General features: G+C 38.3%; 2 long non-coding RNA genes across 2 annotated transcripts; both read left to right on the plus strand.

Moving 5' to 3' along the window:
• The first annotated feature begins 47,863 nt into the window (after window positions 1-47,863).
• On the plus strand, window positions 47,864-53,616 carry LOC119723811. Its single transcript, XR_005270579.1, has 3 exons — window positions 47,864-47,923; window positions 48,784-48,792; window positions 52,577-53,616. It is a non-coding gene; the product is annotated as an uncharacterized LOC119723811 (long non-coding RNA).
• A 698-nt stretch (window positions 53,617-54,314) lies between these two features.
• LOC119723818 lies at window positions 54,315-57,803 on the plus strand. The gene is made up of 5 exons (XR_005270581.1): window positions 54,315-54,437; window positions 55,417-55,431; window positions 56,504-56,524; window positions 57,097-57,218; window positions 57,354-57,803. It is a non-coding gene; the product is annotated as an uncharacterized LOC119723818 (long non-coding RNA).
• The last annotated feature ends 6,451 nt before the right edge of the window (window positions 57,804-64,254 follow it).

A 64,254-nucleotide genomic window follows, 5' to 3' on the forward strand; every position in this document is an offset into this window, starting at 1 on the left:
AAAAATCACGGAGATCAAAATAATACAAACCATATATAATGCGATTCCAAGCTAAATACTCAAGTGAGCTCAGAGCTTAAAGGGAATTATATCTTCTCTTCTTCTTCATTCATTCATTTTCATGATGACTTGATGAGTTGGGCCCAACTGTCCCTGTCGGGCATAGTGTTGGAAAGAGATGGACCGCTCAGACCAGTTTCTAGCTCGATGGAATTATATAACATTTGCTTTTGCTGTAATTTTCAGAAATGGATGGATTTTGGAGTTAGTATTGTATAGCAAATGTTGTAACACTGACCTGTTTAAAGTTTTGCATTCGTTGATGCTGGAAAATTCAAGAAAAAAGAACTGTTCTTGTGGTCTGGTTACCTGACTCCTCTTCAGATGAAACGGATCAATGTACAGACGTCAGAGAATTGTAAGTTCAGGGAACCAATCTATCTAGCTTGTATACCCGTTCACAGATGTGTAACCGATTGCAAGCAAAATGTGGACAAAATTTGGTAGATCGGGGGCATTTTTACAAACAAGCAAGTTTTTACCCAACCATGGTCGGCCGACCATAGTTGGAAATTGATTCATCAATTCACTTTTCTTGAGAATGTCAGTACACCAGGTGTCAGGATTTTACAGGATTCTTTAGACTGTGATTCACTAACAGTCCAGGGAGGTATTTCACCGTGACAATATAATTTTGGTAGTTTCGTTTTTAGAAGTTTGCAAATGTTGTATGTTCCCTTTAAACAATCCACTACATTTTGTTATATAAATGTAGAGGTCATTCTAACTGTGTACAGGCGCGCATAACCTATTGTCTCGATAAGTTACAATAAGCAACTGAATATTGCTTTTGATATTTTGTGAGATTTTTTGATGGAGCTAAAAGCTGTAAGCCGGGCCTGCTACCTTGTCCATGAAACGAGATGGTTAATATTCAACACTAACCATCCGAGAAAAAAAATTAGATAATGTACTGAAGGTTCTCGTGTGCTTTGTCGCGCCGCCATTATGACTGGAAAATTGCACGGTACACCGGTCCAATGACTGCGTCAGAACATTGCTGAACATACACCGCAGCGAAAAAGTATGAATAGAAAAATGAGATAAGCTGTCAAGCGATGGGCAAATAAATGGCGACAGGGCGGATGAGGAAGCGACAATTGCTTCTTCGTGTTCAATTACTTAAAAGACCACCGCCCAGAAAGGTCAAAATGTTGCAATTTTCAGCTCATTTTGCGGAAGCGCCGGTAGAAATAGGTGTGCAAACAGCTATGTGATCCGACCGCGGTGTAGAGCTACGGCACCAAAAGCTACGCTAATGGTGCACTGAGCTGAGCGAGCGTAAAATAAGTTAATCCCTACGACAAAAAGAGACAAGGGAGACACGATCAGATCCACAAAGGAGAAAATTAAACGGATATAGAAGACTTTAGCACACGTGTGTGGTAAGGAGATATACCTGCCGTGTTTATAAGAGCATCCCCAATAGTGCGTCCTTAAGCAACCACCCGCCTTTTCAGTAAAAACCAATTAAAACGTGTTTTGCAGCACTTGGCATTCAGTTCACAATGAGGCACATTTCTCTATGAAGTTGTTTTCTTCTGAGAAGAAAAAGGAGATCGATCAAGGGTAATGTACAAGTGCGTTCTTCATATTTCCAGCTAGAGCGCATTTCTTTTAGCGTAAGAATGGCTGTTAACTTGCCTGTTTCTGTAAGGGTTGAACAAACTGGGTTCAGATCTTGAGCCCAAGTGATCGATGGCTATGGACGTTTCTTCGATTAGCTTTCGAAGGAAAGTTGGAGGAGTAGTAAGTTGGAGCAGAAAAATAATATTTGCATGGGGAACAGGAGGAAAGTGGAATGACAATTCTAGCCTCGAGCGGTTTGGGAGAATTTTGAAAATTGCCGAGGAATTTTCGACGAATATTGTTATCAGTGACAATAATGATGCAGGTGTTTTTTTTTAGTTAATGCATTTTGACCAACAGAGGTCACATCTCGTAGCATATTGGTTTAGCTGTCGGTCACTTTCTTTCTATTTCTTTTTTAAACGTACACCATCCGCCAGATTAATGGGGCAGATTGTGCTAAGAGAATACAATTTATTTTCTTCAGAACTTAATACAAACCTTGCCGAGCTTTTGGGCTATTGGCTGTAACGGTTATGACAAACATAGGAATGCCTTCGCTAGTGAAGGTGAACATCAGAAGAAGTAATTCTGACTTTCACATAAAGTTCGTGGTTCTAACTATAGACTTCGATTCAAAAAATAAGAAGCTCCAGCTATAACTTAATACCATAAAAGCCAAAACCTTTCCGACGAACGCATCTCCAGAGATATTAAGAATCCGTTCGGTTTGATCCTCCCTGCAAAAAGCGCGCCAAACCGTATGCCATACCTAACACAATCGCCATGTAAAGCTAAAAAATTAATACGAGAATTGTATGTGGAGGCTGCCTCCGAGTATCACATTACGAATGCACGTAATCGTGGGTATTACAACGCAATTACGAATCCTCTTCGAAGGCGGCTGAACGGAGTCTCCCACGAGACCAGTGTGGTATGGACGCACTTGGGTGGCTTACACCTATCAGGACCGGCACCTAATTAAATCCAGGCACTACAATCTGCCTGACGCGGTAGTGATTTGCTGATATCTTGGGACATCTTTGAAAAGTCCATTCTGTGAAAAAGGTTCGTATAATAATCCCATAATCTCTGCACATGGTTGTCTTAGACTATAGTCATCAGGGATTGGCCTCGAAAACACTGCTGTGTGAAGAAATTGTGTGTTCGCTTCAATAAGACACTGACTTTGATGAATCTCAGCGGCTGTAAAACATTCTTTACATGCTATCAGCTGGACTATGACATAAAAATTCACCACTAAGTCATTTCACATAACTTTTTTAATCGAATTCAGAGTCTCAAATCACAGTTTTAATATGACTGGTTTTTTTTACTTTGAATTGTTTTATTCACTTTAATAACAAGGTAGATTCAACTTTGTCGTGGAAGTAAACTCATACGGCTTTATGCTGAACAAATAAATGTGATTACGAACTGCCAAGGGTTTTTATATATTAGAATCCGGGGAAATTAACTATTTGTTATGTCATGATGTAAGAAGTGAGGTAGCGATTTGTTTTGTCTTACGCTATGCTTCTCTCAGCTATTTGAATCCAGAGGAACCTAAAACAATAAACTCGCCCTCTGATCTATAGCGTTAATTTCCTGGTAGTCTACAAACCTAGATCTCGTTCCCCCATCCCAGCAGCTTGGGACTCAGACGAGTCTATAACCGGGTGTTTTTTGCACGCTTGAGCTACGCGGTCCAATCCGGATAAATTCCGTGTAATCCGGCCAGATTATAGCGCTCGTAATTATATGACACTGAAAGCGTCCTCGGTGAATTTGCGCCCCTAGCTTGCTTGCAGTGCTTACGTTGTAATGGAGGGTTGTATATCGCTATATGAATTACAAGTAAAAGGTTTATTGGAATAACGAAAACATCTTGCAAACGTAACTTTTTCTTTTAGGAAACAAATTAAATATGTGCGACGATTGCACTCTAGAAAAAAAAAATCGGTTTTCGCCTTCCACTAGCAGAAAATTTACATGAATAATGTAAAGTTTTGAATTTAATGTTTAAAATTGTCTTTGTTTCGCGTCGTATTATTGTTCATTTGACAGTAATAAATGTTAAAACGGAGATAAAAACAGGACATGCGGAAAGTCTACAATGAGCACATATAGTGCCACTAGGCAGAAGACTGATCAATGGGATTTAGTTTGGTCATAATTACTTCCGCCAAGGAGGTTATGTTTTCATCGGATTTTGTTGGTTTGTTGGTTGATTTGTCTGTTAACAAGATAACTAAAAAAGGACGAATTTGCATGAAAATTTGTTTTGGGGTGGTCCTTGGTAAAAGTACAAATCTATTAGATTTTGGAAGTGATCCGGATCTGGGTCTGGATCCAGGATTTTCTTTAAGGATTCTTCACCATTTATGCGAGTATTTCTTTGGGTGTACTGACAATATGGCTGGTAATTGTTTAGCCTTGGGGGACGTTTGCGCTCTCTGAGTGCTTTATAGTTCTTGATATTCTACCCGGGATGGTGTCCAACTTCATGCCACTTTTTAGTGAGTAAAAACACCGTAGCACAAATACTAGTAGCTAGTAGCACATGAACGCGCTCTCAATATTGGCCCGATAACCTGTTATCCCAGAAGCTCCGTTTCTTGACTTCAGCCAATCTGAAGTCGCAGCTGCTTATTATCCCCTCGGCTTTAATAATATTAAGAAAACTCATTTCGGCTTTCATAAACTCGGCAATTTGTTTGTGTTCAGATTTCTTTTGTCCTTTGAAGTTGACTTGATATCTCCATCAACGCCACAAATCCTGAACAGGTGCAGCACCAACTGCAGTTTGTAACAATCGTGCGTCTTATGAAAGGGCAGGGCAATTTATAATTGTCAGATGCTCATGTATGATGGGACGCGACATGCTTCGGTTGTGCACAATTGCTTCAACCTGTCGTGGAGTCGTATTTTTTGGGTTGGATTTAGCGTTGAGACGCGCTGTAATCTACTCAGCCAGGTCATGTCGATACTAAACCCATTTTGCTCAATAGAAGGTATCTCTTCACACCCGGGCCGCTTACACGAAACAGGGCCAAACTCAAATCCGACTTGATTAGTTTAGTTCGCTCGATCTAGTTATTTCCTGCTGACATTTGGTTCGGTTTTCAGTTGTAGTTTTTCCTCTTCTTTTACTCTTTCGGAACCCGTATACTCTGATATCGGAATGATACAGTGCTTGCCGCGTTGTTGAGATTATATCAATATACAAGGGTGAGTAAAATAAAAACGAAAGGGTGAGTAAAACAAAAACCCAAATGGCAGGACCAATTTTTGACTGAGGTTGGCCTGGAGCAATTTCAAAATCTAGGATATGAAAGCCCAATCATTAAACTTTCCTTTAGTACAAAAATCTTTCAAATCACTCATGTACTTTTCAAGTTTCGGAATTTTGAACACAAACACCGTTTAAAAGTTCTGTCTACGGATCTCAAAAAAGTAAGTGTTCTTTCAGCAAAACGAAAATAATTCTCAGAGATGCATGTGAATTGTTTTCGTTTTGCATAAGAACACTTACCTTTTTGTGATCCGTGGACAGAACTTTAAAACGGTGCTTGCGTTCACATTTCAGTAACTTGAAAAGTACACGAGTGATTTCAATGATTCTTGTACTAAAGGAAAGCACATTGATTAGGATTTCATATCCTTGAATTTGATCCCAGACCAACCTCATTCAAAAATGGTCATGACATTTGGGTTCTTTTTTTACTCACCCTAGTTCCAACTCCAAAATTTCACTATTATGGGAAAAGGTATGGGAGAAGAACGTCAGGACAACAGAATAAGTGGAAATATGTCGCAACCACAGACAAAACAAAAAGTCTCATTTAAAACAAGATTTAACCCGCGTTTTGTCCTACTTTAGACCAAGACAATACAACGAAAATAGTTTTCAAAATCGATTTGTATTTTTGGAAAATGATTTTGGAATATGATTTTCGAGATTAAGAAATAATGGAAACTTTCTGAAAGCCAGATGGCAGAATTAAGAACCCACTTTTCTGATGTAATTATAGAGTGACGAATTTAGATTAAAGTGATTTTAAAACAAACAACATCATGAAAATGTCGGTTAATGAAACTAATCAATCAATTGAGGCACCTGACTCTTTTATATTTTGTTTATATTTAGGGTACATGTATCACGGTGACCGCACGTAATTCGTTTTGTACCTTTCTCTGTTACTGCAGCAAAATTACAAGAGACAAATTGTGTATAAAACATATCCATCGTTCCATATGGCACAATCTTTTGTTTTATGGCCACACTTAAAATTGCATTTCGTGTTCTGTTTTAGTTATTCATTTATAAAACGGCCATGAAGTCGATGTTGCACTAAAAAAAGCAGTATCTATTTTAAAACGAAACATGCTTAATTAAATTGAAGAGGCGAGTACGAAGCGCCGTCGAATTGTTTACAAACATTTTGTCAGTGGTAACTCGATTAAATGTCGACAATTTGTATCATCAAGGTTTGTCATAACGTATACACTCTACCGAGTGGGCGATGGTGCAAGCTATGAAACATTAGGCTTATCTGATTGTTTTATTTACGGTCTTGTTTATGTAAATCACTCTGCGAACATTTTAAACGTATCTTTTACAGTACAGACTGCGAAGGCGTCGTTTATTTTTAGAAGAGTTGACAGCATTATCAAAATAAATTCCTGCTCGATTTGCCAAATGAGTTGGTACGACGTTCTACGTGTATCAGCGTTGCTTAATTGTACTGTTTGTCCTTACGTTTGACACGTTTGACAATTGTTTTGCACCAGAAAATTAATGAATCTATCTACTATACATCTTAATTACCAAGGTTTGTAATTCATCATAACCCAGCTCAACACTAATTATCTCTCATGTTTACAGCACAAGACTGGTAGGTGAATTATTCCACTTAGGAATTTATTTCTTTTGGGGGCAACTTTCATTTTCATAAAACCCATCCATCCGTCCACGCATTCATCCGTCCTTCATACATAAACACTAACAGTATTAATACGCGTCGTGACGTCACTACTTGGTTACGGTCTTCCGTCAGCCAATCAAATTCAAGAGTTGGCCGGCTCTCTTTGAGAGGATTTGGTGACGAAGGCGAACTCCTTGAAAGTGCAAATCCGCGTAAGGAATGTAGGGCTAAGTGAAGCTTGCTCGTAGGTGACACTGATTTGTGCGCAGATATTGTACCGGTATTCATTTTGTAGAATGTTCTTTCATTTATTTGGTTCCATTTTTTTTTAAGGTAATGGGAGACTTGACGCGTGTGAACCGACTAAGCTGCGACTATAGATAGAATTAAAATGTTGGAAAGGAAGATATAAACCGTAGATATAATTTCCAACTTGAACATGAATTTAAACATCAGGCTACATTTGATTTGCAATATTCAGTGTCATTTCTAAGGGAATAAATGTGTGCTTAGCCGGTTTTAAACACTATTTTAAGGCTGATTGGAGTCTGGATGGGTAATTATCAGCATCCAGACTCAAACCAGTCCTAAACAGTGTTTAATAACGGCCAAGCACATATTCAATCCTATTCATAAATACCTTTTTCTGTCAAAAAAATTAAAGCTTTTCGGTCCAAAAGTCAAAACAAGTCAAAATTATACATCTCCAACGATTTTGTTCAACAAATATACTGCATTTTTTTTTCGAAACACCCCCTCTATCTGTATTATGGAATTTCCCCGTCGCAAAAAAAAGTGGTAAACAACTCCTTATATGGAGATTGGCGCGCGCGTCGCACGTACTTCGCGATGTGGCGCAGAATGCTGTGTCTGTGTATTGTGAATTAAGGACGATGAAATACTGAGTCACTGGTAGTATTGCGCATGCCTATGTGAGGATTGTGAACGTTCAACCAATAAAACGGCAAAAGGTACCGGATTTCATGGGAGTCAAAATTTCATGTGACACTAGAAAAGCGTTTAGACCAGCCAACCATGTCTTTTATCATCCGTTTAAAACAGGCCACGTGACGGGCTCTTGGCCAATGGGATTACCAAAAGAATATAACAGGTATGGTATTATTCCATGAGACAGATGGCTTGAAAAGTATACACGTATTATTTCCAACATTTAAGCAAAACACTCAAGAGTAACTTGGAGTCAGTTTCAAATATAGAGTAGAGAAGACACAAAAATACATCAATCCGGTATGGGAGTACATGGCGAGATTTTGTTTAAGCTTAGGATGGAGTGATATTTTCCCACAACAATGGCCCGGAGTAACCTTCTTTTACAGAACTTTATACATTTTTATTTATTTTCATTTATTGTAATCTTTAACGAGGGTAGCCCATTTCAGTTTAAGAAAACTGCTTTTTAAAGGAGGCCTCGGTAGTATTTGTATCAGTGTGACATAACACCTACACTATTCTATTATTAACCATGTCCCCTCCGCTTACGTACCTAATGGATCTTACAATTAGTAGGCCTACGTGAACAATATGGTTCCATCTGGTTCGCTCAGATAGTAGGGGTTAATCCTTTTGACCTTTACATACAGTATGACTTTATTGACCAGTATAACACCCTATCAATATCACTCCGCTAATCGAACGCCCATTTTTGAATAACCTTTCTATTGCCACATGAACGATGATATGTTTAAAACCGTTAAAGTTGGTATATACGTGCTTTTTCAAAATTTCGATTTTCTTTTCCGAACGAAATTTAAAGAAATATTAATGTTCTGTAACAAATACATTTGCTTGTTTGTTATTGCAGGTCTTTATACAATTCAAAAATTGGTTTGAAATGGCGCGCTCCCGTTCAGAAATTACGCACACTATTCAGAACGAACTAGGAGTGTCCCGGCCCGCTCCTAATTCAAAAGTTGAATTTAATCAATTTATTACATGTGATGGGCCGATGTTTTCGTGCGATGTCTCATTGGAAAGCTCATAGCTAATGTAATGCTAGGAAATGACAAATTTAATTTGAAAATCTATTTTTGAATGTGCCACACCCAAAAAGCACGTATACACCAACTTAAACAGCTTAAAATATTTAGCTTTTTATTGACTCCTGAACACAAGCAAAGCTACAATCCTGGCCAAATCTCGCTGGGCCCCAACCCCCCCAGCCCCCGCTCAATGTTGTCTCTCATTGCGCGGTGTGTGCTCCATCCGCTGGAGAGAACAACATTGACCGGGGGAGCGGGGGAGTTGGTGACCGTTGGAGGCTAAGGTTATTTCCAAGTGTCCCAACCATTTTGGCCGGGATTGTAGGTTGTATGTATCAGAAGAGAGTCTGTTATTAATTTGAATACCGAAATTAATACATTTACTTCCATACAGCAACATTTGACTACTTCTAATGTACAATTACAGAACACATGGTTTTTAAAGCAATACTTAAGTCTCAGTCTGCAACAAACCGAACGTAACTTTGACTCAAACCTTTAAAGAAGCTAGGTATCACATAGTCGTCCTTGAAAGCGCAAAATCAAATTTAACATGTTATGCAAAGGCTTTGTTAGTTTTTTCTTTTACTTTTTCTTAGTAACTCCTTTTATTTTATATATAGATATGCCTCATACAATGAACGCTTTTAAGGATTCTTCTCCGCCTCTTGGTTATTGTATTGTAGATCCAGACATACATGTATTGTAAACACTAGCTAATATGATTTCTTTTATCACACGAAACTTAACTATCCACAGCACTCTTCGGAGTACATTATATCGACTCTTTTCCTCTCTGTTGTGCGGCAGAAATTACTAATAATTCTACATGTACAGGGTTTGTCAAAAAGAGGAAACCCAAATGTCAGGATCATTTTTTAAATGAAGTTCTGTGTGTAGCACTTTCATAATCTAATGTACTTTTCAAGTCTTCACAAATAAGGTAGGTGTTCTTTCGGCAAAACGAAAACCATTTCCATAAATCCTTTTGTGAATTGTTTTCGTTTCGCTGAAAGAACACCTACCTTTTTGTGATCCGTGGACAGAACTTAAAAACGGTGTAACTGTTTAAAATTTCATAACTTGCAAACTACGTGAGTGATTTGAATTATTCTTTTACTAAAAGACAGCTTATTAATTGCGCTTTCATATGCTAGATTTTGAAAGTGCCACTTTTGCACATGTAAAACGTATCATTCTCTTTTGAATTCTCTGTAAAGATTTACTAGTAACATTATGAATCAGTGAGTAAAATATTAGTTTCAAGTGTCCCCAGTCTTCCACATAAATATTGGGAGAAGAAAACACGTGAAATAACAATAGAAGACAATCCGAAGACTAAATCTAGTTCATCCTTGCAGGTATTCAAATGTGGGTTAACAAGTAATGAAGGATTTATATGTGTACATCTTTTTGTTGTGCATTTTTTGTTTGTTTTTATAAAACACGTTCAAAAGAACCCCAAATTACCTTATTTAAAGAAATAGTAAATCGTCAATTTTCTACAGTGGGATTGTGAGAATACAGCTTAGCTTTCGGCTAGTATTTCCGCGTGTGCAATCTTGGACAAATTCTTAGGGGCTTTAACGATTTGACCTCCCGTGCCGTTAATTTTGTATCTCCATATGAGTTTCTTATTTTTGATCACTTCTCAGGCCAAATGGGAAATGAGCGTAAACGCCTCCTGGCTTAAAGTTCATTTTCGGGAATCTCCACGGGCAACCTAGTTCGGGGTTCGTAGAGTACTACGATAGATTGTTGACTAAACTGTTAACATTCGGGGGAAGGTCGACGGAAGCAAAAGTGGCAAATAAAGAGTGGGCAAGAGAAACAGCAAGAAGTACGGGTCTAGAGATAACAAACACATGGTTGCCAGAGGGCGTGAGTTGCTTGTTTTGCCACATGGAACTGTTTGTCTACCACGGCAGTGCCAATGAGCCTAACATAGTGCACGTAAAATGAAACTATTGTGTGACAATTACGGAAATAATTGGGTTACAATTGACAAAAATTAGTATATGAAATAAATATATATGGTTAATATTTTTTAAACTTACTTCTTTTTATTGTTTATTTTTGTGTGTGTGGGGGGGGGGGATTTGCTCAAGAGTAAAGGCAAGTTGGTACGGTGTACAACATAGGAGGAATTGTTAACATGATTTTCCTGACAACTTTTTAAAGCTCAAGACTGAACTTCGATATGTGACTGGGCTTTCATTATATACTAGAGACATGTGACCGCCACTTTGTGGAAGAGATTGTGTCGGGTATAGGCAAGTGGTTTCCGCAGTGAGTCTCATTCATGGCGTAACAATTATGTATTGCTTGTTTGTTTATCGAGAATCGTCTCGAAGCGAACTATTTACGGACGAGGTCTTTTCGAGAACATGGCGGTTTGCCTAACTCGACCTGGTCTCCCCTGATGAAGGTTTGTGATCGCTGATTTACAACATTTCGAAGACTCCTGTACCGTGGAAGCTGCCTCACAGTCATCTGATCATGCCTGATTAGCTAAGCATTAATTAGGTACCCCGACATTAGGGTAAGGTTTTGTTAAATGCTCGAATCGAAAGTATTTGGGTCACATGGTGAGCATGCACAATCGCCAATGTCTGCTTAACGTTTAACTTTGTATTAAGAAAGCTCTGTATGTTATTGTTGCATGGGCCTCATTCTCTTGTCTCGTCTAGGTCTGGACTTATTCTACTGGTTTTCTCGCTCATGTACGTCTTTCAACTGGTGGTCATTCAACTGTTTAATTTGACGTTGGAGATTATCACCTGGGTCATTCATGAATATTTATCACATGCGGGGTTTTCTGAGCTAGACTTGACACCAGTCACCTTTGAGCACACATTGTGAGTGAACTAATCATCCATTATCGCCCACCCTCTTCTTTAATTAGTGGAAGAACTCCCGCCCTGGAACTAACAAAATGCCATGGGTTTTTCACCTATTCCAATGGGATGGGGTTTACACAGTTAACTTAATTTACATCAGAGTGAAACGCCCATGAGAATTTGGTGCACTGACATGACTTGCTGTGTAAATTCCATTGGAATGGGTAATAAACCCCGCCTTTTACAATCTGTTAGATCTCTGGTTTGCATGAACGGATTTTCATGGCATTTTCACTGATTATACACAATATTATAATTAATATGCTCCTTCAAGATGAAATACTCATGTTAGTTTTTGAGTAATCAAAGGATATCTGCTTGCACAACTTCTTTTGGGGGACACCGTGTACAGGGAGTTTGTATCACTGATATCTATATAAAGACTGGATAGCGGATATGCATACAACATTCACACAGTAGACTTTGCATATTGACCAATTCGCCCCCGGTCTCACGAAGATGGCCGCGTATAATACGAACGTTCTACGCGTAATACGCGCGCGTTGTATCAACAGTTGACGCGCATTTTGGTCACGTACACATATTATGATGTTCTAAAAGGGACACATTTCCGTAGTGATTATTATTTCAAAAACGCCGAAAAAGTGATTTGCGGCATTATAAAAGTAACCACGACGTTAGAAAAATTGTAGTAAGCCTTGGTCAGTTGGTCAGTGGTGGTGGCCAAAATATAAGTCAAGTGAACCGCGACGTTACTAAAGAAATCATGCTGTCTATAAAGACGGCAACTTGTCCTTTGTAGATCACCAGCCGGTCTCACCAATATGGCGTCAAATTCATTCATATTGCGGCTCTTTATTAGCTATCCAGTCTTTATATAGAGATCAGTGGTTTGTATGTGCCGATAGTGCCAGCGCTACATTCATTATAGAACATGTCATCTGTGACGTCATAAGGTGGTTGCAGACGGTCAAAACAGCAAACAAAGCAATTTTTTCTCGGTTTGTTTTCTCTTACATTGGAACCTCAACCATTCTCAACATAGGCCTACATTAGTAAAATACAGCGGTTGTGTTTATTCTTCACCCGATTAAAGTCGGCGTTACCTGACTACAACATAAAATGCTATAAACAAATGCTGTAAACAAAGCGTGGCATGGTATCGCGAAAGTGGGCTAGAGCGATTTGCTTCATACACGGCAACTAATGAACAATTTTCGTTTTATTCCGTTTCATTTGTATATACATGTATTCACTTAATATTTTGATAGAATTATTCAATCCTTAATCTGACACAACTGTAGTTTCGGATGTAATTTATATACACGCAAACTGCCATTACGTACACCTTCATTCATCATTAGAGGGGCCTCGTAGCCGAGCGGTTAGAGCGTGGAGCTACGGAGCGGAAGGTTGGCGGTTCGAATCCCATTCGGACCAAAAACTGGAAAACTCTCTCTGACGACCATACAGTAAAATGAGTACCTGATTCGTTCAGGGAAGGTAAGACGGTGAGAGGAGAGGACTGGGCACCGCCACTCATTATGCCGCGCCCAAGACACAGTGGACCTCTAACATCCCACTGCCTCTACGGCCAGTAATGGCTATGGGATCTGTACCTTTACCATTCACATGCAAGATAGCTACTCTTGGTCTTAATAGAAGGGCAGGTATACACCAGAGGGTTGACGTGCTTTGGCGTTCTCGTCAACATTGAAGAACTGAACTCACTTGAAATAAGACTTTGTCGCTCCACATTGAGAAACACCATTGCTAACGCATTGATTTTGGATGAGACTAATGTAACATTTTGCCTCCAGTGAATAGTCATAGGTTACAAGACTTAAACGAAAGGAGAGTCCTGTATGGATATCGTCTAAAACCTCTTGTTCCCTTTCGTAATGTTGGATTCAGTGGCATCTACGAACTACGAAATGCATGTAAACAAATTCTTTTTCATAATTGATTGGACTGCAATTTATTCCTTTAAATACACTCGCTAAGTTTTTTAGATGAACAAGTGAACGACTAAAACAAACAATGGTCTTGCGATAGATAATGTTTACATTATTTGGCTGATTAAACGATAATTCTCTAATTACAATCCCTTGGCAAAACTGCAGTCAATGTTTGTGTTGCTGTTTCATCGAACTTTCAACAACTCGGCGGTCTATTTCATCATGAATATTATTTTCTGTAGCATATGTTAAAAACATCACAATCAAATGTCTTTTTACATTATTACGAATTATGTTCACTATGTACAGTTAGTAAAATGCCTTGCACTGAGCATGTCGTTTAGCGGTGTTAGGTGTTTTATACGCCCAATGTGGCTGGGAATTGGACATTGTAACAACAAAACAAAACAACAAACAGGTTTTCCCGCACTGCTTTTAAGCCCACAAAAGGATTTTGTTGTTTGAAAGGCCCGTTCTAAACGTGGGTTCCGTACTAATGAACTTCAGCAAATGCTTTATGAATCTTATCAATTATACGCATTGTAACAGCATACCTCCTAGAGGCAAATCCACTTTGTGAGAAAGGCCGAACAATAGGTAGAGTACATGGCCTTGGATAAGTAGAAGTGACACCATACATAGGCCCTACAAGTAATATGTAGAAACGTGCATGGAGACTGTAAGGTCATTTTCAATCACCTAGAAACGGACATGTAGAAATTAACGTAAACGGCTATGCTGGTACAAACACCTTGTGGGATTTTAACCTCTGGCAGGAGCGTCTACAAGTCACTTATGGGCGTCGGTCGGTCGGTCGGTCGGTCCCCGAAAATTCATCAAAACTATTTTACCAAAATTGAGCAAATGCACTCTAAAATTGTTTGTAACAATCCGTAAAGTTGTTCATGTAAATTTTGTAAACGGAGGTAAGATATGTGCAATAGTCACATGGTATTTTCTGTAGTGGTTGGACGGTATCCAGAGGGAGAAAATGAAAATTGATCAGAGTATGGTGTTCCATATGTGCCATAGGCGTCGCATTTTATTCGCCAGAGCTTATTGTGCACTCGCACTTGTTTTTTTTTGTTTACTGAGGGCGCATTTTATCTGTCTCAAAATGTATATACCAACAAGCTATCCCTTCCAAAACAGGAAGAACCATGGATTGCACTACATTGTACATGTCTCCAAGCCGTGTTTCAACACAATACCGTGCACATTTAACCAGAAACATTGAATTATCTGGGAAAAGTGGTTGTGTTGTCATAACCCTTTGTATCGTTTAATTTCATTTTAGACCTAACTTGTGCATATATGCCAAGCTGGTTCCAAGTTTTGCTTTAATTGGTCAACATTGACGCGATCTCATAGGGCGGGAGGGAACATTGGAGTGGACACTCACTAGGCTATTTAATTAGATTTTAATTAAGCTTGTCTCTGATACCTGTCAGCAAAATAAACACTGTCTGTAGAAGAATTATTAGGCTGTGGACGTCAGTTGGGTCAGTATAAATGCAGTCATTCTAGGCTCATAATTGACATTTGGAGTGACTTTGATGTTTACCTATTATTCACGAAGCTCTGAAGTTGTTTTTTGGAACACTCACTTTGCATTATGAAGTAAAGGTCTCAGTTAGCTTTGTCGCGGTGTACCTAGCTTCTAAACACTGACGTCAAACGGCGTGTTAACATGCAATACCCAGCAAATGCCGGAAATCTCACCTCAACCACTTGAAATCTTAAACTCATGCTCCCTAACTCGGGATATTTTTTAATGGAGATATATAAACCCATATAGTATCCAAAGTCCCACAATGATGAAAACATACTTACATACTTTTACTTTGATCGGGTCATTCTCAGATCCCGATCAAAACTATCTATACATAAGCATCCTTGTTGTTTAAACGGAATTACTTAATATATTTATCATTTTTATTCAACCAATTTGTGTCGTTGAGCAAACTACCACAAAAGAACAGTCGGCTCTAGAACAACTCCCACTGTCCGCTAACCATTCGACTGCAAAGCTATTTCTGTTTCGTTCAGCAACCTTCACATTTATCTGTCTTAGTGAAAAAAATATACTTATACGCCTCCTGTATTTAATGGGGAACGATTTGTTACCGCCGTCCTTCCCACGCTGTTTCTGCTTCGACGTTGTCTTTTTCTCCCAGCCGACCTACGAGAGCAAAGTTAAATATTCATGGCATGAAATCCTCTCCTGATACCCACTATTACTCACATTCACAATCTCTTGATTGACGATACGAAACTGCGGACGGCTCTCCGAGACTGAGTAAAAAGACAATAACAAACAAAAGACTACTCTCTCAGAGGGAAATTTCCCAAGAGGTCCATGAAAAATAAGTACCTTGAATCCAGTCCAGAATGGAACTGACGTTTCTAAGTATTCAATGTCTATTTGTCTATACCTTGGGGATAAGATGAGTAATTGACAGACCGGCCTGTAGTTAGCCATAATATTGTTGGGAAGATAATTACGTTGGATCTAAATAGATCGATATTGAATGTCACGGTGGTATTGAAACTTTGCTGATGTACTGTAAGGTGAAACTTTTACAAATGGACTTGATTTAGAATGTTCGCAAGAACCATTTATCTACTATTCATATGTACCTAAGACAGTTTACCCATGCCTATCGGTCGAGAGCGCGTCACGTGGCCGGTCTTAAATGGATGATAAAGACATGGCTGGCTGTCTTAAACATTACATTTTCCAGTGTCACTTGAAATGTGGACTATGAAATCCAGTGCCTTTTACCGTATTATTTGTTGAGCGTTCACAATCCTCGCGTAGGCATGTGCAATTCTACCAGTTTGTCAGTATTTCATAGTCCTAAATTCACAACGCACCGCCACAGCTGCATTCTGCGTCACATCGCGTTGTACGCGCGACGCGCGTACGCATCTCCTTAAAAGGAGTTGTTTACGACTTACTTGCGAGCTTGCCATTCCATTATATAGCTAGAGGAGCGTTTAAGAAAAACATGAACTGAAATTGTTTAACGAAATCGTTGGAAATTCTAAATGTTTGACTTGTTTTGACTTTTGGACCAAAACATTTTGATTTGTTGACCGAAATTGTATTGATGAATGGAAATGAATAGAAATTGTACTTATGAATGGAAATACATGTATGCTTGGTCGGTATTAAACACTAAGAACGGTTGGAGTCTGGATGCTAATAATTCCATCTCCTTTGGCACGGGTAATTGTCAGCATCCAGTCTCCAACCGGTCTTAAACAGAGTGTTTAAAACCTCCCAAGCACACATTTATTCCGTTATAGTAGTTTTGATTATCCTGAATGATGTAACTTTCTTCATGACGAAATGAAGATTTAAGTGTTTAAAGTTTGAATCACGCCTCCCAACCTTTGCAATTAAAGGGTGGAATCCAAATTTAACTAATGAAAACAACAATCAAGCATGGAAAAAGCAAAAACACAATTATCATCACATAGGTGGGCGGGAACTCGAGCATAAAGTATCATTTTTGCTTGAGTTGAAATGTGTGTTGAATAAAAACAGCCGAGGAATAATTGAAAATCAATCATTTGGAGTGACACAAAATTTCATGTAGAAAAAAAATTAATCGGTTTTGACGCTGTTATTAAAACCGGGTTAAAACCTTGCAGCTGTTTTCAAAGAAGGATGTAATGATGTCAATTGAGAGTTTCACCGCAAGGTGCGTAATTGTCACCAAGCACCTGTGCACATATTGAGGGGTTTGCCTTAAGTAGAACCGAAACGTGTGGTTTTAATAATACATTCTCTATTAAGCATATCTCACGCGACCTCAGTCGGTGGTCACGTTTATAAGGTAATAAGGGTCCTATTTTGTTCTTGTTTTATTCTGCCGTTTCCTGACGTCACTTGGGGCTATCGGAGCTAATCTCCGTAAATAGCTCTATATTATTTACTCTGTTTACTGTGGTCCCTCCCTTATCATTTAAAAAAAAATAAAAAGCAAGTTAGTAATAATCCATGCCTTTGTTATGAACATTATGAATTGAATCCTGTGGTTATGACCAGTGATGCGTAATGGGCGTGTTTTGCATTTCAATGACGTCAAACTTATGCAGCGATGATTGGTAGTTAAGTTACTAGTTGTCCACTGTTGCAGTTACAAGTTTTAATCAAAAGTACGGTAATTATTACAAGTTGATAGAGTTTATTTGGTACAAGTTAAAACAAAATAGTTAAAACATTAATTAATTGAAAAAGACATAAAAACGACAGAGGAAGACCAATTTAAGATTAAGTATCACATTAACAGAAACATTATATCGCCGTTATGACGTCTAGGAACAAGTTTATATTTTACATTAATGTTATAAATATACAGTATGAAACATTAAGTTAATACGTAACCATTCGAAGCATAACAACTGACCAGCTTTTTCACTGCAAAAACTCTTGCTCTGTTGAGTCAAAAGCAGCTCATCAATTTAACGCTCACTGATCGACCACTTCATACATTCATACGAAAATCCGACGTCAAAGAGCCGTCGCTTATAACGAAACGACTGAAACTGCATTATAGTATGCTCAAATTGGCATTACCAATCAACCGAACGGATATTCTTTCTTCTTTCGATTTAGTGTCAGTAAAGCTTCAAGCCAACTGTCAAAAAATTAAAGAATTTAATATAACATATACATTGTGTTCATCAGATGGCGGACAGTAACCCTAAGAGCGTCTTTTTGGTTATATCTTGAAGGGTGGGAAAGGTCGAAAATGATTTGCTTAAGGTCCTGAAGTTATCAGTGACTTGACGGCTAGAACAACTTAATGGATCTCTGTCTGGAATACGTTACGCAGGATCAAAATGTAATCGCCTAAACTACCTTTATTCGACACCACTACATTTTCCATTGTGATTACAGAGGCTCCACCAAGCATTGAATTGAATCATCTCTCTTAAATCATATAGGACGGATAGAAAAACCGCTGGTGGTATGAGTTTTGCTATGGAATGTTGCTTTTTTTATAAGATTCTTTAGTAGCATGTGCCGTAAAATGTATTCAAAGGGAATGTCAGATAAGGGAAGACTCAGTTTAAAATGTAAAAAGAAAATCTTGTTGGATTTTGTTCAGTTTAATAGCGCCGCTACATTCAGAAATACTTAACAGAATATAGTGTTCAATTTTAATTAAGGAAATAAAAATAAGGCCCCTCCTTATGCCTCAGAAGTGCTCATATCCACAGTATTGAGTTCTCTTGCCTTTTTAAAATTGTCTACCACATCATTTTCTAAAACTCGGCATCGCGATCCCAAAAAGTACATTGTGGTTTGCCAAAAGTGCAGTGACTTCGCGAAGAGATTCAAAAAGACGGAGACAGGTTGCCGACTTGTCAATTTTTTAGTGGGCTTTTGAATTAATTAGTAGACCTTGACGCGGAGAGAGAAGCTAGCGATTGTGTGTGAGGGGGAGGGGATGGGTGGCCCCAAGGGCGTATGTGACAAGTTCTGTAACGGAAACAGGTCATGGTTATCTGTACTAATGAAGGTCTTTAATAAGGGTGTACTTGCTGCCAACAGGGAATAAAGTACACGACCCCGTTTTCTAGATTGAGAAAAAAAACTGCTCTTGGAATTATAAAAGAAAACAAGGTACTTGAAATAATAACTAATGTACATTTCAGCAATTATTCTTAAATACTTAAGACAGTTCACATATTCTAATTGGTCGAGAGCCCGTCACGTGGCCGGTTTAAAACGGTCGATGAAGACCGACTGGCTGGTTTTAAACACTTTTTGCAGTGTCACATGAAATTTGGACTCCTGTGAAATCCGGTGCCCTTTACCGTTTTATTGGTTGAACGTTCACAATCCTCACGTAGGCATGCGCATACTACCAGTCAGTCAGTGTTTCGTAGTCCTAAATTCACAATACACAGGCACAGCTGCGTTCTGCGCTTCATCGCGCAGTACGTGCGGCGCGCGCGCCAATAAGGATTTCTTTACATCTACTTTGCGAGAGAGACATACCATAATGTATCTAGAGGGGACGTCCCGAAAAAAACACACGAAATAAACGTGTAAAACAAAATCGTCAGAAATATATAATTGTTGACTAGTTTTGACTTTTGGTTAATTACCTTCACCTTCGGCTCGGGTAATTATCAGCATCCAGACTCCAACAGGTCTTAAACAGAGTGTTTAAAACCGGACAAACACTTGTCAGCTATTGTAACAATGGATGGAACGCCTCGCTGAGGGAAAAGGCCGATTCTTTCAAAACCACTGGAGCGGTCGACTAATGGGAGGCAATTAAGAAATTACTTCCAGCGAAATGCCCTTGTGGTAGTATTGCTAGAACAAGATAATGTATAGAGATTATACGCCATTTCAGCTGCTTGTGTGCAAACATTATTGTTTACCACATAGTTGCTTCAGTGGGATTTTAAAATAAACTTCACTGGAAGATTAAATGCTTTTTTTCAATGAATGTGTAGAAAAGGAACATACTCTCTTTAAAATAACGTACTCGGTGCTAATTTCAATTTGTCAAAGTTGGTTTTGCGCTCAAGAAAAAAGCTTCACCATTTTTATAAACAGATTCATTGGGCTAAAGACAGGGTGTATCAAAAAAGGTAATCAAAAATAATGGATGAGTATATTTAAATTATGAACTCGAACATTGGGTAGTTGCAGTTTTCACCCTTGCTTGGGTAAAATTAACCCAGGTGAATGTCAGTGTACCACACCATCCCATTATTTTTTTTATTTTACTTTATTTTTACATGCACTACTTTAGAATAGTTGTATCCTCCTGGGAATGGGCGAATTTATATGAACAGCCAACAATTTCAGAGTAAACTTAACATTGCCGCGAGATCAGCGTTTTGATTGCTCTTTACACAACTGGCTTGGGACATCGGTTACGAAAACGATAGACTCCCAATCCGTAATTTCAAACAAGATCCCACTGCTCTATCCCAAACATGCTCCTTTTCTTCGAAGAATTCCAAACAATACAGCAGTGGATAGCTTCTTTACTGCATATCGCTCCTTATCAGTGCACTTTATAGTGATACAGAGGGGTTACCCATTAGGCCTAGTAAGATTATATCCTCCCTTTTTCTTTTCAAATAACGCAATTCATAATATCTTTCTGTTTATCAATACCCAGGTCGGTGATGGCACTATTGCCCGACCTTGATGTGGATTTTACAAACGTAACTCTTCCAACTTATCCATGCTTAGCGCTATTAAGATACTATCACTGGAAGCGAAATGCACGCCGAGGTTATGCCTCGATAGTGGATAGCTGATGCGCTTATACAGATGACGGGGTATGGCGTCACCTTTGTCTGATAGCCATTGTGGTTGGTTCATCTTTACGGGTGCAAAACCTAATTCGCAACATCATCGGGATACAAAAGGTCGAAGGTGTATGCATCTTGGCAAAGGCCAAATGGCAATTAATGTGAAACAAAGTCCAAACAACAAAACCCCAGTGAAATATCAGACTCCGCCGAATTATCATTGTTTGTGTGTTGATATGTTATCTATTATGCTTTACAGTAGAAAATGATAAAATATGTTGATGTATAGATGCAGCTTATTGATGCCAGAGCCATGACTGTGAATTTTTTTGGGCTACCACTCTGTTGTAAGAGGCTTAACCCTTTTACGTTTATAGGGTATACGTATAACGCGTAGGTTACGCGCAAACTCCAATCTTCTATCTATCCGCCATTCAAATTATGCAAAGGCTTAACCCAGTTACAAAATGCTATACTACCACAAAATAATGGTAATGTCATCATATTCAAGTATTATCTGCGTTTGCTTTGAATGCACTGCGTGTGCTACCACGTAATGCAACGCTTTATATGACATCGAAATGCAATTTGCCTAGCTGGCTTGTTAAGTGCATCGGTTTCGCAAAAAGCCAGAAGCTGCAGCTGGGTTTAAAGTGTATGTACATAGAAAGGTGCCATTGTTCTATCACCAATCCTCACGAAACTCATCCGTCCTTTGATAGAAGCAAATGTACGCGTTCGTTAACCCAGATTGTAAAGTAGGGCAGATAGGTCGGTCAATTCTTGGACGTTGCCTGAAATGAATCCCTGATGATACTGCTGCGATACTGATAAGTAACCCTTGTAATGTAATAAATGTAAGAAATTGTGTCAGTTTGTTTTTATACAACATTTTTATTGTCCCAGATCATTAAAATATATATAGATTAAATGGGTCTATGCGCATAATCTCACAACACATTACGCATAATGTACGTCATATAATGACGCTTGCAAAAACATTGATCTCATAGCAACACAGCTCGATGGTCAAGCTATGTTAGGGTTATTGAGGAAAGCTATGGTATCCCACTCTTGACTTTCCAGTCATGCATAAACTGGTTTACAAAGATTGTTTCAAAACAATATTGCCTACCTTTTCAGTGAATATTAAGTTTAACCGTTAATTAATTAACGTATCGGCCCCTGTATAACACCAACTGTAGCTATGGAATTGCTCGTTTATAATTGCAGTTTTCAAAATCGGCTGATTGGGTATGTGTATCTTTTTCCTAAACGTACATTTATATAACCAATTCCAATGGTTTCGATGAGTGATACATTGAAATGATTTTCATCCTTTCTTTGAACGATTTTTTTTATGCTGATTACCTTCCAACTACAATTAAGTCTCCAACATTGGAAGTTCCTGACATTAAACTGATAAAATAACGTGGGTTTTTTTTGTTTACATTTGTTACATCACCGTATAGTAGTGGAGTACTGTGGCCTCGTGGTTAAGGGCACTGATTCGTGGTCTGCAGGTAAAGCTGCAAGTTGTGGGTTCGAGTCCTGGCGGGGTCATGGTGCGTGTGCCCTTGGGCAAGGCACTTTGTCACTCATTGCTTCTCTCCACCCAGGAGTAAATGGGTACCTGTGAGGGCAGAGATGGTTATTGTGATTGAATTAGCTTCCTTGCGCCTAACAGGCTGCATCGAGCTGTATACTCCCCAGGGAGCTGAGATGGTATTGGGAATGTTTCATGTGCCCAATGAGCAGGGGTAAAAATGATGTAGCGCCTTGAGCACCAGTCCTGGTGGATACGTGCGCTTTATAAATATCCACTATTATTATTATTATTATTATCCATTTGGTATAGGTAGGTAGTGAACTACCCCCAAAAAACACTTCTGCACATTATTTCATGAATATTTCAAGATGATATTTTTCAATGTCTAATTTTGCAACTTTATTCGCTGTGTCATTCAATTTTGGAACTCGTCCAAAAAACTGACAGATTTCCAAAGCAAATTTGACTCGCGGTCCAATACAAGGCAACGTGAAATGTCAACGAGCATTCAGTTCCACTCTTTTGCCGATCGATCCAGAGCTATCAGCAGTCGTAACAATCAATTAAACCCCCGCGTGAGATGTAATGATTGTCTGACGTTGACATCCTGTAGCGTACTGCTCTGCCGTATTTGACGGGCATGGCGAAGCGTGCAGTCACGATATTAGACCGGCGGGTTGTTTGAACACCTCCACATTCCCACGCGGTTTCCTGCTGCGTATTTGCTTTTCGTTTTCACCCAGCTCGGCCTTCGGTTGTCTTGATTTCTAGTGATTGTTTCTGGTAGCTTTGTTGGGACTTCTGAACCTCACCGATGATAATAAAAATGTCAATTTGCTTTGTAGTGGGAGGACTCTGCCTAATGCATTTTTAGGCCTTTTCCTTCGTATTTGCCATGTATCGTATTCCATTTTTAAGCATACGAACAGGAAGACAACTTAAACCTTGGACGTTTTCTGAAATGTTTGTGGCGTGAAAGCGAAGAGCAGACTTTGTAATTAATGGTTCCAGACATGTTTCGTATATTATATCGCAGTTCTGCACCTGTGTCTGCCATTCTCTCTGTCTAAAAATATAGATCTGAAACCGACATTCATTTGAACATTGGACACGATTGGTTGACCGTTATCATTGAGCCATTAAAGTGTAGCCAAGCGTGTAGGAATAACTATCGAACACCCGCATTGGCCGTCATTTAGGACCGTGAAATTGCAACGAAAACATGATTAAGTTTCTTCAAGAACGACATTTTAAAGTCTATGATGGTGTGATTTTATTATTCTGCTGCGGGCTAAGTACCTCCGCCAAGGAGGTAATGTTTTCATCGGATTTGGTTAGTTTGTTGGTTGGTTGGTTTGTCTATTAACAAGATAACTCCAAAGGTTATGGGCGGATTTGCATGACTTGTTTAGGGGTGGTCCTTGCTACAATTACAAATCGATTTGATTTTGGAAGTGATCCGGATCTGTTCTGGATCCAGGATTTTTTAAGGATTCTTCACCCTTTATGCGAGTATTTCTTTTGGGTGTACTGACAATATGGCGGGGAATTGTTTAGCCTTGGCGGAGGTTTGCGCTCTCTGAGTGCTTTCTAGTTTTCGTAAACTTCAAAGAGAGTCTTTCATAACTGCCGGCAGAAACTGTTATCTTAAAAAGAAATTATTTATAAACACATTTATATAAGATGTATTATCAAAACTGTGAGATTGAAATGTTTAAGAAGTATTATCATTTTTGCATTAGGCCTATATCATTGTACAAGTGCCGACATTCTTAGTCTATGAAATTGTCTCTAATGGGAACTCGTGATGGACCTTTGGAAATGGAATGAAGCGCCGTGGGCGGCACATGCCATACTGTTTTTCAAAGACGATTTTTTTTTCTTGAAATTAGTTTGGCGAGGATTTGTGGTAAACTTTCATCAGTCTCATGGAATATTATCGGAAAAAAACCCAGTAAATTCATCTTCTTTTATGAATTCATTGACAGCGCTCTTGCCACCAACACGTTCCATGAATATCTGAACGAAGCTTACACCTTTTTAACAAAATCAATTTTTCTACGTATACTAAGCCGCTCAGTGCCCTATCACCTCGGGGAGACATTTCATCTGATCTCACGTGTCCCAGCGTGCCTAATAAACCCACAAACTACGGAACCTCCGTAACCTAGGCCGATGGCAAAAGAACGATAAATGCTGCGCGCCGCACGTGCATTTGGGAATAATGATTAAACACATACAGTCCCAGTATGTAACTTACTGTACGCTGAGTGCTCGGTCAAAGGCGCACCCGTAATGCGACTAGTCCAGTTTACCAAAACAAAACACCGCAGGACAAGAGTCATCCCCTTAGTTCATGTGATCTGGGAAACATAGCGGTGCAAATCTGTACTGATCAGGATCCCTTTAGGGTATGCCGCTACATAAATGGATTGTCAGTGACGATGTTTGTCCGTGGGGAAATTATTAAAATGGAACAGTTTCAGTGAGGTGTGGAGTGTTTTATTAAGTGCTTAAGCGACAATCTGATGTAAAGATTCCACTCTAGAGAAATTTGTTTATCGAAAAGCCTAAATGTAATGAGATATATTTCATAATTTCATGTGCATTTCCTGCTTTCTACAATTGTTTCCGTGGTACCAAAATTGACAAGCATTTCTGAAACGAGATGTTTTCCCCCTTTTACAGGGTACACACTGTGTTGCAACTGATTATGTAGTAACCAACGGATAACGTATCACCAACCGATAATGTCACACAAATTGACCGATATTGTATCACTAACCGATAATGTCACAAAGATTAACTAATGGTGTGCTAACACTTTTAAGTAAATTTGTATGACATTTTCGGTTGGGACCAATAATATAACAACAATTGACTGATTGTGTTACATTATCGGTTAGTGATACAGTATCAGTCAATGTTTGTTACAGCATCGGCGATACGTCATCCGTGTGTTACTACATTATCAATTGAACAATTAATCTACGAAAATGCTTGTGCTAAGCTTTGAAGGAATTTGTGATTCCTTTAATGTGATTCTGTAGGTGTGAGAACTACTCGCATTAAGCACACATGGAAGTGGTGCTTGAAAATTAACGTCCACTGACAAATAACGCGGTTATTACGCATTCAGTAAGTAAATGCCTTTTTGGTCATACCGCCTAATGCATATCCTTGCCACTGGTTACGCGGCATATGCCTTTGTAAAATTCAAGTGTTCTCGTTCGTTGTTAATCTTTCCCAATTACAAGTGTAGGCATTTTAAGTGCTCAATAAATAAAGTTAATCATGGAAATCTCATGAGTTAAACCTTTCGCATTGATGAAAACAGCCTCAGGATTTAAGCATTCATTTTACCAATAAGTGACTGAACCTTATCGGGGGGGGGGCGGGAATCCATATTGTGACCTTTATGGTACCCAACAATATTCTGTAGGATGTCCACGGTTACCATGGCAACCGATTAAAAAACCGCTAGTAATCATACAATAGAAACATGGCATATGTATTCCTTGCAGATCAAAACCAACTTTTCTTAGCCCAATCCTATCCAGTATCCACTTCAGTCTTAAATTCATGGTCACGTGACCAGCTACAATGCATGCTGGGAATCCAACATGGCCGCCATTGGTGCAAAAAGCTGCTTTTAATTTTGATCTCTTCTGCCAAATTTGCTTTGCTTTAACTTACCTTTTTGAAAGTCTTGCATGAAAAGCAGTGAAAATTGTGAAAGGTTTCCTGCACTTAGTAAATTGTTCTAATTTAGTCAGAAATTATTAGCTGTATTCGAATTATGAAAACATTCCAACCGAGAAGTCGATTGTTTATCAATTTATCACATTGCAGACGAAAATGAATAAAAGATCACCTTTCAACTGAAAGTACAATTTTTTTTTTAATATTAACACTGAAATAAACTTGACTCTTGACTGACTGCTGATACGTGCGAATCCTCCTACGTTCCGTAAAATTGTTACAGTATCTCCTGTCATTAATTAAAAAATCTCCCCTGTTTATGGGGACGTTCATGTTTATTATTTCGTACCAAACACACGAGGGAGAGTTGGACTCGGAACCGACGCGTGACGGTACAGTTTTATAAAGTTCTATCACCCCTACAGTGAGTAGTCTCGGTTTGATTGAGGCGCGTGCTCTATACCTTGATATTTGCAAATGATATTACGCCTGTTTACAGTAAGAGCTCGCTACTGTAGAGTGCAAGATAAAATAGGTCGTCTAGTGGGTTTTCTTTATGCTTTTGAAAGAGAGTAAATAGGTTGTAGGTTCGCTGTACTGTTAAAAAGTTCAGATTTTAGAGAATTAATGGAAATTATAACTACAAGCAATGAACGTTTCTTGAATTAAAGAGGCAATCCAAGGAAATGTGGACAATGAAGCAAGCGCAGAGCCTCGAAAACATCGTGATCTTTGCCAATTTTGTGTTTGTTTGTGACAAAATGTGAAGAGATTAAAAAAGGACGTGCACACTAATATATGTACATGTAAGTTTGGTTGTAGTTGTGCAACCACGACCTAAGATGCTGAGCATGCACCTTTTTAGTGAGATGAACTGAATTGGTTCTGGGGTTAACAAAACAAACCAAAAACAGCAAAGAGGAAAACGACAACGTTTTTGTTTTTCATTTTCAAAGACCAGATTTTGTCAAAAATAACTTACAATATTTATAGTGAGTTTCCATAGTTTGAAACGCGACGAATGCCATCTAAATTAACAGTCCTCGTAGAAAGGATTCGAAAAACATACCCAAGCTGTACATAAAAGTACAGTTGTTTTAGAACTGCCAACCACTTTTTCATTTCTAAGAACGTCATTGAAAGGTGTTCCGAAAGTAAATAGAAAATCGTATACTTTGCGCAATATATTTTCCAGGCGAGCATTTTGTCCTCTTTCATTATCAATCAATGAACACCTCTTAATTACTTGCATCTACACTGACGGAATAGGGTTAGGCTTCCTTGTAAGACCTGCAGCTTAGGGCCTCTAGGACAAGAGGATTAAACGAGACAACATTGACACAAACTTAATCATTGGGGCTTATATAGGTGATCTAAGTTTGCCTTGGGGATTGTTTTGCAGACCGCCACAGTAAATCCCTCCTTTGGGATTTGAACAGCGCTCCGAACGGTGACGTCAATGCTTGTGGTACGGATGTGATGCCTAGAAGTATCACATCGAATAGGTGCACAATAAACCGCTTTACGGACAATAAAACATCCATTATTGCAGAGTAACAAAACGAAATTCAGATAGCTGCGTTTGAATAACATTTCCATTTACTTCTTCTACTAAAACCATTAGTATTCAGCGTTGAGCAGTGAGAAACAATGTTGGTTGAATGAACGAACAACTATCAACTGAAAAACAAAATCTGTTGGAAAAATTGATGTTTCCTGTCAGAGGGCGACGACGCCTTTGTCGGCAATACATTTGTGAATATGTCTCTCTTGAGTATTTCCAAAGGTGTATGAATATGGACTTCAAAAGGGATTTGGTTTGTCAAGAGAATTGTTTTAAAATCCAACAAAAGGGATAAGGAAAACGTTATACACGAAAAGAGTATCTGTTAAAAAGTTCACGGCATATTCAGTGTATCAAATTTGCTTGCAGACATGATTAGTTTGATATTCCGCGTGTAGTCTTATATTTTCGTGCTGGATACATATAGTCTGTATAATGGATATGATCATTTTGGACGAGAAGCTCAGAACTTACATGTAAATAATTAACGACTATGGGCCAGCACAAAACCTAAGCGTGAAAAGCCATTATGAAGAACCGTTATAGGGTGTCAAGGGTCTTAATCGTTCTTAATGTCTGACTTCTCCACCGGAATATCAATTGAAATCAGAGTTAGAAGCGAAGTGTTGAAGAGAATTTTATGACACGTTGAACTTTAGAAGACGTAGATGCTAGATAAGAACATTTGAAGAAAAAAAATCATATGTGCAAATAGAAAACCATTTGAATTAAAGTAAAATAAATAAAGGGGACACAAACATTGAACCCAGATGTTAAGAAGTACAAGCCTGGGAGCACAATTTGTTTTTGTAACAATTAGGTAGTCACTTCGACTCTGTTTGAAATTTGTCCTTTTAAAGATAATCGTTCAAGGTCTAAGGAAGCGTGGGTGAGTTCTAATCGATCGCCTTCACTTTGCTCCCTCCTCAAAACGTGGGCCTTCTAACTTTGGTAATAGTTGTACCATTGAAAACTACTTTACTTTGTTATGACTGTATAAAGGTATCTGTGGAGTAGCGGTTCGTATTGATTGCGACCTTAGAAGACGCAAAAAGGTCTGGCATTATAGCTGAAATGACGTCCAAGGACAAGTACGCTAGCGCTGGATTTGTATTGTTTTCCTTCAATTGCGCGTGAAGCATATAAATGGGTCCGTTTCTTGTCGTCCCTTCTGCATCGAAGCTCACCACAGGAACAATCAAATAGCCGGAAATTAACAGGAACAAATATATGCCAGTTGCCATAGCTACAGACATGCACAGCCCACTTAATGAGCCCCGTTCATGTTCAATTTTGGAGTGATTAACGACTCGTGCAATATCAAACAAGGATTTGCAAGGACAAAATTGTCGTCGGTGCAAGAACAAAGAACGTATGAAAACGGGTGTCGACAATAAAGCTGACTCTTGTTTGTATTTAAATTTAGTTGAGCATGAATAATTCTGTCCGTAACAAATTCCTGCTTTGTTGCCCTATTAGTAGAGCAGATATTTTGACATTTTACTAATTATGAAAGTAGTAAATTTTCAGCCGAAACTGGTATTTTACGGACAAATCTCAAAAAGTTCATTAAGGCTTTTAACGTTACAAATGAAAACTGAAATCAAATACGGCTCTATTTGACTGCGTAGTCTTCAAATGAGGGTAGCATCTCGATTCGAAAGCAAATATTTAAAACACTGTCCTTGTCACGAACTACACACCTACCTTTGACAAAATGAATTGGTCTCCCTCGTCACTTGTTTGCAATCTTTTTGTTGGTTTAAAATTCTGACGTAATTTAATCATGTTTGTTATGGGATATCATGTATCTACCACAGCTATATCACATACAGGGTGGGTCAGAATGATCTGGACCCAAGTTCACCATTTTTTGTGGCAAATAGAGTATATTGAGAGAAAAAAACATATGAATGTTTATTACCTTGCCTTCCGTAGGAATTTTGAATTTTTGAATAAGTGGCTTGGGTGAGAAGTTATGCCGTTTGCATTGAAGTGGCTAATTTTCCAGTCTGCACACGGAATAGGTTTTGCCCTTTTTAACTGTGTCAATAATTTTAAGTGAGCCAGTCACCATGGCTAGATTTTCATTTGTTATTACACTGCTTCACATCGGTACGCGATTTCAATACATTTGTTGAACCATGGAACCGTGGTCAGATTGTTTTAAGAATGGTTCTTTGCTAGCGCTTTTCTTTAAAATTGTGCAATGGATATACATGAAACTTTCACCAAATATCATGTCCAAAATACCAGCCTATAACATATCTCATTTGCACTCGTTTTGATAATTGCTACATATTTTAATATTTTCGTTAATTTAGGTCAGAGTCATTCTGACTCGCCCTGTACAACCAGTTTTGCTATAACATATCTCATTTGCACTCGTTTTGATAATTGCTACATATTTTAATATTTTCGTTAATTTAGGTCAGAGTCATTCTGACTCACCCTGTACAACCAGTTTTGCTATAACATATCTCATTTGCACTCGTTTTGATAATTGCTACATATTTTAAAATTTTCGTTAATTTAGGTCAGAGTCATTCTGACTCACCCTGTATAACCAGTTTTGCATGATTGTTATTATTTTTATTTGTTTTGGTATTGAAAAAACATCCAATTGTTTACTTTATACAGCAAACCGACTAATTATGTCAATAACAATACTCAATTCTCCAATACCTACAAGATACAATAGGGGGTGTTAATCTTGTCACTGTTTATGCTTTGCTTCGGTGTCAACTCTTGCTTTTCTTGGATACATGTATTTATATTTGTTCTCAGTTTTGCTAAGACTGTAGACACATCTGAATGTCAGGCCGACTGGCATTTTTTCTTCTGCAAACAGGTGCCGTCATTTACTAAAACATGCGCAAAACATAATTGTTGCCAAAAAGAAAATAAGAAATGCGGCCGGCGTTTCCCTCTCACGGCACCGAACGGAGGTAATATAGTCGCTGAATAATGACGGTGCTTCTAAAGCGGAATGTTTCAAAGACATCACTACTGGCGTTGACAAAAAAGATCAGTTGGATCTATTCAACTTGATTGCTCCTTAATATTTGAATTCGTTCGTTAGTAGCGGCTATTGACCTCTCGACAAGCGAACTGCTTGCTAAAGTCGTACAAAAATCCTATGAAATGCTATAAGATACCTTATGGCTGAAGTCCGATCTTAACTATACGACATTTATAATTTGTTTAAAACCGGCTATATGATTTATAGGATGTGACGAAAATTCTACACTAAAACCTATAAAACAAGCAGGGATATTGTAGAATTTTCTTATGGGATTTCTGAAATACAAGCGAACGGATCCCGCCAAAGAAGGGATATTTGTCAGTACACATGTATCTAGACAGTATAGCTGTATGTAACTTGATTATTATTATTTATTTTTTTACAAAAGTAAGTGGATTATCTCATGTCATTGCGTAGCATGTCTGGTGGTAAGTGTCTAGAACAATACTGTAGTCTGAAGATGTGGAATTACTTTAACCTTCTCGATTTAAACGAATCTCAGTTCGATTCACATTTCATTCTTTTTTTGTAAAAGCAACAAAATGATTATGAAACACTGTGGTTCTATAAATCAGCAGTGGTAAAAACCATTTGAATACACTTAAACACGTAATTTGATTTTTTTTTTGTTCGTGTGCTTCTCTCTACATTTCATAAATGCCTCATGGGCATTGTCAATTTTTCAAACGTCATGAAGACTGCTGCGGTCGTCACTCAAAATCTCGGGAATTTTTTCCTTTCGAAACCCAATTTATTAAACATCCATTAAATTTATGTCCGGAGGCTTGCGACAGCGAAGCGTCAGACTAAAGTTCAAAAGAGCGCGAAAAATTGGCGGGAAAAGCTTGAAGAAGGGTATCATTGGCGCAGGGAGCAGAGTTGATTTCATCCGGTCTGCTGGAGATAGTGATGCACAAATCTCGTCCTATAGGTTACAGAACCGTAGGCATACTCTGTACTTTTCTTCTAGTCCTGTCGTTAGCGGCTGTTGTGTGCACTTTGTTGTTACCTGGATATGTTGAACCTGAACAGCCTGTTCACACTAAGTGGATGCGAGTTCAACGACAAAGCGAATTTGACATCACGAAACATTCGCCGAGTTGAAATGGGTTCAACTTTGGCTAAGTTACAGCGCAAATGATTGCGTGACGTCACAAAGTCGCCAGCTCATGTCTATGTACTTGAAGGAAAAAAATGGAGTACAACTCCTCACTCTTTTCAATAACCTAAAGCCTGATCTTGTCATGACTAACAACGATCCCAGACGGGTTCTTGTCCGTGAGTCGATGACAATTGAAAACTCATTGAAGTTGTCTACGGCGATTGAGATGGTACGTTTACTTTAGTCGGATCCCTGCAAGTGATTTAAAACCGAAAGTCAGGAATTGTTCCATGAATTTCCTTTTTGTATATATTGTTATTATTAAAATGTCAAACCACTTGAACATGAACTCACATTTCCGGTCGAGTGAGGACTCGGAGCACGTCCTTATGTCAAGTGATAAGCCAGAAATATTTTGCCGTGCCACCGTGGGAAATGAGGCGCAACGTCCTTCGACTAACCGTCGGCCGTTTTATGTCCAATTTGCAATGGTCGTTTCGAGGCGGGTAAGGTGATTAACATGAATTATTAATTCGGTTCAACACGGAATGGCAAGTTGTGAGGCTTCTCACAATCGTGACAAAAACAAAATCAATTTGAGCATGGATAAACCTGGTTCGTTTTTTGGTGATAAACTGACATCACTTAACGAAAGGTATGATATTATTTTATATATGTCACGTGTAAAAAGAAAGGACACATTTCTTTCGTGGTCTGTATAAAGTGCGAGTGTGATCAGGAATAGGAATTAGGTGTTATAATCTCATGTCGTTCTGTAACAACCCCGGCCAAAATCAGCAACAATGCTCATCTTCTTCACATTTCCATTCGAGTGATAACGGCATGATCTGCATCAACACATCCTCATTAAATTCCTTGAAATTGTTTTAGAATGTGAGTCCGTGGAGACATGACACGTGTGGTTGCATTTTCCAAATGTTTAGATGGACTCGTTAACTGTCAACTACAATATCTTAAACCGCCGTTTCAGCGGGTGCAAGTCGCAATCATGTGTTTTGTTTAATTTTTTTTTTATTTGACATGTTTGTCTCCCTTACCGTAGAAAATATTAAATTAAATTCGTGATCAAATGCTTCAAAATGAAAACCAGCAGGCGAACGACGTGTTAAATTACAGGTCCTAAAGCACGGCTCACGCTGGAATTGCATTTAAGATTTGCCAAACTATTACGCTTATTGAGTAAGTCATTTTTACAAAATTTATATCAATCCGTTGATTTCAGTGAAGGCTTTTTGTCTGATACATAACAGCTCAACATGTTAAATAATATTATATCAGTTTTTACAACTGTTCAAATCATATTAAGCTCGTGAAATATTACATCAGGAAACAGTCGTTATGTAGTGATCACCAACGTAATGCAAGAAGCAATTGCCTACGATTTCCCTCGATTTTTTACCGAACGGAGGTTAAAATGGCGAGTGGTCTTTCTCCATAAACTCTTGACTCCGTGGCCTCTTGTATTTGAGAGCCCAAAAAAATGCGATCTGGGGAAAAAGTGAACACTGCATGTTAGATTGCTGTAATTCGAGTTTGATAGCCGCAACTCGCCTTTGAGTTGCCGAACGTAGCGTAAAAAGCTGAACTAGAATACTGATCTCTGAAGTCGGTCTGGTCGCAATATTTGGTTTCTTTATAAAAGCATATGGATACAGCTATATTGACGAGTCCGGCTTATTTTTCAAATCGGTAATTAGTCACGTTGTTTAGCACAACGGGGTGCTGCTTCTAAGTGAATTATGTTCACATGCGTGGATTTTCGTTGGTCCACTTAATACTTTACTGACAGACTGGCTCCGTGACGGACTGTCACTTGTGAATCAGGCAGTTCTATCGTGTAGGATTAACCTCTAACGTCAATGAATAGCCTAAATCCGGCCCACACTCTAAAACCTTCTTGGTCAGATTGACCCAGACTCTGAATCCAAAATTGCTCAGTCCTTTTCCGGGTCAGAAATTATACTTTTCTGGGTCAAAATGACCTAGAAAAATGCCCATTGTGACACAAAGGGGTCATTTTGGACCCGGAAAAGGACTGAGCAATTAATATGGATTCAGATCTCGGGTCAATCTGACTCGGGAGGATTTAGAGTGCATTGTGTAAATGAGACGCATGAAAAACATTCCAGTGAATAGCCTTTCTGGTGTGCACTGGGACCGGCTTTATTTGGTTCGCCTTGTCGTGTTGAGGCTTTAGTTCTTCAAAATAAATTGCTATCCAACAAAATGGCTCTTTGCATCAGATTGCCATCGATCGATTTATCCTCACGCAGTCGTGACTTTAGTTGTGCGAATTATTCCATTTAGTATTTAGTTAATAGATATTGGTTTTAAATTAACAAATGATAAGTATTTCGTGAATTGATATAGTCAAGGGCTCAAGATGACACTTGGAACATTATAGGAACACTGACCTATCATGCGTGTGGTTACAGAAAAAAAATGTTATGGTTGACAGAAATAGTGATATTACGCAGATTTAAGACTTATTTCCTGTATTGTCGGCAAGTGTATAGCTGTCAATAAACCTGAGACATACAACGTCACGCTCTGTTTACATGTGCTCTTTCTTAGGCTCCCATTGGAAACACACGAAGCAGACGGTGATATCATTTTGTCTGAGGTCGATTTAAAAGATGACTAGCATGTAATAGAAGCGAGTGTCTGTCTTTAAATGATTCAAATACAGAGCATTTAGGTGATATTCCAACGTGATGATTGAGTGGCCATATCAGAATACAGTCACTTTCCTAATCACTTTCCAAATGCAGCTGCCTTACGAGCAATATTGTAGGTTAATGATGATGACGCGTACAAAACACCTGACATTCTATGCATATTTCATGGTTTATTTTAAAGCAGCAGTTTAGAGCATTGGGCTGTCAGGGCGATACTAAGCCGATTTAGTGTTATGTCCGGTCAATCAAACGTAAACAAAACAAAACATTTTCTTCACTTCATTTTCTTGTGTTTTCTTCACAACACTCCCACTTCAATAAGTCAAATCGGAGTTTCGCTCGCGCATGTGCTAGCCAGCTCAACAATGCATTCTTTTGGATAACAGAACACATCATGCTATCCTAGTCCAATGTACGTCTAGCTTTCAGCATCACGTGGGTTTGTTTATCCGAAATTCTTACCCACAACTCATTGCTCACACGAAACTCCGAAATGGCTGAAGATTTGCTTTAATCCCTTTGTTAACGAAGACCTATGTACAGACCAATTTCGCTGGTATACCTACCACCCTTTGTAAGGGCGTTGGTCACCTCTACTTTCTGGGCCCATTGACAATATTTAGTATAAGGGCTCAATACTGCGAGCTTTAGCAACGGATGGTTACCAGTTAATAAGCCGATACACTCTCTGTAGGATTATTCTACGGAAACACAAATGATTGTGTGCGAGTCGGACTGATCTCCGGCACTTGTGAAGCAGCAACCATTACACCATACTTTAATACATGCCCAAGACACGTCATCCGTTTACAGTGTAATATGTGGACTTTATATAGAGCAAGCACAACGATGTTCATCAAACCATTTATTGCCACTTGGTATTTTTCTCGACCCCATAAATTGGATAGGTTTATCTTTACCCAACCCTGACTCGTACGTCAAAAGCGCCCTTCAGCTTGGTACAACGGAGACAGCCGGTACACACGAGCGTAAGTCCTAGACTGCCTTTCCTGAGTACATTCTATCTAGGACAGATGGGACCCGCGTGTAAACCACTCTATTCCTACAATCGAAATGTAAGCTCGTAGAAGTCACTCATGTTAGTCCGATAGTCTGTCACTGCCGGGGCTCTTGTGCCGGTCCAATATTTCTTATCGCTTTTCCGACACGCATTAAAGGGATAATGTATCAAATCAAAGAACATGGTCTAAACTTCGAAGCTATATATTAGTACGTGTGCCACGTATTTAAGGTGCTTGTCTGTTCTTTCTGAACAGGTTTTACCTGTAGAACTGAACGCTTAAAAGTCTGTAAACAGAAATCAGCACATTTGCAGTAATGATTTTCAATATTAATCTCCACAAGTCGTGTGATTTCACAGTGCAAGTATATCTTATCCGGTGAGCATATTTAAAGATATAGTCCATCATTTGTAATTTGTGCATTTTGTTCGTTTGAAGCAACAAAAGTGTTCAAAATCTAATGAAGGATACTGAACAACTAACCTGATGAAGTTTCAGCTCAGATTCAGCTGTATATTCCGAGAAAAACAGCATTCTAGGATCTCAATTTCAAATCAAAAGTTGCTGAATCATGTTTTGAATTGGGCCTGAATTCAGCGTCAAAGACGCGTTCTCACTGAGCCGATTGCAGCTATACGCGATGTCGCGCTCTGATCCGACGAATTATAGCAACCGCGTGTGCGTCGTGCCAATGCTTGCGCGCGCTTCGCCGAATAACAAAACGAACTACTAATTTAAATTTTCCTACGGTGCGTCTTAAGACGCACCGTTGGAAAGGCCTTCTTTCGTTGATTACTTCAAAATGACAGCTTGCCATTAGGAATAATTTCACAGGGAGTTTAGTCCCCTTACTATCTTTCAACCAAGTATGTTTTTCAAAATTAATTACGCCAGTTACTTTTCGAATGGCTGCAAATGATGGACTATAGCTTTAATGTGTGTTCACCGTCAACGTGGTAACTTGTATAAAATATTAATTCGTCTTTAACGTGCTCATTTATCTTGTAACCATGTTGCACATTGTGCGTTTGTTCTGGAAAAACAAACAAATTACAAACTATCACCTAAAATCATAATAATAAATGCTCTTTGATGGGCTAAGACTGCTAAACGCTTATGCTCACTATATTGTACTTTGGAACGGTTTTCCAAGTACTGATATACAGTTGGTAAGTGGTTTAATAAAATTCTCTCCCCTCCAAAAAAATAAAAATAATAATAATAATCATTACCGATAATTTGGTATTAGGAGACATTCCCATAGACTTGTGCACACATTTTTTTCCAAATTTAATGACCACTAACCCCAATTTTACCTTATCCTACCCCCACGAATTTCGGTATTTTTACTAATTGGACCACGAGCAATCGATCTAGCCTATTTGTGATGCTAACATTTTGCCTCTAAATAGGGATTGTGGAATTAGGGAGACATCGACATGTCTCCCTAATTCCACGTGTCTCCCAAAGATATAACTTATGACGCTAAAGTGTCTCCCAAGGGTTATACGTGTTATATATATCTCTAACGCTTTGTTTGGATGTGGGCCATATATAACATTCAAATTACCATGAAGCTAACAAATGTTTATAAAACCTAACTCAAAAGTTAAAGAACAACTTTTCAGCGATTTTAAACTAAAACCGTTTCAAGATCCGAATTCTTAATAAAAGGTTGGCCCCCAAAAAAAATCCACCCACAATAAACAACTTTTCAGCGATTTTAAACTAAAACCGTTTCAAGATCCGAATTCTTTATAAAAAGGTGAGCCAAAACAAAAATCCACCCACAACTTAACCCCAACGCTAAAGGGAAGTTAATTTCTGACGTCAAAAACTATTATTTTTGTGTGCACCGTCGCCCACGTAGGTTTCAAGGATAACGTGTAGTCCAGGGGGAAAAGCTCAAAATTATGACACCGATACATTACGTGGTTGATTGACATTCTTTTTTTTCACTCATTTCTATTGTGCCACAAATATTTTGATATGTCGTTTCAAGAGATTACCCTTTAAGAAAACATGACGCAAAGCATTCCGTAAATCACATCACTGTTGACCTGTCAGTGAGTGATCCATCACATATCTCCGCTGTGATTAATAATAATCTAAGCACAACGGAGTCTGACATATTGCGGACACCATGACGACCAAGAGGGATTACTAGTAGAGACATGACCCCCAACACTGCCCATTACCCACAATCACACACAGGATGACAGGTGCAGGGATGAAGAATCTCTCTGGAAATTACTGGTAATATAGAACTCGAGTTAAGAGCAATAGGCAAAGCTAAGCAAACATTTTGAATGGCTGTTGTGTCAGGTCCAGAGGAGCCTTGTTTGCTTTAGCCGACCCCGTTTCTATCGGAAGGAAAATAAAATGCTGTTTAAGGAGCACTGCTTCGAAAGGACTGCACGAAAACATGGAGTTAAACTTGGAGTGAATCTGATATTTCGAAGGGGTTAATAGAGGCCAAAAGGCCGCACAAATCGCAGTCAGAAAAAAACGGAATCAGAGTATATTTGAAAAGGGATATGTCGAATGTACAAGAACGAATCTCCGGGATACATACATATATATAAATGTTTTGATCCAATTTGCAAAGGAATTTCAAAAACGAAAAATAAAAGTCTGTAATAATGAACCATGACAGAAAAAAACCCGGAAAATATGTTTATTAGTAACTTCTTTGTGATCTTTAAGAGAAGACGCGTGTTAGCTGCACGTCCACTGAGTCGTACCCGTCCGCTTTGCTGCAGTGCTTTAAGCATCTTTAACTTCAATCTTGTAAACCTGATATCCCGTGTTCTCGCTTTTGTTCTGAATTTGGGCTAAGTAACCACCGAATGTGCGTACAGGGCAGAACACTGACGCCCTTGTGTGCTTAAAATGGAGTCAAGCACCGATGGGCAATGTGCCAACTTTTATTCATGTATACAAAACCTGAATGTAAGGTGTTGAATTACATATGTATCTGAAACAATGAAATATGCAATAAAGATGAAGATGGGTCGAGTAGCTCTCTTTGCTATGGGAACCACAATTGTTGATGCGACACGGGTCGCATGGATGAAGTTTTGAAGCACAAAATTGATTTAATTTCAGGCCAAAGGGTGCTACTCAGTTGCACTTCAATGAAGACGGAAACTAAAGGTGCCCCAAATAAATTGGGTGCATAGCCCATGGGTCTGGGTACGAGATCAATGATTGTATGCGTTATTGCCATTAGTTAGACGAGGTGCTCTTTTATATGATGATAAGATTGATGTTATATTTGTTAACCTTTACTATATCTGAAATTATTAAGGGGCCATTAACAAATTAACAAAAAAAAAAATTCTAAAACTCTCTCGTGCTGCCAAATTACAACGAATCACAGATACCAAAGGACGTGAATGCGGAAAACGAATCATTATGTACCTCTTGTCATACAGTGAAGGAAGACACCAGGCAATTAATGTTCATTCAGCTGGAATTAAGAAGGAAGAAGGCCGTTCTCGGTAACTTATTACGCTTTGAAAAGTGTTTTTGTCCCTGAGATGTACTCTTAAATGAAAATATATAACAGCGATACTTTACCAGTCTGAAATTAGTCCGAGAAAGTGAAGGTTACCAGCCCACACATTATGTCATTCATAACTCATTCCATACAATCGTGCATGTGTGCAGCAAGTGCGACGAAATATACAACACAAATCATCATCCGAGCATGGCCAAATTAGTTCAACTCTGAGCGTACTTTTTCGTAGATGATTGATGTATAAGATTTCGTTTTGTTTCCTTTGTGAATATCAAGTAATGGAACACCCGCTGCAGGCAATACGTGGTTTTTTATAAAAAGAGAACTGATTTTTTGTTAAACCGTTTAACAAGAGAACGAGTAGGGATTTTAAACTAAGCATTTAAGTACACCATTTTATGTTCTGGCATTTTATCGTCAGATTCATACAACATTTTTCAATCTGGATATACAGCGATTCTTGCATTTTGGAAGTAGTTGAGGAGACTTTTGCAGTAACCTAGAACTACTCTTTTTTTGTGATTGGAAGAAACGCTTTTTCTGCCGAATTTGGGTCGAAACATGTAAGTCTGATAAAAGGAAATACAGACTCACTGGAAGTATTGCGCATGCCTACGTGAGGATTCTGAACGTTCAACCAATTAAACGGTAAAAGGCACTGGATTTCATAGGAGTCCAAATATCATGTGACAGCCATGTGTTTATCATACGTTTAAGATCGGCCACGTGACGGGCTCTCGACCAATGGGAACGGGTAAACTCTCAGTTATGAATAATAATTAATAGGCTACATTCTTACAATCTGACACTTTTGTAAAATCATTTGATTCTCATCACAGATGAGCCGCATATAGTCTGAAATAGAATTGTTGACGCTTTTCAACTGTATACGGTGGTTTACTTGTAAAAGAGCAACATCGTTCCAACCTGTTGAAGACACAAATACCAACATTCATTTTTCCCCACTGATTTTTCCCAATCAAAAAAATGCCAGCTTTATTCGTGACCATTCAACCCGCAAAATTAATCAATAGTCAGCAATTCTCCTCGCACAGCAACCGTTTTGTTAGACGTTTCCTTGGAAAACTACAAATATTGACGGCGGTTTTCGGTGGATGGCTTTTTCGCGCCAAAATTGCCGATGACGTCATCAGGCAGGTGGTTTGCTGTTGGGATCGTGTGAAGAGTGCTCGAGCTCGTGTGGACTGGTAAAATGAAGTATTTAAGTAAGGATCGGATGTGGATTGTTATAACATGATTCAATGTTTCAATGGTTCTTGAATAAAGGATTTTTTTTCATCATTGTACGAACAAATGTCAAAAGGAATAATCCCAAAGACATATATGTATTTCCTTCAGATTTAGTCTTTATGAATAATTATCGAAGGTTTCATGTCAAAATTTGCCTACGGTGTTTCATAAACAAACTTATTATCAACATCGTACCATTATGCTAACGATGTACCCGTAATGATTATTTTACCTTTCTATCCAGGCCGTCTTCACTGACATGTATTACCATTGTAGCCTTGTGACTCGCAATACTCCCTATCGTAAATTTCAATACATAACATCTCTCATTGATGATATCAACTTTTCCATTATTGTGTGAACTAAGTTAGGCCATATATGTAATAAGAGAACCCCAACCAATCAAATCTATAATGATTGACACAATAACCTGATTTTCAGCCCATTGTAGTAAATCTTACTAATAATTGCATTCACTTGCAGTATGACGTGCATGCCATTAATCCAGATTGTATTTGATGTTAATGTCAATGCCTAACCGTTTTGACGTCTCTGTTTGTAAACAACCTTGACATAAAAATCTCCCTCGGTGCAATACAATCCACGATGATGTCAGTTGTACTTAACCTATATATCTTTGAATAAGTAACCAGCTTAAGTTCCGCCCTGTTGTGAACGCCGACTTCACCATACGCGGTGTTCAATTTAAGACGTTTCAAATCTCAAATCCCCAATTGGATTGTATACAATTCTGCTTTTGTTCTCAACTTGTTTTAAATGGGGTTCTTTTCGGGAAGGGACTTGTTTTTGTAATGTGGTCGGTCCTGAAGTGGACTTTCCATGCCTTCCATTATTCTTTTCCCTCTCTTCGATTTCTGAGCTACAATTCCATTTACCTTAAAGGGAATTTAATTCTTTATTCAATAGCTAAAAAAGGTAAAACTAGAAAGCACTCAGAGAGCGCAAGGCTAGACAATTCTCCGCCATGTTGTCAGTATACCCAAAAGAAATAGTCGCATAAATGGTGAAGAATCCTATACAAAAAAATATCATGGATCCAGACCCAGATCCGGTTCACTTCCAAAATCTAATCGATTTGTACTTGTACCAAGGACCACCCCTAAACATTTTTGTTCATGCAAATCTGTATTTTGGAGTTATCTTGTTAACAGACAAACCAACCAACAAACAAACGAAGTAACCAACGCCGATGAAAACACAACTTCCTTGGCGGAGGTAATACATAATAAATACAACCCCAGAGATTTCGTGAGACTTCTCTTTTCCGTATCCCAGTCGATGTTGCCAGTTTTCTGGTTTCGGTTGCTTTAGGCCTCAGGTGTTTTCGTTTGAAGAGGCTCCAACCGACCGAAATATATAAAGCACCTCTTCCGATTGAACGGCTGAATTCAGCGAAGACAAAATGTTTGCCAACCTTGCGGAAATGTTTAACTGCCGTCAAAGTCGAATTCTGGCATTCCCTTGCGGAGGGAAATAAGATAATTTAATTTCACCTTTCATGAATCCCACCTTTAAGCTAACAAGGTTTTCCCGCTGACGGAATATTGATTTCTTTTTCTTGCCGCATCATTCTGGTTTAAATTCTCCTCATTTTGGTTTCTCACTCTCAAGATAATCAGGGAATAATTAGAGTGCCGGAGATGTTTGGCAGTTCAGTCAACCGTGATGAACCAAAGACAGTGTTATAATGTCATCCCAGAGCTGGTATTTGTTCTGTGTGGGGAGCACAGAAATAAGAGGAAGAAGAAAGCAACATGCCCACGTCAGCGTTGTGTCTAAGCCCTGATGACAATGGTGGTGGGGGAAAATGAATGTTACCTTAATGATGATGATTATGATAATGATGATGATGATGACAGTGGGACTTCAAGTAATGTGACGTTGGGTTTATTTAACAAACTTCTGTTCCGATTGACGTATATGATTAAATTGGACAATACTTATCACGGATAATTGCTGTGGATGCCGCAAAATGTTTGCTTGTAGCCCACGTAGATTGCGAAAGAATTAAAAAAAAATAAGCTCACAGTACTAGCAGATCAAATAGGACGCGCCAACCTTATGTTATTTGATTTATCCGTCAGCTGAAGTGACTCCACCAGAAAAGACACAGCAGAGAGTCTTTAGTCTTGCACCGGAAGCCACGAGCCTCATGTTTCATGGGAGAAACACCATCTGAACTTTGTTGAGAAATCTGAAACTATTCTTTTCTTGCCCGCGTACTCGGCAGACCGCCCTGCTCAAATTTGCATTTTAGGAGAAATGAAAAACTTCATTAAAAGGGAGACCAACTACACAGATTGCCCCGGATAGTGACTTTGTGTGCCTCTAATGAAAAAGGCACCCGTGTTAGGTAAAGTCAATCGGTAAGAACAAGATATTGTTTAGTTTTGTAGGCTGGAATTCTATCTCAATTTAAATTCAGGCGAATCTTTAGGTCTATCAATAAGTCTTATTTTTGTCCAAGCAGCTGTCTAAAGGAAAGCTTTTGTTAAAAAAAAAAAAAAAAGCTGATCCAAGAGGGCCGGCCTTTAGGGTCCTATTGGTGCCTATCTCACCGACTGACTCACTGAATGTCACGTGTGAGCCGGGCAGTACTATTGTATAGGATAACATATAATTGGCTAATGAATGGGTTAAATCTTGCCCTTGTGTACGCCACATGCATAACAATACTTCCAGTGAATAGCCATTCGGGAAAAAAGTAAGGAATAGAAGTTTGTGGGCTCTGGCACCAACTTTCAGGCTAGGCTAAATCTTGTCCATGAAAGGAGATTCATTCAATTGATCCAATAAACTCGATATTATCAAAAGACATGCGTTTGTAGAACAAAGTATGAATGGAGGTGGAAAGCCAGTCCGAATAACCCCAAAGTGTTTGTTCAATCAAGTCTGTGCGATTTTTGCTTAGTGAAACAGGTACTCGTTGAAATCCTAGTATGATTGGAATCTAGTATAATGTAGTTTGGTAAGTGTTGTTGCAGAATTCCGACGAAACGTCCGCATCGTACTGAATACTGCCAAGCCTTATGGCACTTTGTTGTGGGGATATGTTGTGGGCCCAATGAGCAGGGGTAGTACTTCTGGTGGCTATACGTGTGTACTCCCTTCTTCCTCCTGCCACACCTAATGTCCATGTTATGCACCGAACCTCAGCTATTTGCTCCAGTTGTACAATCGTCTTGTGCTTGTCTAAGTTACTTATTTCGTCTGAAGTAATGTCGCCTCTCGCGGAAATCGTCCCCCGATATCAGTTGAACGTCTCTTGTAGAGCAGCTACGGGCCCGGTTCAACGACCAGATGACACTTCGCCATATTACCAACAGTCTACTCGGCCTTCAAAACAGGACTCCGTTATAACATCACTGACTATATCCCACGTCAGCGTGACTAAACAGATCAATATATGTCCATGCAGTCGAGAGGACTACCCGGACACAGCCTCCCCCGTCACGAATTCCACTGACAGCAAGCTGTTGCTGCTGTATTTTTGGTAAGCTGCATGTGAACACATCAAATCAAAACTTTGGCATCCCCTGTGTATTGATTTATTTACCGGAAAGCTTTCGTCTTGAAACCAATTCGAGAGCCCTTGTGTTGAACCAGAAGGGTGCTTCGTCTAACGATCGGCATCGTCTATTCTTAAAACCGGCCGCTCTCTCATTTTCCCTGCCAGGAAGAGCAATGTGTTTAGCAAATTTACTTCGTTGAGTAGAGCGACTTTTTGACCGGGAGCGCCGGAGGGGGAGACATGAGTGCCGGCTTAGTCCCCAAACAACTCACGGTGTGTTACTAATTAAACGCAGGTGATTGACACATTAATTAAAATGAGTGGAGGTTGCGGCGGTAACCGATCCCATAGGAAATCCACTGCAACTAACCCTCTTCATATCACCAACAGTTTTGGAAACGATATCGAAGTCATTCGTTTTTTTAACATTACAAAGTCGAATGAAATTGCGGCAGCTTCATTAACCATGTTCATCTAAATGATTGCGGTATCACAAAGTACATCATCGATTTTGACACATCTTTTTACCTTTGAAATGCATGGAAAAATGTATGGAAACATTAGGTTTTGTAACTTGAAACCATTTTGAAGTATCACCAGCTGATACAATTTTATTAATTTTTTTACAAAATAGATATTCCCCATTATGCATTATAGGCAAATGGAAATACGAAATACGGAACGTTTAAATAAAAAAATCGGCCTGACCATGCGGATTCGTACCTGCCCCGTTTTAAAATATCAGAAATGTCATGACGTGCAAGTGTTTTTAAAAGCAACACAATAAGCATATCACTGGCCACATAAATTTACCTAATTAGTGAAAGATTGAGACCAAGAACAGTAAAAACGATCAATCTAGGAAAACCACGATGCAGACAAAATGATCAGCGGTCATCTTATCTCTCTCTCCCCCGCTTAAAATTCAATGAAGTTGTCAAGCGTTCCGGAAGCAGGTCCTCGTCGCTAGGGTAGCAATTACCTAGTAGGGATTCATTTCGATCAGCTGCCACTTCGGTGAGTGTCGATATTGCTTGGGATGTATATGGCCCGTCAAATATTGCAATTTAGCGATGTCAATCTTTGCTTGGACAGCCGGCCCTGCGCCGTACTCGCAAGCAATCTCTTTTTGTTTTTCGTGGTATCACAGTTGATTCTCTGTTGACAATCTACAACTAAAGAAAAAACTCCTGCAGACTAGAAGGTACTTTATTTAATGCGAATAACGTAATCTTCACGACCATAGTAATGCACGAGAGTATTACCCACAAGATGGCTCGAGAATCCTTGCTTTTAGAATTTCTTTATCTAACTTCTTTTCCCTTCATAGTTTGCGTAATTGCGCACCCTGTCGCTACTAAACCACTACACATTTTGCAGTTCATGTTCCATTGTTAGAACAGTTAGATCTGGTGACTTCAACTTGTAAACTGTTGTCGTGGGCCAGTATGTGCAAGTGTCATAATCTCTTCCATTTTTACGAGTAATTTCCATAACCTTGTTTATTTAATTCTGTATTTTTGTATTCCATATCTGTACCCAGTTTAAAACAGTTTGAAAATGGTTTCCACTGGGGCCACGCATAAATTACAAATTATTAGATAATGTTAAGTGAACGTGCATTTGTGATATTAATATTTAGTAATATTTACTAATACAAGTATTTCATAAATGTTACAGAAATGAAGCTAGAGCTATATACACAACACAAGTTCATTTTAAACACTGAAGTATAAGGCATGAATTACTGATAACAGGATGGGCGAAAAAAACCACAAAAAACCATTGGGGGAAAACATGGGGACTTTCCCGATCCGGCTCCAAATTTATAATGTGGCAACCAAAGTATAACACCGTAGATCAGCGCATTTTGAACCAGTGTGTTATTGGCAGAAAAATAACTAGCTTATGGCTTTGCGTAGTTTTGATTTGAATGGACTTGTTATTGAAACAAATCGTTTAAATCAACCTCCATAAATGAATTATGCAAGAAGCTCAGATGTTGTAAAGCAATAGTATTGCGGAATTCACTTCATAGGTAAAAATGCATATATTCAGTGTCTTAAATATCTGTTTATTTTCACTTAGTGGGAGCATAATGATTAAGTATACTAAGCATGCATAATTGAAGTATTTTACTGTATAAAGCCTGCTTTTGAACAAGTAACAATACTTTAAATTTCTAATTTCGCCCTTTTTAATTTTATTCTTGAAAAGTGGTCACCTCTATGGAAATAAATGTTCCTGTCTGGATACTTGCGACGATTACTATGAACCAATCCGTTCAGTGATATTTGTGCAATCATTGCTCACCTGCCCTCAAACTTATTACACATGACCTGTATCTTGATTGGCCGAGAGCAAGGCACGTCGCTTTCGTTATTTTACTCTTTTGCTGTGTACAGCCAAAAAGCTATACAACGACTGCCCTTTGTCTGAAAACAAAACTAATATACGCATAGAAACCAATGTAGCAAGTACAAGTGTGTGAGCACACACACGCTTACATAGGCATAGAAGTGGGGTACTTCCTTTGTTCTCGTGTACTAAAATTTTGCAACGTCGCACACTTATGTCAAAATGCTCTTATTTTAACCACAGTTAATTTCCTGGGCTGCAATTCGGATTTAACATCCCTTTTCTAAAACTCTTCCATTTGCGACTGATCAACCCACCTTGGAAATTCCTAGTTTTTGAGTAAAATCCATATATCTATTTTGTGAAAAACTTGTGGGGTACCAAAACGGTACCCCGCAAGTCGATGGGCATTCCTTGTGGGGTACCTCCCATTGTTCCGGTACCCCACAAGGCAGTGTTTGTACACGCATGCATACGGGTGATGTGTGTGCGTTGCGCATTTTAGTTCCCATGCGCAACAGAGTTGGGTTCAAACATTTCATGAAGGTGTCGTGTGTAAAAGTACAAGTATAAGTTCAATTAACTTATTTTCATATAGAAATTGAATTACACCAATCAATTATTTCTTAAAATCGAGCAGAATTAACGTGCTGTAGTAAAAGTAGCCTCCCTCGGTGAAGCATGAATCGTTCAAAGTATAACGCTGCGTGGATATCGGGAGGCTAGTTTGACGACACCACTCGCAGTCAATACTTGTAACATATACCAATCCCGCCCCGTTAGACCTAATAAATTTTGGACCAATCACAAAAGTGATTAATCTTCGTCATGCGTACAGAAAGTCCGTCAGGCATTTCTGGAATGTGCAGTGCAGCATTGAAGGGGCGCATGTTTTGCCCATGTACGTACTCAGTGGGCGGGTCTAATGGATTCGGTCTATTGCAGTTTTGATGAATGTCATTACACTATCATTTTTCCCGTAATTTGCGTATAGTGATCTCCTGCTGTAGCAAAGTACTTTTTATCGAGTGGTTGATGGCGTAATTACGGTGAACTAAAGTCATTGTGGCGGATTTTTACTGCCGTTTATTTGATTGTGCTATGGCGTAATGATCCCACATAAGTGCATATTGGCTTGTCATAGCGTTCACCTGTTCGCTCTTCGTCATTAGGATGTATGAGGGTGATTTATTGTTCACGTCCGCCTGAAGATTTCAAAATGAAAATGGGCTCATTTTTTAAATGAAAATGCGTCAATGAAGGGCGCATATACGGCTTTTTTGTGTGTGGATACATTGTGTTAATAATGTTCATTCATTTACACCGAACTGCCACCGATAACTTTCTATTACTCAAAGTATATTCGATATCCGTATATTTGTTTTTGGCTCTGTGCCTAAAAACATCATCTCAGCGAAAGTCCCTTCAGAAGACAAAAGACATTCTACGTGTCTTGTCTTGTTTTGGGGGGAAATTTTTCAGACAAAATTATTGGGGAAATCGATTTATTGTGGACTTGGGATATATTGTTTCTTAAGTGCATGCAATATAATACATGTTTCTTAAGTACAATTACCACTGAAGGTTACAAATTAGTGCAGTTTGGGAAAGACATATTTAAATGTTTGCGGCTCTCTTACCTCTTATTTTCTTGGCATTTCTTCTATCAATACTTTCACGAAATGGTAGAGGGAAGGGAACATGTTAAAAAAACATCGATTTAAGAAATCGATGTTTTTCTTGATGGCGAACATGGCCCCGTTGAACCCCAAGATCCGCCTGTGTGTCACAATATTCGTTAATCTGTTCTTATTACGGTGCAAGGTCATACTTTGAAATTGTTCTTTCTTTTTTTGTCTTTACAGTTCATGGTAGGTCGTTGCCTTGGCTAAAAGACAACACTCAAAAACGGCAAAAGCAGGTAAGATTATCAAAAATTATCTAATTGAATGAGTCTTTAGTTATTGTTACACACCCCCGTATTATGAGCAACGTTCAAACAATAGTTTTACACGCCAGGGGTCGCCAAAACCTTTCGTTATAACAGAAAATTCGTACTTATCAATTTTGTTTCAGCAAATTTTTCCGCATAGAAACGTGCACAATTTTAACGGCACCGAAGATATGTGTTCGTTATAACTGGAATTTCGTCCTATACGATTTCGCACTAACGGGAGTCGACTGAACTAACGAGATGTTAATGCAAGATGTTTGTCTATTATCAAGCTTTGCCAAGTACTAGAGTTGATATGTTTTTAATGCACATTACCATGTTATTACATGACATTATTGTTGTATATACTGTTGCCTCGTGGTTAAGAGCACTGATTCGTGGTCTGCGGGTAAAGCTGCAGGTTGTGGGTTCGAGTCCTGGCGGGGTCATGGTGCATGTGCCCTTGGGCAAGGCACTTTGTCGCTCATTGCTTCTCTCCACCCAGGAGTAAATGGGTACCTGTGAGGGCAGAGATGGTTATTGTGATTGAATTAGCTTCCTTGCGCCTAACAGGCTGCATCGAGCTGTATACTCCCCAGGAAGCTGAGATGGTATTTGGAATGTTTCATGTTCCCAATGAGCAGGGGTAATAATGATGTAGCGCCTTGAGCACCAGTCGTGGTGGATACGTGCGCTTTATAAATATCCACTATTATTACTATTATTATTATCTTGTGGTTGAAACAAGTGTATCAATACAAATGTATAAACGTGTTTATCAAATAGAATTTGAACTTAAAATCAATATTTTTGTTTCCTCACCATTGCTTGCCCGGATGTGCAAACAGACTGATATAGTAAGTAATCCGTGCCTCCTTCTTTCTTATGTATTTTCACTAACATTGTAAAGTAGTGGACCATGTCAAGGAACAACGTAGTCATAATTAGATTTCCGATAACTGGCTAATTATAAACCAATCTACAAAGACAAAGACAGAGGGACTGACGCGTACGAGTGTATCCGTAATGGCTCTTTATAAAGAGAGGTATTATTTTTGGAAGATTTCACAACACTTCTGTTCAACATTGAATGATAAAACACAGCACATAATTGATAATTGATCTACATGACGCCCCCCCCCCATGAAATGTACCAGCCCCCCCCCCCCCCCAGCGCCCCCCCCCCCCCCACCCACCCACTGAAAAATTCCTGGCTACGCCACTGCTGTATATTCAGCGTTAGAAAACTGCAAAACTATTATGATATGGCTTACTTAATGATTTTGGGAAAAGGAATTCTGTAACAATACATTGGATGGTTCGGAACAAACCGTCGCTATGAAAAAAAACGTCCTGTTCACAATACTACCCCACTAACCCTATAACTGGACCGGATTATTTTGCGTCTTCTCAAGACAGATGGGGGGGGGGGGGGGATTGTGCCGCGATTCTAATGCGCTGGCTGATTTTCTTAAAATCGTGTAGGAATGTGTGGTCAGTTAGCTATAAGATGACGTCATTTGATTGTACTGCGGTGACCACAAGAGGGCGCTTTACTATATTTTGGTATTCTTGGTCAAAAAACAGTAAGTTGACATAATTTTTTCACTCATCCCATGTAATCTAAGGGTTCTTTAAACGACAGATTCGGGTAGCTTCACTTTGAAAGTTGAAAACGACGGCATTTTGTCATAAAATGAATAGCGTTTTGACAAAAAACAATCGTTTCTCATGAAGATAATTATAAATCAAGGATCATGCTTTTCAAAGGTGTCTAAGATATTTGAGATACATTAAAGAGAATCCATTTAATAACAAAGTTTGATTGTAAGCGTTTTTTTTTTTATTTTTATATTTTCACAATTATACTACACTGGAATAGCTATATTTGAATCTAATAAATACAGGTTCAATTCCAAGTTAAAGATGCACATAATGTGTACACGTTGTGGACTGCCAAGGCATGTTCACTCTAAAAACTGAAGTGTTAAATTCAACACTTTCATGTGTTCGGTCAGTGCAACACTTTGAAAGTGTTAAATCCAGCATTTTAAATGTTAAAGCCAACACTTACAATGTTAATTCAACATTTTAAATGTTGTAAAGTGTTGATTCAACATTTTTCACCTTTAACACTTTGAAAGTGTTGAATCAACATAATCAACATTTAAAATGTTGAATTAACATTTTAAGTGTTGGATTTAACATTTAAAATGATGGATTTTAACACTTTCAAATTGTTGCACTGACCGAACACATGTAAGTGTTGAATTCAACTCTTCAGTTTTTAGAGTGTACAACATGTCATCGTCCTTGGAGTTATTACTTGGCAGTAACTGATTGCGTTGTTAATCACTCACACGTTTCAGTAGATCAGGAGCCTTGAGCTTAATCAGAATAATAGCTGGTGGAGCTTCAAACGAAATTATACGGTTATTATGACCTTGATCTTATAATTAGTGTTTATGAACAATTAAGGTGAGATCGTTTTGACGAGTGATGAAAGGACTTATTGTCATTTCATTAGCATGTAATTGATACACCAAGAAGATAGAAAGATAGCGCAAGTTCCTGACGTGTATGGTCATTTCGCATGTCGTCACAGTAATGAATTTATTACCAATTTAACGTTTGTATTTCCAATTATCCTGAAGAGCTTGATCAACAGAAATGACACAGTTCGACAGCGAATTTAGATTGATAGGTTTTATTATGTAAAAAGACCTCATGCTGATATTAAGAAAAAATTGTCTTGAATAATTACTATCCAGCCGTCATTTGGCCAACTAGATAATAATTTGGTGTTAGGTTTAAATTGCTGCAAAGCTTCACATTTTCAGTCGACTAATGCAAAAGAGTGTAAAGTCAAATTTGCTCATTATTACCTCCACCAAGGGGGGTTTCATTGGCGTTGGTTTGTTTGTTTGTTAGTTTGTTTGTTTGTTGGTTGGTTGGTTGGTTGGTTGGTTGCTTGGTTTGTCTGTGAACAGGATAACTCAAAAAGTTATGGAAGAATTTTTGTGAAATTTGTTTTAGGGGTGGCCCTTGGAACAAGTACACATCGATTAGATTTTGAAAGTGATCCGGATCTGAGTCTGCATGCAGGATTTTTTTAAAGGATTTTTCCCCATTTTGTATGTGCAAATATGTTATGTGTAGGGACCATGAACCTCTGTGTACAACTGAGCAGCTTCGTGTGCGTGCACTGACTCGGTGACCCTGTATTTCTTATCACCCACCTAATCTAACCACACAGGTCAATAGACTAGACCATATTATACAATGGGGGGGGGGGGGCATGGAGAGGTAGACCGACACAGTCATATACATGTAGACTACAAAATGTTAGATTTTAAGGATTTGTTTTATTTGATAACTAACGATATAAAGCGGCCAACATTGCTATTTTTCGATAAATTCAGAATAATGAGCATCCAGTTGACATTTGAAATGTGCAATTAAATGTGGAAGTCCAGCGGATATGCGAATAATTATTTTGGGTGTACTGACAATATGGCGGGGAATTGTTCAGCCTTGGCGTAGGTTTGCGCTCTCTGAGTATTTTCTAGCTCTATGTTGTATTTTTTTCAGACTGTTTGTTACTCATGTTTCATTTTCGAAGTTTGACCCATTAATGTAGGCCCACGGCTTTTCTCAATGTTAAGGAAAATCCATTTTTTTTTCCGGGTTTTTTTTTTTGGATATAAAAAATCGCGTTATATTATTGGGAGATGTTGAGAGCGGTGAGTCGTGTTATATATCCCTGAGCGCCGGCATGACCGATTCACGCCTGCGGAAATTTGTGCTAATACGCCCAGTACAACAGATCTCATAGGAGACCATGCCGCGGTAATTGTATTATTTTTTACCAGAATGACATGAGGGAGGTCACCTTAGGCCCTCTGACGGCGGAAACCACAGGGTGGAGATTAAAAAACAGCATAAATGTGTGGATTTGGGAGGTTGTCATCTCTCTAGCGGCAATAAGGACTTTGCCCAAAGGTTTGATTGCCGCTCCGAACAATGAATAGGACTCAAGCGTCAACAATGCAAAGGTTCTTCGGAAAAAAGAGTAGGCATGGGGTGTCTTTCATCCCGCGAATCCCAGAATTCTGCGATTTTAAGGAAATGAAATTGACGAACAGCGGTCATTGACATCAGAGGCGCGATTGGATAAGACGTAAGAGTGAAAGCCCTGCACAAGGCCATACAATTCCTAATTTGATATCTTCGTCAAGCTGTACCTGCGCAAGCTGAAATTCCATTACTTTCTTTCAAACCAAAGGAATCCGAACAAATATTAAGTTGAACAAAACGGACTTTCGTCACGGTCGCGCTTACATATCAAAATAACACAAAGTCCTGTAAAAAAAAATCCATAAAGCGAACAAGAAACACTTTACACAACGTCTTTTTATAACATGCCGATTATTATGATTAAACAAGAGTTCAGTTCAGTTCATTAGTAAGGTCGATACCATGTTTAAGGTCTATATGTTGTGACGTTGCTCCTAGGACTGACGTCACGACTGACTTTGTATTTGTAATAAAATCTTAAACAAACCCTAAAGTTCAATTTTGACGGTACCGATAAGTCTACTGATTAGTATTTTTGCTTTTACTTTTCTTGCTTATTAACAGGGTGGTAGGGTAAGTACAACATTGCTGTCATCTTTGTGTTTTGAATAACATCTTTGAATTTCAATCGGAAAACTTTATGATATTTAAAGCCCCTTACAGTGAAATATGTCAAGGTTGTTTGATGGTAGAAAGTGTCAATCAAACGAATACTGACACTCATCTATACGTTTGCGTGGCACATTTTTCCTTTCTTTTGGTTTGATTCATATTCTTCCTTTTCAGTTTTTTTTTCAGTCCTTATGAATTGTTCAAATTTAATTTTCTGAATATGCATGTTGTTTCTGTTGAGTGTAGTTTTCCCTATTTTTATGCTCCCTTTCCTCAGCCACTTTTCTAATTAAGTGAATTTTGATGTATTTATTTAATGATTGCATTTCCTGGTTTGAAAGGATATCACATGGAAAATGAATGCCTTAATTTGGAATCAATTGAATAGAAATATCCATATTAGAAATGCTCCAAAATAGTCAGTTTCCACACATTCAGTGGAGCCAAATCACTCTTACTTTTCTTTGATACATGTTGTGTTTCAAATAGTTTGCACGCCTGTATTGTGCGTTCTATGTTAAGCATGTTAACTAAATCAAAAATGTATTGGTATGAATAAATTCCAGTATTTGTTGAGATATCATATTCGATTGAATGCATGTTGTTATTTAATAGACCTGAGACATATTGACGTCACGCTTTGTTGTTGAGCTTGTAGCTCTCGTCCCAAACTGGCTCCCATAAGGAAGCGCAGTTGTGTAAACAAAGCGCACTTCGTTATGTCTCAGTGCTGTGTCGATTTGTTAATTCGTACTTTGAACTGCATCTTCCCGAAATTAGAGTTTCGTAGACTATGCATCTCATATATTATGAGTATGTTAATTCGGATTTGTCCCTACTGTGTGTTATTCATTTATATGGTATTCTTTAACAATGCTAACCACCGTTCGGGTTTATTATGTTTTATTGCTGCTCTCTCTGCAAAAATTGAATGCAACAGATGGTGAGTATAAGCTATATTTTTACTTATTGTTTTGATACATTTTGTTGTATTTTTTATATAGAGATGACTTATTGCTTTAAAAAAAAAAGCAGAACTGATACTTATGAGAATCCTATTTTTATATTATAATACGACGGCTACATTTGGCCAATAATGAGTCCGTTGAGGTCGTTTGCAGCTTTTGCTGGGTGTCTTCATTGAAAAACATGAAGTAATGAACAAAGTTCATTCAAGAATACGAACAAAGATGCACAATAAATCACTTAAGACAAAGAACCTTTCTCGTTACTTAATATTTGTTTATTAATACTTACTTCTATCCATTTTTATGCTTACTGATACGATGGAGTAGATGTGCCAGGTGAGCTATTAATAGACTTGTATTTATCTATAAGCAATTCTTACTTCAATCGAAGAAATGTAAAGTGCCTATTCTAGAGGAGTATCTCGAAAAACTTGAAGTAAAATTGTTGAACAAAATCGTTGGAAATTAACATTTTTGACTTGTTTTGACTTCTGGACCGAAAAGTATTTTTTCACCGAAAAGGTATTTATTAATGGGAATAATGGGATTGGCCGGTATTAAACACTATGTTTAAGACCGGTTGGAGTCTGGATGCTGATAATTACAACCCATCCAGACTCGAACCGGTCTTAAACATAGTGTTTAAAACCGACTAAGCACAGATTAATTCACTTATTAAATGTATTTTTTTGTAAACAGTTGTGATATGATACAAGTCAACACTAAGCAATCCAAAGTTGTTTAATCAATGTGCTACTTTAACAAGTAATTTATGTGCCATTTCATTTTCATTCCGTGCATTTGTTGCTTTGGCGCCGACGTCTCTGATATAGGTGGATACAAGGGTAAGCTACTTTTTATTGTTTACATTATTGACATGTTAAGCATCGGACCTGAGCAGGCTTGTATCTTTTTTAGTATTAGGTTAAATGTCTTCATAACGTGAATGATAGCTGCTGATGTATATAAAGTATGTTGCTTGAATATAAAATTATTATGTTCCAGTCCAGATTGTTTTCGTTATTTTGTTTGGTAAAGTTTGAATGTTATTGATCGTTCTACCCGTAGCTGCTCTAATGGTTTATTGCAGAGCTTGTCAATCAACGAGCTAAACATTTCACGGCAAAAAGGGTTTTAGCAAATTTTAAACACTTTCTTGCTATCACTTTGTAAAAATGTTTAAGTACTAAACATGTAAAGAGGAAGGATGGATAAGTGCTATAGAACGGTGATGTTAAGTAATTGGTCACATGCTGTAAGAGTGCTCTGTCATGCATCTAAATATGTTTGCAAAGTGATAGCAAGAAGATAGTGTCTATTTGCTCAACACAGTTTAAAAGTGTTGTTAAAAGGGCTCTTTTCATTTTACGTGCCTTCAATTCAATATTAAACTTGTAAGATTTGAATTATTATTAAACAATAATACTACACCACAGCTACATGAGAAGATAGTGTCTAATTGCTAAACACAATTTAAAAGTGTTGTTAAAAGGGCTCTTTTCATTTTACGTGCCTTCAAATCAATATCAAACTTGTAAGATTTGAATTATTATTAAACAATAATACTACATCACAGCTACATGAGAATAGAAAACAGCTGTAACATTGAATTAAATACTTGTAAACAACAGCTGGACATAGCTAACATGCTATTATTATTGTTATAGGTCCGTGATTTTGTCAAAAGGTGACACTGTTTTATTGCCGGTTACAAAGCTCAACGATTGCTTGGAGAAAACTGCATTATTACCGTACATTTCAATTGTTTTTTTTTTGATTGTTTATTCTCTTTTGCTGCAATGATGCTGCTTGTCTGATGACCAGAACTGTGACTTCTCCGTAAGTGTAAAGACATTGTACTTCATGAACACAATATTTAGCTGTTTGCAGGTCAACATGCATGTTCTTATTACCTTAATGCAAACACCATCTTTGCAAATGAAGTCAAGTACCATTATCGATCGTATGTCATGAACGGGTAAGGCTTTTGCTCTTAGTTGATCACTGATTCTTGCCAATCGTCCGACTACGCATGCTCTGTTTTGAGAGTCACGGAATATTCAAGGATCATGTGAGACTGTTGGAGCTCATTATAACGAGAGAATACAGGGTGAGTCAAAAAGAAAGTGACCTGGATTAATGATTGTATATATATTTGAAGGCAATCCAATTAAATGCACAAATGAAGTGTATATTAAAAAGCATGTTCTTCACTCATCTGAAGAAAAGAATTACTAAAACATTTTAAAAGCTGTCCATGGAATGTCATCTAAATCTAATGAGCTGAGTGAGAATTACAGAGTACACACGGACATTCAAATACAAATAAGATTTTGTTCATTTGAGTCAAGACTGAAACATTATTTTTTACTGTCTGATGTTGTATTTTAATTATGAGAGACAAGTCAAATTTTCCCCCTGAAATATGGAGTCGATTTGTGGCTTTTTTTTCTTTGCAAATGTTCGTTCATTCATGAAGGTGGGAAAACATCCATGTTTCATTGAATTCCAAATCTTGGGAATAAAGTATGCAAATTACATAACGTTTTCACAGTTTCTAGTCAATAACATGTATGCTTTCCCTACGTTATTTTCATGAAATGCAGTGAGCCACGCATTTTTTCTTCTTTTTTCTTTTTCTTCTAATTCGGTCACTTTCTTTTTTACTCACACTGTTTAACAAGACCCACCGTGATCTTAAATGCTTCATAATAGTTATATCGTGGATATATATTGTAACACATTTCACATCCATTTTGAGGTACATATGCAGCCTCTTCAAATTCTTCATAACCAAAAATTCAAGTGTTGGTTTGTTATATAATACAAATACGTATTTTGTACTGTGAAGGTTGCATTTTTCCACTAACTATTCGCGTTTTTTTCTTTCCTGAATTCCACTAACTTGTAGGGAATGCGGGATTGGCAGAAGGTAAGTTCATTAAAAATGTTGCTCTGCATAAATTAAAGGAATGCTGATGTATCCTAGACATAGTAGCCCCCCCCCCCATAAAAAATGCATAAAGGCATGTACATTTTTTAAAACGTGTTGGTCGCAAAAAGGAAATCTCAATTGCAATGATAAGGATCTAAATACAATCCTTATAAAACAAAAAAAACACTCATAGAGCGCAACCCTCCGCCAAGGCTAAACAATTCCCCGCCATATTGTCAGTACACCCAAAAGAAACACTCGCATAAATGGTGAGGAGTCCTTTATTAAAAACAGGCCAGATCCAGACCCAGATCCGGGTCACTTCCAAAATCTAATGGATTTATACTTGTACCAAGGACCAAACCTAAAATTGATTTCATGCAAATTTGTCCATACCTTTTGGAGTTATCTTGTTAACAGACAAACCAACCAACCAATTAATAAACGCCTATAAAAAAAGAAATTCCTTGGAGGAGGTAATAAAATTAACAAAGTCAATAGGTGGCGCTATTGACCTGTAAAAAGCGATGGAGGGCGTAATTGATTAATCTTGTTTGTGTCCACTACAGGCTAACCAAGGAAGCAGAAGCAGGCAAAAGGACCGAATAGACTTCATGAACAAGAGGTGGCTTACTGATTTTCTTCAACGGAAAGACCAGAACACTCCAGAGGAGCTAAATCAGAATCGGAGGTAAATAAACCAGACCTTGTCTGTGCAAATAACAGTAGTGGCACATGCGGGCTTTGCAGCAGTTTTGAAATATTTATTTATTAATAATGACGTCAAATTGTCATTTGTTGTTCCTTTTTGTTTCTTTCGTTACAGGCGCTAAATACAGCACGGACATTATTTCAGCTGTTAGGTTTTCTTTGAAAATCCCCACACCACATGGCCACTCCCGGTGATGAAGACACACTTTCCCTTTGGCAAGATTTAGCACTTTCCGCCAGGATATGAATTTAAAAAATGGTATCAAATGTAGCTTTATGTTTTCAAAAACGAGTGTAAAGCACGAAGACTGAAGAAATTTGTTTTTAATTTTCGTCCGGAAAATATTGTATAGTGAGTAGTTTTCTCAGTGTCCGCTACAAATTTGCGCGGTCACAACTCATAAAAAAAACAACTTATGACTCTTTATTATGGAGTACATGGTGAAGTGACTAGAATGGGCAATAGCAAAAGTGTTTTTCAGATAGGAGAGGATTGGTTCGTATCTGAATCATGCTGTTCCCTTTAGTCAGTTTTCCTATTTTTTTTTTTTTTTTAAATGTAAATGTTTAATGATAGAACTTTCCTTTTTTTTGAGATGAATGAAGAACTTTTCTTTTTTCTTTGAGATGAATGAAAATATTTTAAGTTTCAATCATTTTTTTGTTGATGAAAAGGGAAGATTAATTTGAGATTGGTTCCATATTCCCCTATGGCACATGCATGGAATGGTCACTGACTGTACATGAAAAAAATGGTATGGTGCTGGCATGGTAGAGGGTGTAGCTTGGTAATTCCGCTCCATATGGTTCATATATAATACATAGGCCCGAACATACATGCGTTTTTGGCACAAACAATGTTTTTGTGGCAAACACTTGTTTGGTAAAAAGTGCGTTTCATAGTACAAAATGTCAATATATGGTAGAACAGCAAGCCATAAACAACCTGTTTTAGACTTGGGCTGTTTTGAGCATTCACATTTTTCCCCAAGTGGGTGTGTGGATACTGACGATGGTTTAGCCTCAAAGGGGTTTTTCGGATAGATCATGGTAGGCATACTGGCCTTAGAGCCGAACAAACTCGCAAAAGAGACTTACGTGAGTAAATTTACACTTACACGCGCTAGTATAACTTGAGAGCCCCTTATATTTCAAGCTTACAAACGTCGAGAAGTACCTTGACCTGCCATAGGGGCATTTTTAGGGGGAGGGGTGTCTTCTGCACCAAAACTGAGGCCTATGTTGTTTGAAGCAACAGCTTGCAAATTAGACATATTCGTTGCACAAGTTTCTTTCCAAGATTTTTTTCGTTCTGGAAAAGAACCAGAATTTCATTGCATTGCCCAATCAGAACAAAAAATCAAGCAACTTCTTCATTTTAACAAATTTGATCTCACATAAACAACATAGTTATCCCGGTCTTAACAGCAAACAAAACATCACCCCAATGATTCTGTAGTCCCTCAGTAAATTGACAAACTATTCATTTGTTCTATCGTTTCCGTTGGGAGCCGATAGGTCTGTTGAAACTGTTAGACTGCGTTCTGTCTGTCAGTTTTTCAATCCGGACATTTGTACAACCTTTTTTTTTTCATATCAAAATTCAGGCACTTGTCTGAATGGCTTGCAGTGGTTTATCAAATTAGATGCACCGTGTTTTATGAAAGGGTTCGTGTTGCTCCTTAAATGTGGATCTGGATGCTCTTTATACAATAAAATGTTTACAAAATTGAAAACAAAGTACTTCGGGTTCAAAGTGTTGGAAATAATCCCAAGTAGGACAAAACCAGATACAATACTGTTTTATCTATCGTAAACCATATATACCTTGACAAGTTTACTCAGACATTTTGGATTAGACGGTGGCGGAATCAGGATGATCCAAAGGGGCGGTTGGGTATTCAAGTCGAAGGTAGTTGTGGTGCTGCTGTCAACGCACAATTATACCTGAACAGGTGGTAGTAAGGGGAGGCGGTGGGCTTCGAAAAATAATTGACAAACAATTGAAAACTAAACTGTCTGGCTGAACAAAAGCGACTGCCCCTGTCGTCTTCATTAAGTGGTTACCAAGAAGGGCGCCAGAATGGAATGCATGTTTCGGACTCTGCAAACCGAAAGCCGTGTGGGGGTAATACATTTTTTGAAACCTATGGGCCTCAAATGAAAACCACCCAAACTACCACATTTGATCCGTCATTGAGCCCGGTTCATATTGTACGCACAGCATGTTGGTCTAATTGGTATTCACATACAAGCCCAGTTTGGAGATGTTAACTATTGAGGGGTATCCCACCTTTTCAAAGTGGTACGATTTTATTTGATTTCAGTTGATTTCTAAACGTCACTAGCAGCTTTCTGAAACTTCGGAACGAATTTAACCATAATTGTGTATAATAATTTGCTTTCAAATAATTATGTTGTACTATTTTAGCTACATCTGCTTTTAGTGCCTATTACATAAGTATAGACTACCAGCTGCCGAAAAGAAGTAGAGGATTGAATTATTGTACAGCACCAAAAAATAATATAAAATGTGCAATGAAAACGTAACTTTAACTCGTGTGACCGAATAAGACAAGACTGTTGCAACATGGACGACAATTACTAAAATGATGAGACGACAAACAAACAAACAATGAGAAGATTTAGTTGTACCCAGTAGGCCTATAGGTAGACTGTAGACTGTGCTTAGATAAAACATACATTAAATTGGTTTATAAACTTCACACTGTTAGTCCATTTTAGAGTTCGTCGTTCGCCAACAATATGATATATAGATCCCTTACAAATGAAACGAAATGCAATTATGAACTACATATCAGCCCTGGCCTTAGCTTTACCACATAGGTGAAAAATGGGTCGTATGATGTAGCGCAGAATGCAGCTGTGCCGGTGTGTTGTGAATTTAGGACTATTCGGGACGGATATTATGGATGACATTTACCTGGATTTGTTAAGACTACATTGTAAAGGTAAATTTTAACGACTTGGAAACAAGGAAAATGTATGGTATGATAGCTCCCGTTTTCACAGTAAGGTTGCCAGTAATAATGGTATGTTGGGATAACCACTAGTAAATTTGTGATTCTGCTTCAATATTCTGCTATTTGATTCCGCTGTTGTTCTTCAAGATTCTGCTGTTTGATGACATAATACTTAATAATTTCCATTTGCGACAAATCGCAAAATTTGGAATTTTTTTTTCTAGTTTGACGAATTGAGGTTACAAATTAACGAGCATAACAAAAAAAATATTAACTATAACAACAATGTTAACTACTATGACGCTCAAGAAACGTTCATGATTTAGTTTTTCCTTCTGACATTATTCAACTTACAACTGAAAACATGTTTAATTATGAATCAAACATTGTATTAAATCAAAACACACAGAACAGCCGGCGATTATGATTTTGAAATTAGGGACCTTGATTTGCAGTTCGGAGGTGGGACACATTCACTGGCTCACTAAAAATACCAAAGATCACCCTAAGTACCAAAATCACCAAAAATACAATACATTCAAACCACCCTTCAAAATAGCTTTTAATTTGGCACTTCCCAATTCAAACGTTCATTTTGTTATGACTTGCTTTAATACGCATTCATAAATACCTAAGACAGTTTACCCATGCCTATTGGTTGAAAGCCCGTCACGTGGCCAGTTTTTAACGGTTGATACAGACCCGTTGGCTGGTCTTAAACACTTTTCCAGTGTCACATAAAATGTTGACATCTATTAAATCCGGTTCCTTTTGCCGTTTTATTGGTTGAACGTTCACAATACTCACGTAGGCATGCGCAATACTACCAGTGAGTCAGTATTTCTTAGTCCTAAATTCACAACACACCGGCACAGCTGCATTCTGCGTCACGACGCGCACCGATCCCCATATAAAGAGTTGTTTACCAGAACTCGCGCACGAGGGACATACTATAACATTGCTAGAGGGGTGTCTCGAAAAACATGACGTAAAATTGTTATCCTCGTTATCAGGTAATTATCAGCATCCAGACTCCAACTGGTCTGAAGCAGAGTGTTTAAAACCGGCCAAGCAAACATTTATTCCCTTATTATCTAATACTCTCCAGTGAAAACTATTCCATATCATGTTGCTATATCAGTAGTGTAGCATAAAATGTAAAGTAAGGTGATAACAATCAGGACAATGTTGTTTACGTGTTTATTCGCTTTCAGTGATAGCATTTAGGCAGCAATAGTCCTGGGACAGAATGACGTCACGTTTTATGTACATATGTAATTTATTGGAGAGTCAGATGTGGAGAGAGCCACAATTAAAGCTCCAAAAAGAAAGCGCTCATGTGAAGAAAGCGTGACGTCATTACCTCGGGTTAATTCGGGTTATTTTTGATTGTAGAAATTTTAGTGTGTTATTCTTGTGATCTGCACAATAGCTGGCAAAAATGTGGGAACTTCACTTTTCTGTTAACATTGTAGTTTGTCATAGAAATGCGCTAATTACCTACTAGTTCTACCACACGGAATTTTGTTCTTGGTTTTGGAATTGTAAATAACACAAACCTTAAAAAAGAAAGCTTAATAAACTATTCTATCGAACTGTTTCAGTAACCTCTCCTTGGCCATTTTGGTTATTTCTCGTCGAGTTAAAATGTAGAGTGTTTTCACGTATACCCTCAGATTTTATTAAAGCATAGCATAGCATTTTGTTTCCACTATCCACTCCATGAAAACAACATCCTCAATGGCAAACAAGTTCACACATTTCGGAAATATCTCCCTCCAAATGTAATCAATCCTAAGAGTAGCCATGCAACCTACAATGCTGCAAGTTATAGTCGTAGTCAGAGCTGGAACCCTTTTATTTACAGACCCTTATAGTAAATTCGGGCGTTTCACAATGCATTGCGCCACCAAGAATTTGCCACGGAGAAGTCATTTTTCCCAGTGCATTGTGGGAGACGGTTGACAAATTCGCAGCGCGGGCTATTTGAATTTGTTCGGTCAGTAGTTTCGTAAGCGTATGATTCGAGTATCTTTTTGCCCTTTTCGAGTATCTGTTCTTTTCTATCAATATCATTTGGTAAGGCGGCAGAACGCTATGCCCCAATCCTTAACAAATTAGCTCAAGTTGTCTACTGATACTCGTTTAAACGGGCCGTGTTTTGTCGACCGTAAACTTCAAAGATGGACTCTCCACGGCAAACTCTTGGTATCTGAAAAAAAAGCGAATAGAAAATTTACTGGACAGGATATCTCTTGGTGGCGCACTGTACATTGAAGGCCCCTGTTTAGATCCTTTTAACAGTTCTCTGAAGGCCTTTCTTTTTGGATGTATTCCAAATTTAGGTGAGAAAAAAATGCAGCTGTGACGCAGCGTATTTCTTAAGAAGGGGCTGTGATCCGTTCACGTATATCCTAAAACCTTTGGCTAGAGAGGGCGCCTTTCTCAATTCAGAATCATGCATAAAAAGCAGATTGTGAAATTATACACAAATCCACATTAGAAAGTTTATATTATTTTGACGTTATACTTTTCACGGTCAAAATGACAATTTTCTGGTTAAAAAAGACACTTTTTGCCAAATTTTGCGGGTCAGAGAAGTGTCATTTTGAACCCGAAAATGTGTAGTACTGATCCTACAAAATATCAGGTCAAAGATTACCCTGATGAAAACCAATGTACACAATGCAATAATTATTACAACACTTTTTGCGGAGACGATAACTCAAGAAAAACATATCGCATTGGATTGAAATTGCAAACGATTATTTACCGTAACATTTGACACAACACGTTTGAAAATTGATGTGAACCGTGGAAGAATACATTTAATATGATTAAAGGAAAGAAGTGCTTAGAATTACGAAAAATTCATTTCTACAAGAGGGCTCCCTACACAACCGCTGGTCAGCACCGTAAACACTATTAAACAAAAAATACAACGCTCTTAGTTTGTTGAGACGATAACTTAGGAACAACAAATCACATCGGATTGAAATCGGAACGATTATTTATCACAACCCGTTTGAAAATTGACGTGACAGTGGAAGAATACATTTAATATGATTTAAAGGAAATAAAGTGTTTTAATCGCGAACGATTCATTCCGAATTGAAGTCACTTTTAATTGATGAAAAGAAAACTGTTTTTTGGTGACTACAGCATTGGTTTGTCGTAAAAACTCTCACAGGTGTTCAGGCTGCACAAAAATGATGATCAACATGTTATCTTTCATTTTCTTTACAATTTTTGGTGGGTTGACCGATGACTTTTCGGGAAATTTTCGCCCAAAGAAGACGACCCCTGAAATGAGTGAGGTTTCCCAAGTGAGAGCAAGCAGCCATCTTGACAACATGGCTTAATAGCGCCACTTTCAGGCCCGATTGCGTCTAAAATACTCGGAATTGGAAGCCCCAAGTCCGGACAAGAGGTGTATTGCCATATCGCTTCAATTTCCCGCTTCCATTGCTCTCAGAGGCCTATTGATTACATCTTGTATTTCTTGAGTTGTTGCCCCTCAAACGAGTTTGGTGCACGGTGCAGATCGAGACCACTATTTATGTGGCGCGCCCTCTATTGAAAGAAAAGTACAGTATGCAATGGAGCGAGATCAAGACCCACAGGCCCGGTGTACCCAATCGAATAAATTATTCAGGAGTTGGTCATTTTTGTCGAGTTCCCTGAATGTATTTTATTAACTGTTAACTGTTGAATGGGATGGCACCAGATTATTTATGCAAGACAATGCAGCCCTATTACACTGTCATTTTTTTTTTAAATACGGAGTTTAACATTAGAGAATGTTTAATTACAAATTTTGAATAATATTTATTGAAGCAGGTTGGAATTTATTATAAATGAACTTGCTTTCTCTTTGCAAGTTCCAATAGTGACGATTTTACCTCACTTTCAATTCAAGATGGCCGACTCGTGAATAAGGCCCATAGACAATAGTGATAAATGCCCATTATCCAAAATTCTTTGAAAATACACAAAACCCTCACAGGTGTTCAGGCTGCACAAAGAAATTAT

Source organism: Patiria miniata, unplaced genomic scaffold, assembly GCF_015706575.1.
Source record: "Patiria miniata isolate m_02_andy unplaced genomic scaffold, ASM1570657v1 HiC_scaffold_1, whole genome shotgun sequence".
Lineage (NCBI taxonomy): Eukaryota > Metazoa > Echinodermata > Asteroidea > Valvatida > Asterinidae > Patiria > Patiria miniata.